Source organism: Azolla caroliniana, unplaced genomic scaffold, assembly GCF_043228905.1.
Source record: "Azolla caroliniana isolate FFs.n. ecotype wild unplaced genomic scaffold, voAzoCaro1.0.p SCAF_9, whole genome shotgun sequence".
In the NCBI taxonomy this organism is placed as follows: Eukaryota; Viridiplantae; Streptophyta; class Polypodiopsida; order Salviniales; family Salviniaceae; genus Azolla; species Azolla caroliniana.
Genome location: NW_028230444.1, coordinates 14488255 through 14560343, shown reverse-complemented (window position 1 = coordinate 14560343; position 72089 = coordinate 14488255). Strand labels below are relative to the sequence as shown.

The window sequence follows — 72089 nt, the reverse complement described above, 5'->3', positions numbered from 1 at the left end:
CGCCGACCCTTGCCGACTCTCTCTGCCGTTCGGCCTCTTCCCGCTGTGATGGCACGCCGTCGCGTCCCTTCCTTTTAGCCTTCTCGGCTCGCTCTTTGTCTAGCCGTTGGCACACCCTTCTGACCTTCGACCAGTCCTTCGTAAGCCCATTCGCTCCGTCATCGTCTTCGAGCTCAATCTCGATGGCCTCCTATTCTGCTCGGTCGATCGACCTGACGAACAATAGGACCTTGTCCGCCCCCACCAAACCTTGTCCCCGCTCCGGGAGCCGAGCAAGCCGTCGCTCGAACTCTCGGAACGCCTTCGTCGCGCCCTGGTGGGTTTTTGCCGATGCTACCCACTGGTCGAAGTCGTGCCGTCCCCGGCTCTTCCGCCGTCCTCCGTATGCCTTCAGTAGCGCCTCTTCGAAGGTCTCCCACGAACTATGAGCCTTACGGAGCTCCTTTACTTCCGCATGCATCCGGACAACTACGACCCAACATAAGAACTCCAGCCTCAACGCCTCGTCTACGCCACGCTCCTCCATTTCCGCATTGTAGGCTTCCAAGTAAGATGGGACTTTGTCCCCGTTGAAACGGCCGACTCTTTCGACCACTCGCTCAACCGCTTGTTGCGCTGCTTCTCGCCTCATCACCACTCGTGCCGACTCCAACACCACTTCGGCCACCATCTCCGCAAGGTCGTCGTCTTCCGACTTCATCATCCCTTGCCGCCTTTCACGTCGGGTTCAACAAAGATGTTGTGTTATTACGCGCGTGCGTGGAGAAAGGCGGGACCATGGGGGTCTTGGACTAGGGAGCGACGGAGCGTAGGAAGTCGTAGTTCACCGTTTCCGGGGCATCCCAGAAGCACACTGGAAGCAACCGAAGGGAGAGAGAGAAAGAGAGGGAGCGTGCTTAACACCGACTCACGCACACACACACACACACACACACACACACACACACACGCACACACACACACAGCCCAACCCGACTCACGCCTTATGCACAGAAAACGCAGGAAAGGGTAAGCACCCGAGGCCAATAACGACGCGAATATACACAAGCAAACATATATATATATATATATATATATATATATAGGGAAAAATACATTCCCGGCGTCGAGCCGGACTGAGGTAGGTTACAATAGTCGTCTGCTGCCAAGCCGCCGTCGGGGAGCTCACGGGCTCGTCGCGCCGAGTGGGGTCTTGCGCAGGAGATGAGCTGAAGCAAACCCTAAGCGAACACGAAGGGGGAGAAGAAGAGGAAGAAGAAGAAGAAAACTCTAAACCTAACGGTATACCCTCTAATGCAAAATGGGCAACCCTTTCACAAAGGGCGTTCCCTTCCTTTTATAGAACAAGGAGAGGGATGCGTTACAATGTGGGATAAATCCCGACTTACATGAGATAGTATGTCCCGACTTGACTACTCTTCGGCACCATAAAGGCGCCCTCGATATTCACACTAAATGTTCATGGGTGTGTACACACGCTGCACCCCGCCGATGTAGCCAATGTTTCCCGGTTTCCGCCTCTGGCCAAAATTCTTCACGACACCGCGTTCCAATGCTCTCTTCTAGGATTGCTCATGAACCAACTCACCACTCTGATTGCATATCCGATATTCGGCCGGGTACATACCATTGCGTACATCAGGCTCCTGACGGTAGAGGCATATGGTATCTTCATCATATCCGTCTTCTCCGCCTTTGTCCTCGGGCTTTGTTTTCCGGACAGCTTGCAGTTTGCCGGAAGTGCCGATCCGACTAGTTTCGCCTCCGACAAGTTGAACCGTTGAAGCACATTTGTCACGTACTTCTCCTGTGACAACCACACCAGCTTCTTCTACCGGTTCCGGATGAAGTGCATTCCCAATATTTGTCTTGCTGGACCCAAGTATTTCATTGAGAAGGTCTGGTTCAGAGCCTTCTTCACTATCCGAATCTTTCCTTGGTCTCGCCCGACGATCAACATATCATCCACATATAGGAGGAGTATCAAGAAATCTCCTCCGTCAAATTTCTTCACAAACACGCAGTGATCGGCTTGCATTTTGTGGTACCCTTGGTCGGTCATGAAGGAATCGAATTTCCGGTACCATTGCTGGAGGGCTTGCTTCAGTCTGTATAGGCTCTTCTTCAGCCGTCACACTAGGTGCTTCTTCCCTTTCTTCTCAAATCCTTCCAGTTGATGCAGGTAGATTTCTTCTTCGAGGTCTCCATGTAGGAATGTCGTCTTGACGTCCAGTTGCTCTACCTCGAGGTCCATGCTTGCCGCTATACCCAATACCATCTGGATAGATGTCATCTTTACTACCGGGGGAAAGATCTCATCGAAATCCACTCTTTTCTTCTGCTGAAAGCCCTTCACCACGATTTGGGCCTTATACCTTGGTGGATTTTCGGCATCTCCCGGTTTGAGTTTGCACACCCACTTGTTCCTCCATTAGTTCATATGTGTAGTTCTTATGCAGGGAATCCATCTCATCTTGCATGGCACTCAACCACTTGCAGTTATGGGTGTCTCGTTTTGCTTCTTCGAAGCTCTCCGGCTCCCCCTCATCGGTTAGGAACACATGCTCTACATCCGGAAATCTCCGGGGGGCTCTTTTCTCTCGGAGAGCATGCTCCGGACTCTCTCCATTACGGTTCGGTTAATCCGTTCGGCCAACCCGTTCAATTCCGGCGTCTTCGGCACGGTAAATTCGAGCCGGATTCCCTTCGACTGGTAGTACTCCTTGAACTGCCCCTGGTATTCTCCTCCGTTGTCCGCTCGAACGGCCTTCAACTTCCAATCGGTTTCTCTTTCCACTCTCGCGTGGAGCTCCTTGAAGACGGATAACACTTGATCCTTTGTCTTCAGTGGTGAGGCCCACAACTTCCAGTCGTGGTCATCTATGAACGTCACGAAGTACTGCGATCTGGCATGTGACTTCGTGTCCACTTGACACACATCGGTGTGCACCAACTCCAGTGGTGCATTCCGTCTCATCGGTGGTCTTGATTGGAAGGAGGTTTGGTTTTGCTTGCTGGCCAAGCAATCATTGCACTTCTCAAGTTTCATGTCGTTCACCGGAATGAGGTTGTCTTCGGCAAGAGTCTTCATCCCCTTCTCACTCATGTGACACAGTCTTTTGTGCCACAACTCACCAGTTGTTACGAGCATGACCATATAATATCCCGTGGTGAGAATTTACCGTAGTATTCTATACACGTGGATAAGTGTGAGGGTTAAACGAGAGTGTAAAGAAGGGGAGGATTACTTTTAATCCTCAGGATTGAGACAACCCATTAGGTCAATTGTGAACTTGCTTGAGGGCCTTGGGTATCGCTATAAATAAGAGGCCTAGCTACCCTCATTTCATCATCTTTTGACTACGTCGAGACTCTGTTCTTGTGGTGGGTCAACTCTTGTAGCAAGCGTGCCAGCACCAGGTACGACTCGATGCCACGACGGTGGTATGGGACGTCGATCGAGGCTCGAGTCCGTCTCGATTCCTTCGCTCGGGGGTGGTCGGGTGGATCGGCACCCTTCTTTCTCTCTCTCCTTTCTATCTATCTATCTATCATTCTTTTATCCTTATCATATGCTTACATTAGGGCATATCTCTAATAGTTGGTATCAGAGCTCATGTTCTAATGTTTCTTTTGTTGTCTTTTTGTCTTCTTGATTGATGGTGATCGATCGATGTGCCATCGGCCTTGATCCAGACAACGATCAACAAAGGAACTTCGGTAATCTTTCTTGTTTTTTTTTTCTATTCTTTCTTCTTCCTTCTAATCATGTATATGGTCATATGTATTTTTTTTTCATTAATTCAATGATGTTGTAGTGGTAATTAATTGGTTATATAAAACATTTACATACGTGCACGAGGTCAATACCTCATTTGACATATATTTAATATGTGATTAGTGTTGTATGCGTACGAGGTTAATACCTCAATTACGTATTACGTTCACAAACATATGTTACGTTTGCGTATGAGGTCATTCCCTTGATTTGTATGTATATGATATGCGTTTGGTGTTGTATGCGTATGAGGTCAATACCTCAATTGCGTATTATGATTAACCCTTATTTTTAGATGTTTCGTGTGCGTAGAGGGTATATGTCTGGCTTACGTATCTCGATTACATCATTTTTTGCTATTTTATATTACGATTTCTTTTATATATGCATATGTGGTCACATGTATACGTATTTGATCGTATATTTGTGATCGTATATATTGCCACTACTTAGTCCCGGACGTGAGATCATGATATCGATTAATGTTTGCCCATGATATGTTTACATCACGACACGATGTTATGACTATTTGTCAGACCTTATCCTATTTCTTTGCCAAAAATAATCATTCAATGGCTCAAAATAACGACCCGATGTGATCCGCTCAAGCAGAAGGAACCCAAGGAAATCCTCCTAGACAAATGTCCATGGAGATGTACTTTTCACAAATAAGCCAATACCTTAGTTTCACCGCTCAACCGATAACTGAACTTTGGCAATTTCAAAGTGCTCTCGAGGCGAGTGTCATTAGTTTACAACGTGAGACTAATAGACCAGATGAGCGATAGGGTGAATCATCGTTTGTCATTAAGCCATTTACGGGAGAAAAAAAGGAAAGAACCAAAGAAGCAATCTGCACGTGGCTGGGCCGATGGGAGTCTCATTTTGAGCCCTATCTCATGCCAGATAGTACGAAGATTGCATATGTCGGCCGAGAACTAAGGGGTAAGGCCGCCGCCTAGTGGCGTGGGCTCCGTACTTTGGGGAAATTGCCCGATACCTGGACAAATTTTGTCACAGTTTTCAAGGGCCAATTTCTGCAACCTCCCTTTCGAACCAAGGCAACACAAGCTTTAATGAACCTCTCTAGCAGGAAGTTTTCCTCGCTAGAAGACTATGTCCACCATGCTAGAACCCAAATCCAAAAATTGGGTCTAGAAGGAGACAATTGGTTAATAGCTTGTTTTGTCAATGACATCCCCAATTCAGACTATCACTGGATAATGCACGATAAGGATCCAAAATCCTTTGAAGGGGTCGTTGAAATAGTTCTTCGCTATCACGCACTTCGAAGAAGGACCACAACAAACCCAACAAAGCGCTCGGGACTAAGCAGTGGTAATTTGCTGGGAAACGCAAGACACCCAACGAATTCATGGATCACGATTGTAAGCGACAACATCCTTTTTGCGTATTCTGCAAAAAGAAGGGGGTCACAAAAAAGAGCAATGTTGAAAGCTCCAACGGAAAGAGCACAATAGCAAAGCTAAAGTTGTAGACCATAAAGGTCAGATTCCTAATGTCCTTCAGGTCTATATACATCATTTAAGTAATTGTCAATGTTCTTTCCCTCACTATGTATTGGGTCCCAATGATTTACTATGTGCAAACGGGTATATGAATGGATCTCCCGTACAATTTTTGTTTGATTCGGGAAGCTGACACAACTTTGTGAATGATCGTTTGGTTCAGATATGTGGAATCCAACTCACCGTAAGTGATCACACCTATACGGTGCACTTGGCTGATGGAAGAGTACAATACATCAACGAGGCGATTCATTCATTAGGAATTTCTATTGATACTTATATAGAGGAAGTAGACTTCCATGTAATTAATATTTGTACCACTAATGTAATACTGGGTTATCCCTGGTTCTATAATAAAAACTCTTCTTTATCTATTGATTGGGTTCATCATTCAATAACTTTTGTACTGAAAGATTGTACTCATTTTATTCATTGTATAAAAAAACAATCCCTCTCGATTGTTTCCTCTCCATCAATATCCGAGTTGTCTTGTTCTACTATATTTTATTGTGTACTTGATCTAGACATTCACGTTTACAATATCGATAATGTCTCAGTTCAATTATCATATTTTGAACAACAACAACTTGATGAAATCTTAAATGATTTTTGCGATGTTTTTCCGAGTGCACTACCAAATGGATTACCTCCTAAATGTAATATAGACCATCCTATAGATATTGTACCTGGCGTTGCACCAATAAGTATACCTCCTTATCGCTTAAGTCGATCCGAAGAGGATGAGGTAGCTAAGTAACTCAAGGACTATTTACGAATGGGTTATATACGTTATAGTAAATCTCCATGGGGTGCACCAGTTCTCTTGGTTAAAAAGAAAGAGGACACATGGCGTATATGTATTAATTATCGACACTTGAATAAAGTGACGATCAAGAATTCGTATCCATTGCCCCAGGCTGACAATCTAATTGACCGTCTCCAGGGAGCTCAGCATTTTACGAAACTTCATCTCTGTACTGGCTACCATCAAATTCGTATAAGTGAGGACGATGTTCCTAAAACGACATTTCATACACGCTATGGCCATTATGAGTTTTTGGTTATGCCTTTTGGTTTGACCAATGCTCCAACTACATTTCAACAAGAAATGAATGACATTTTCCGAGAACAACTTGGAAAATTTGTCGTTATTTTCTTGGATGATATTTTAGTTTATAGCCGTACATTACAAGAACATGCTAAACATGTTGTTGAGAGACAAGCTCAACATCGGCCGGATCGGCTAAAGAAGCCGAGGACCGGATCGGTTAGGCCGAGTCCGTAAACCGGGAGGCCGTTAGGAAAGATATTCCGTGAGGAATATATTTGGGAGTTAGTGTAGGAGCTCTTAATGAGCATTGAAGTATTGTCAGTACTTCAGTCAGTCCTTCTAGGACTTGTATAAAAGTGTTCATTGAACACACATATGTATACAGAGTAGTGAATAGAGTGTTGAATATAGTTTTTTGTGTTTTATCTCACTCTCACTCTCTGTCTCTCCCGCGTATACCGTGTAAGCTCAAGCTCTCCATTAAACCTGAGTTTCCCTCCTTCTGTTTGGACTTCATACTTGCTTCCGCACGCTACTTTCTGCATGGTATTAGAGCGCGAGGGTTGAGAACCTCTCTGCAGCCGACGCAGCTTGACGAAGAAGAACAAGAAGAACGATGGATAGAGGCATGGCGAGCTCGATTCCAACAAAGAAGCTCGACAGAACCAACTACGCGTCTTGGTCCTACAAGATGCACCAGTACCTACTCGGGCACGACTACTGGAGTTATGTCGAAGGAGCTAATGACGCGGCACCCGAATCGACACACAGAGACTTCCCGTCGTGGGAGCAATCGGCGAGCAGGGTATTATACTGCTTCGCATCGTGTGTGGGCGAACAGCTATTGAGCTATGTTCAGGATGCAAAGACGCCGAAGGGTGCGTGGGAAAATCTCAAGAAGATTTTCGCCGTGAGCACCACAGCCAGGAAGCTTCAGCTCCGATAGGAGTTGAGAAACCTACGACAACGCGACTTGTTGGTGGCGGACTATACCTCGAAGATCAAGGATATCTGCAACTCCCTCGCCCCCATAGAGGTGAACATCGAGGAGAGTGAGATGGTCCAGATCTGTCTCGGAGGTTTGGCGTCGAAGTTCAGAGCGTTCCGAACGGCTATGTGTACCCGGGAGAATACGCCGTCCTTTTTTGACTTACAGTCAATGCTCCTGGTAGAGGAGAACCACGTAGGTGCGTCTACAAGCACGCACACCGACAGCAGAATGCTGTACACGGAGGGAGATAGGCCCCGTGGACGTGGAGGACGAGGCGAGTCGGCGCACAATGGAGGCGGCCGACGAGATCAAGGAAGAAGGCACCAAACTGATGCCGACAGCAACTCCGGACCCTCCGGAAACAGGGGGAGTCGAAGCGATGAGAACCGGCAAGGGAAGGCCATCGCGGAGTGCTGGTACTGTGGCAAGAAAGGCCACAGGGAAAGTGAGTGTTGGAAGAAGCGCGCCAATTCGGAGAGAACTGGTTCCGGAAACGGCTCCAAACATACCGACAAGGGAAATCAGCAGCGATCGCACTACGCCGAAGACTTCGGGAGAGCCGAAGAATGGTTTGTCTTCGTGATGAGACACGAAGCAAACTCAATGAAATAGACCACCCCGAGATCGGACGAGGTGTGGTACATAGACTCCGGCGCGTCAAACCACATGATGAGCCATAAGGAGTGGTTCTCGTACCTGGAAAAACTGATACAACCTGGAGTAGTCGTGACTGGAGACGACACTCCGCATCCGATCGCGAATGTTGGAGAAGTTCCCCTTAGCCACGTCGGGCAGAAAGGGAAACTCATGAACGTGCTGCACGTTCCGACAATCACGAAGAACTTGGTCTCGGTCGGACAGATCGTCGACCAAGGGATGGAGGTTCGGTTTACACACCTCGGGTGCTTCATTGAGGAAGAAGGTCGTGTGATTGCGCAAGGGCGCAGAGACGGGAGGATGTTCATCCTCAACTCCACTGACGGCGGCACCGCAATGTTCGCGAAGGGAAGAAAAACCGAGTCGTACATCGACTTGTGGCACAAGCGGATAGGCCACGTCAACTACCAGCGGCTTCAAGATCTGCAATTGAAACAACTAGTGTTCAGATTGCCCAAATTTAGTGGCCAAAAGGCACAAATTTGTGAAGCCTGCCAGCTCGGGAAGCAACACTGACTTCCCTTCCCCAACGAACGAAACCGGTGCCGGAACAAGCTCGACCTTATACACTCCGATGTATGGGGGCCGACACAAAATGTTAGTCTTGGCGGGAGCCGATATTTCGTCTCCTTCATCGACGACCACACGCGGCACACGTGGATCTACCTCATTGAGAGGAAGAGCGAAGTCTTCGACTGCTTTCGGGACCTCAAAGGGTTCGTGGAAACGAAAACAAGACGAAAGATCAAGTGCTTGCTGTCGGATGGCGGGAAAGAGTACTTTTCCAGTCAATTCAACGGTTACCTACAACAAATGGGAATTCGCCGCAAATTCAGTTGTAGATACACGCTAGAGTAGAACGGCGTGGCCGAGAGAAAGAATCGGTCAGTTGTGGAAGCGGCACGGGCAATGCTGGAGGAGAAGAGCTTGCCCAAGTTCTACTGGGCCAAGGCGGTAAGGACCGCGGTATACATCCAGAACCGGATCAGAGACAAGGTGTCGGCGCACGAGCTATATTTCGGAACGAAGCCGAACTTGCGACACTTGAGGGTGTTCGGTAGGATTGCGTATGTGCATATACCGAAGGAGAAAAGGAGGAAGCCGAACGCAAAGGCCGAGAAATGCATCTTGGTCGGTTACTCGGACGAGCAGAAGGGTTATAAGTGCTATAACCCTCGCACCAAACAAGCCGCGACGTTGTGTTTGACAAGTCCGCGTCCTGGTACCTACCCCCGACTACGAACCCCGACTCCAATCCAAGCTCTGACGATGAGATCAGCGAGGCCGAGATGCCTCCAGATGAGCCCGAAATCGAGACCCGCGAAGAGAGTCCGATTTCACTCCGATCGGACGGCTGAGTCGGTACGACTAGTGCGATAAAGAGTCTGCGAGTAGTGGAGACTCGGCCGTGCATTCCCCACGCAGGAAGCCGATGAGACTGCTTACACGCAAAGAGAAAGGGAAGAAGAAGGTGTCGGATTCCGACACGGATAGGAACGAGTCAGACCAACGCGAGTCCGACTCCGAGGGAACCGGTGACGGGTCTTTAAAAGTGAAGTCAACATCGACCGAGAAGGCCTCGACATCGGCTAATGTGAGATTACACCGATCTACCCGCCAGAAGAATCCTGTTTTGCGGTTCGGATACAATGAGTACATGGCGCATCCTTATGCGTACATGACCCGTGTAGCGAAAGTGCGTGAGCCGGAGCGCTACGCAGAAGCGGCTCAAGACGCGAATTGGCATGCCGCGATGGAGGAAGAGATGCACGCATTGGCAGAGAACGAGACTTGGGACCTGGTTGATGCACCAACAGGGGTAAAACCGATCGGGTGTAGGTGGGTGTACAAAGTCAAGTACAACACCGATGGCTCGGTCAACCGGTACAAGGCTCGGCTAGTGGCAAAGGGCTACGTGCTGAAACACGGCATCGACTACGATGAGATGTTTGCGCCGGTCGCGAAAATGATGACCGTCCGTGTTTTGCTCGCAGTAGCCGCGGCGAAGGGGTGGCACCTACATCAGATGGATGTAAAGAATGCGTTCCTGCAAGGTGACCTTGAGGAACAGGTGTACATGGTATAGCCTCCCGGATTCCATTCCGGAACGAACTCCTCGGTAGTATGCCGACTGAAGAAGTCCCTTTACGGACTGAAGCAAGCCCCGCGTGCCTGGAACGCGAAGATCACGCAACGACTGCGTCGGATGGGCTTCGTCACGTCAAAATCGGATTCTTCCCTGTTCATCTGGAAAGGTCAACTCGGACCGGTTAGTATTCTACTATATGTCGATGACTTGGTCATCACCGGCGCCAACCTAGGCGAAATCGACCGCGTGAAGCTCCAGCTTGCGGCATCGTTTGACATGAAGGATCTGGGGGACCTTCATTACTTCCTCGGGATCGAAGTGATCCGTACCCCCGAAGGCATATTGATTAGCCAATGTCATTACGTGCTGGGTATGCTCTTCAAACTCGGGATGGCCGACTATAAGTCCGTCTCGACTCCTCTGGACAGAACCATCAAGCTTCGTCCCGATACGGGAGAGGTATGCAACCCGACGAGGTTCTGACAAATTGTCGGAAGCCTCATATACTTGACCATCACCCGACCCGACCTCAGTTATCCGTTCGGGGTGATCAGTCAGTTCATGGCGCGACCTACCGAGGAGCACCTTCAGTGTGCGCAACGCGTACTGCGGTACGTAAGTGGCACTAAGGACCGAGGACTGCTATATCGGATCGGTGCAGCCGCGAAGTTAGTCGGCTACACCGATGCTGATTGGGTTGGCAATGCCGCCGATCGCCGATCCACGTCTGGATATGCGTTCTCCCTCAGGAGTGTCGCGATCGCGTGGAGTAGTAAGAAGCAGCCGACAGTTGAGTACCGAGGAGCGGCTGTCGCGACATGCGAAGCCATATGGTTGAAGCGGCTACTTAAGGACCTGCAAGCGGAGGTGTCAGATCCGACGACGATCTACTGCGACAACCTCAGCAGCATCCAGCTCGCGAAGAACCCCGTTTTCCACACACGGACCAAGCGCATTGAGGTTCACTACCATTTCGTCCGTGAGCATGTCCTTTCCGGTGAAGTTGAACTTCAGTATGTGCAGACGGATCGGCAGACTGCCGACATCTTCACAAAGCCTCTTGGTCTGGACAAGTTGCGGCAATTCTCAGGTGCGCTCGGATTGCGTCACCTCGATGTGCCGAACTTGAGGGGGAGAACAGTCCCGAACGACCAAGCAAGGTAGCAGGAAAGGAGCGGAGACCGCGACACCGAGTCAGTTGTCCGCGACACCGAGTCAGTTGTCGAGTTCGACTTCGGATCGGCTGAAGAAGCCGAGGGCGGACCCACGGAAAAGTCCGGAAGCGGACAGAAGGGGAGCAGCCGAAGGAGAGAGCCGAAGCCAACCACGCATAGGGAAGATGACGCCATCGAGGGCGAGAAGACCGAAGACGAGTTGGAGACAGCCAACTCGGACGAGAGCGAAAACCGATCGGAGGTAGCCGAGCCGGTTCAGATGTTTGATTCAGATACGCTGAATCAACCGAGGCCCAAGCGGAAGAAAAGGCAGCAGGAGAAGCTTCAACACCGCAACAACAGAAGAGCTGATAAGGGCCAAATGAGCAGACAAGCCGACCGGAAGGGTCGAAGCGCGCGGAGTCGAACAGGTCGAGGAGCGCGAGCGAGGCATGAAGCCAGGAGGAACCGGAGCTATGAGCCCGAAGATCCCGAAGAGCCTCGAGTTGAGCTTGAGGGGGAGTGTTGAGAGACAAGCTCAACATCGACCGGATCAGCTGAAGAAGCCGAGAACCGGATCAGTTGGGACCGATCAGTTAGGCCGAGTGCGTAAACCGGGAGGCCGTTAGGAAAGATATTCCGTGAGGAATATATTTGGGAGTTAGTGTAGGAGCTCTTAATGAACATTGAAGTATTGTCAGTACTTCGGTCAGTCCTTCTAGGACTTGTATAAAAGTGTTCATTGAACACACATATGTATACAGAGTAGTGAATAGAGTGTTGAATATAGTTTTTTGTGTTTTATCTCGCTCTCACTCTCTGTCTCTCCCACGTATACCGTGTAAGCTCAAGCTCTCCATTAAACCTGACTTTCCCTCCTTCTGTTCGGTCTTCATCCTTGCTTCCGCACGCTACTTTCTACACATGTCCGCTTTGTTTTACAAACATTGTGTGACAAACAGTTTTATGCGAAGATCTCAAAATGTGAGTTCTTCAAGAAATCAATTACTTATCTTGGACATCTCATAACCGAACGAGGAGTTGAAATTGATCCTTCTCGCATCGAGAAAATCAAGCTTTGGCCCACTCTTTGAAATATTCGAGAAGTTCGATCATTCCTTGGTTTTGTTGGGTTTTTGCGAAAATCCCTTCATAATTACTCCCAATTGATGACACCGTTTATTGATCTTCTAAAAGTTCAAACACGTAAGTCTACAAAACCTATTGTCTGGAATGCTACACTAGACCTCACCTTTAAGGAACTCAAGGACTTGGTGTGCATGGCTCCTTTGCTTCTTTTACCTAATCCTTCAAAACCTTTTGAGGTTGAAACCGATGCAAGAGATTATGTTATAGGTGTTGTCTTATATCAAGATGGTAAACCAATAGCATTTGACAGTAAGAAACTTGATCTCATCTAGGACTTTGATTTTTCCATACGATATCATAAAGGTTCCATGAACACTGTTGATGATGCACTAAGTCGCATCCGTGAAGTTAACATGCTTAGCTTCACTGAAATAACATCAGATCTTTATGATCACCTTCGAGGAAAGTATCCTAATCACAGTTATTTTGCGAAATATTGGGCAAGAGTTGAGTCTGGAACAGAGACCACCACATCCTCAAAGGAATATTTCCACATTGCTAACAGTCTGCTCTACCATAATGGGAAGGTTTGTGTTCCAGATTTGCCTGAGGTCAAAAAGAGAATTATTTTTGAATGCCATGATGCATCCTCTGCGGGGCACCCTAGAATACATCGTACACTCATTCTCATCTCCACTCAATTTTATTGGCCTAAGATGCGTCCTGACATACATAGCTATGTGACTAAATGTCACCAATGTTAGGTTAACAAAGTCGAGCAACTTAAATCCGCAGGACTTTTACATCCCTTGGACATTCCCAATAATAAGTGGGAAAGTATATCCATAGATTTGATTGTGAGCCTTCCTCGTACCCAAAAAGGTTACGATGCCATCTAGGTTGTGGTAGACATACTAACTAAAATGGCCAGATTTATTGCTACGAAAATCACGATAATAGCTCATGAATTGGCTTACCAATTCATTGACGAGTTATTTCGTTTTATGGGTTACCGATGGATATTGTGAGTGATCGAGACCCAAAGTTTACTAGTGACTTCTAGACACAAGTCTTTAAGAAGTTAGAAACTACATTGAGCATGAGCTCCACGGATCATCCTCAATCCGATGGGCAGACAGAACGAGTAAATCAAATTTTTGAGGACATGCTTTGAGCATACGTTGGTACAAAACCAACAAAATGGGAACGTTATGACGCGAACTGCACCGCTCCTTATACGCAACGCTCGGCCACAACCAAGCTTAGAATCATACACAGAAACAGGAAATAATGAACGACACGAAGAAGAGAAGTGTACACAAGATGTTTACGTGGAAAACCCAAACTAAGGGAAAAACCACGGCAGCCCACAGACTGCAAACTATCACTATGCTAGAATGTACAACAGTGAGTTCACGGAGGCAACGACCTCGTGCTCACGATCCTCGCCACAGGCGGCGGTTACAACAGAGGCAACGACCTCTTTCTCTCTCTCTCTCTCTATACACAGTTCCGCGCTCTCTCTCCTTGCGCCAACAAGAATAACAATAACAACAGTAACCTAAAAGTTTGCCCTAAGTCATATTTATACTAATATGAATTTTCAGCTATTTACAAATATAGCCTCGATGGACTCTTAGAAACATATTTACGAATATGTCTCTTCATCCGGTTCTCACCGGGTCTGCACCATCCGGCTCTCCGTAACCGGGTACTCCTCATCCGGTTCTCACCGGGTCTGCACCATCCGGCTCTCCGTAGCCGGGTACTCCTCATCCGGTCTTCACCGGGTCTGCACCATCCGGCTCTCCGTAGCCGGGTACTCCTCATTCGGTCTTCACCGGGTCTGTACCATCCGGCTCTCCGTGGCCGGGTACTCCTCATACGGTTTCGGCCTCGGCCGAGTTTGTTCATCAGCACTGTTCTTCTCCTTTCCCATCCGGAGGGACCTGTCTTCCAACACATTATCTCCCAATTTTGGAGTTTGCTTATAGCAGCTCCAAGCATACATCGACAGGATATAGTCCTTTTATGTTGATGTATGGTTTTCAGCCATGAGCCCCGATTGATGTTAATATACATCATGATGATTTGCGAAGTTCACAAAACTTTCTTCCGGATATGCAAGATATGTTGCATATTGCACGAGATAATATAAAAACAACTCAAGATAGAGCACGTCTTTATGGCGATCATCATAGGCAACCTTGTGTATTCAACCCTGGATAGAAGGTATTTTTACGTGTACCTCACAATTCTAAGACATTGTCTAAGGGTAAGTTTGCTAAGTTAGCCCTACAGTTTTGTGGACCTTTTACAGTTCTCAAACGCATTGGATCATCAGCCTATCGTCTCGCTCTTCCCGATGGTGTTGAAATTCATCTAGTTTTTCATGTGAGTCGTTTAAAAGAACTTCTAGGTTCTGGCGAAAATACAGTTACAACTGAAACTCTAGTTACTTTTGAATAATTATCTTCTAAACCACATGTACCAAAAAGAATTCTCGATGTTAAAAAAAAAAAATTATGTACTAAAGATATCTGAGAATTTAAAATAAAATGGATGGATAAATCAATAAAAGATGCCACATGGGAACGCGAAAATACTCTCAGAACTAACTTCCCTAACTTTCCATTGCAAGAGTGCAATGTTTTAAAGAGGAGGAGTATGTTACGGGCATGACCATATAATATCCCGTGGTGAGAATTTACCGTAGTATTCTATACACGTGGATAAGTGTGAGGTTTAAACGAGAGTGTAAAGAAGGGGAGGATTACTTTTAATCCTTGGGATTGAGACAACCCATTATGCCAAGTGTGAACTTGCCTTGGGGCCTTGGGTATCGCTATAAATAAGAGGCCTAGCTACCCTCATTTCATCATCTTTTGACAATGTCGAGACTTTGTTCTTGTGGTGGGTCAACTCTTGTAGCGAGGTGCCAACACCAAGTACGACTTGATGCCACGGCGGTGGTTGGGTGGATCGACACCCTTCTTTCTCTCTCTCCTTTCTATCTATCTATCTATCATTCTTTTATCCTTGTCATATGCTTATATTAGCGCATATTTCTAATACCGGCAGTGTGGAATGCTACGTTCACTTCTTCCCGACATATCCAGGCATTCATCAAGTACAGAGTGTTGACCTTCCGGGCTCAAGCCATGAACAAGCTTCCCTTGCTGAACTTCATAACTCCGTTCCGAATGCTACCCGTGTAGACTTCATCATCTAGCCAACCGATTGATATCAGGTTCAGTCGAACCTCCAGAACGTGTCAGACATCCTTCAGCAACAACTTGCATCCAGTTGATGTCGTCAACAACACATCTCCTATGCCGACAATTCGGCATGTGCCTTCATTCCCCATATGGACACAACCATGAACACCGGATGTGTAGGATGAGAAGCATCTCCGGTCCGGTGTCAGGTGGAACGATGCTCCGGAATCGACAACCCACGTTGTCTCGTCGGTAATGAGCATCAGTTCTTCTTCACTTGTCGCGATCGCCGACGTTCCCTTCTGATATGGTCCGAACCAGTCCGAACCGTTATGGTCCAAACTCTTCTTCGAATCGGTGGTGCCGGTTTCTTTCTCCTTCTGGAAATGCCGTCAGTTCTTCTGGAAGTGTCCCTGCCTCCTGCAATAGAAGCACGTGGGCCTTGCCCTTGACTTCGACCTCGTCCCCGATTTGTCCATGTGTTGGGGACTCCGATACTGGCCTCTTCCCTAGTTGTGATCATCTTCTGTGACCAAGGCCTTCGAATCAGTTCCGGACTCCTGGTCCTTCCGGTGAGCTTCTTCATCTAGCAAGCTTGATTTTACCCTTGCTAGGGACAACTGTTTTCTTTCCAGCCCGGCATTGCCCAACGTGACAACTAACGTCTCCCGACTATCCGGGAGGGGACCGAGCAGGAGCAATGCGAGTACCTCATTGGTGAGAGGTACTTCCAACGAGGTTGCTTGGTGTATCAACCCCTGTGCTCCGCCATACTGAAGTCGTCCTAGTACCCGAGCCTCACTAGCTTCCGGAATACCAAAACCCGATTAACAACATTCTTGTTCTGGAACATGATGTCGATCTTCTCCCAGAGTTCGTGAGCCTTGCTCTCTTCATTGAAGCTGTTGTATAGGCTCATGTCGATGAAGCACCGGATGTAGGCCATCGTCTTCATGTGCATCACCTCCCACACTATGGCGTCGATCTTATCCGGTCTTTTGTCCCCGAACTGAACCAGCAACCAAAGATCTTTAACCACCAGCATGTCCCTCATCTTCGACTTCCACACTGAGTAGTTGGAGCCGGTGAGCTTGAACATGCCGCCGAACAATTCTTCCATTTCCTGTGTTGTTCGCTTTGATACCAAATTTAGGAGAATAACACGGAATATTGCTCGGCCACAACCGAGTCTTGAACACTTCTCTGAGAATGAAACACAAAAATGGGAAGTGGAGAGTACACAAAGGAAATGCACATGATGTTTACATGGAAAACCCTAAATGGGAAAAAACCACGGGAGCCCACGGACTCCAACTATCACTATAGGAGAAAGGTACAATCAGACCCTCGGAGGCAACGACCTCGAGCTCTGTATCTTCGCCAATTGGCAGTTACAACAAAGTGTCTCTCTGTATCTCACTCTCTCTCTCTCTCTCTCTCTCTCTCTCTCTCTCTCTCTCTCTCTCTCTCTATATATATATATATATATATATATATATATATATATATTACAATATGACAATAACAACAACATTATACAAAGTGATTACCCTATGTCATATTTATACTTAAATATGAACTTAGGGCTATTTACAAATATAGCCTCGATAGGCTTACTCAAGACATATTTACAGATATGTCTTCTCTTCCGGTTCTCACCGGCTCTCTTCTGGTTCTCACCAGGTCCTCTTTATTCAGCACCGGATCCCATCCGGAGAGACCGATTTCCCAACACAAACCTCCTTGATCTTCAAGGTGTAGGTTGTGATGGACATATCCCTTTGTTGGATATTATTCAACGCTTGGCGGAGTTTAAGCTTTCTTGTAGTTGTGTTGGCAGTTACAACAAAGTGTCTCTCTGTATCTCACTCTCTCTCTCTCTCTCTCTCTCTCTCTCTCTCTCTCTCTCTCTATATATATATATATATATATATATATATATATATATATATATATTACAATATGACAATAACAACAACATTATACAAAGTGATTACCCTATGTCATATTTATACTTAAATATGAACTTAGGGCTATTTACAAATATAGCCTCGATAGGCTTACTCAAGACATATTTACAGATATGTCTTCTCTTCCGGTTCTCACCGGCTCTCTTCTGGTTCTCACCAGGTCCTCTTTATTCAGCACCGGATCCCATCCGGAGAGACCGATTTCCCAACACAAACCTCCTTGATCTTCAAGGTGTAGGTTGTGATGGACATATCCCTTTGTTGGATATTATTCAACGCTTGGCGGAGTTTAAGCTTTCTTGTAGTTGTGTTGGCCGCGAAAATCATCCTAAGATTCTCCAATGCTTCCTTCGACGTCTTAGTTTCTCGAATGTTGTGGTCATGAACACATGTCGCCAAGAAATACATTACTTGACTCGCCGCTTGCTCCCATGTTGAGTAGTGGGCGTCCTTTGATGTAGCTCCAATAAACTTGACCGACAAGGTATTGGTTCGGTCCAACTTTTCACTAGGGAGAGCGCTCCCCATTTGAGTATTCATGGTGTTCGATATAGATTTTTTCCTTCTTCTTCTCTCTTGAATACAAGCTATGTAGTGCCACTATAATAGCGATGAGCTGGATTTCTTTGAATCATCGGCGTAGACACAACACATGAGGATGGGCTAGATCGAGCTGCCAAATCACTCTGATACCATGTAAAGAATTGATGGTGATTCTGTGCAACGGAATAAGTTAGAGATGTGTGTTGTGTGTGTGTGTGTGTATTTGAGAAAAGGAGAGGAGAGAGACACAAGATAGATAGAAAATAGAATACTTAAGAAGATGTATATTACAATGGAGATTAACCGACACATTACAAAGTAGGAGGAGGGTGCTTTATATAGTGATCCTCTCTCTTCATTGGAGAGTTAGGGATTAGGTAGGAGGAATTCGGATATGTCGGTTGATGTAGATACCAGTCAGTCCACATCCGGATACATCATGACCTAAGTAGGGGGAGCGGTATCATGGCAATCGAGACTACAAAAATTGGTGGCATTGTCAACAACAGAAGCGGAATACATGGCGGCGGTAGAAGCTGACAAGGAAGTAATTTGGATGAAGGACTTCATTGGAAAGTTAGGGATTAGGTAGGAGGAATTCCGGCTCTATTATGATAGTCAAAGTGTCATCCACCTTGCAAAGAACACAACCTACCACTCCCGGACTAAGCACATCTAGAGGAAATATCAGTGGCTCCAGGAGAAGGTAGAAGACAAAGATTTTCGCTGATGAAGATCCACACGGAGGAGAACGGATCGGACATGCTGACCAAAGTATTGTCAGCCGACAAGATGGACACATGTCGGAGACGGGTCATATTGATGAGACATCCCATGCCGGAGTGAAGGGGGAGTTTGTTGGAATCTTGTCCCTTCGAGTGGGATCCGTATGATAACCGGATCAGACGAGACGAAGGAAGGAACCAAACTGGATTGATCCGGAAGGTATCCGGAAACCGGATCTAGTTGGTATCCGGCCAGACATATTAATAAATATGTTCTGATGTGATTGTTAACGTCATATTTGTAAATAGCCCCAAAGTTATATAAGTCTAAATATAACTAGGGTAATACTCTTGAGAGAGTTGTTGTTATTGTTGTACAGAGAGAGAGAGATACAGAACTTGTATCTGTCGTAACCGCCGATTGGCAAAGGTAGAGCTCGAGGTCATTGCCTCTGAGTCTCCCATTGTACCCTCCCGCTTTCTAGTGGTATAGTTTGGAGTCTATTGGCTCCCGTGGTTTTTCCCGATCTTCGTTTTCCACGTTAACACACTGTGTCATCTCATATATGTTTTCTGTTTCTTCCATAGTAAGTTTAAACCTCGATTGTGGCCAAGAACAATTCCTCTCATCAATAACCGTTTGGGACAAATGGCCTCGCATGTTGCGACAACCGCTGCTCTATACTCAGCCTCCGTTCTCGACAGTGCTATTGTCAGCTTCTTTTTGCTGCTGTAGGCGACCACAGCGCTTCCAAATGAAAATGTGAATCCAGATGTTGACCTGCGATTGTCGGTGTTACCAGCCCAGTTGTCTTCCATGTAGCCAACTAACTGTCTGGCGTTTCCGGCCCGATATAGCAACCCCTTGTCCTTAGTGTCGCTAACATACCTAAGTATTCGGTGCGCGCACTTAAGGTGCTCCACAGTCGGATGCGCCATGAATTAACTAATCAGTCCGACGAGATAGCTGAGGTCTAGCCGGGTGATGGTCATGTAGAAGACTATTGATGATCTATCAGAACTGTTTCGGGTCGCATGTCGTTCCAAAGTTGGGGTGAAACTTCACATTCTTATCTAGAGGAGTTGAGACGCATTTGCACTCCATCATTTCGAACTTGAAGAGCATACTCAGCACATAATGTCGTTGGCTGATCAGTATGCCTTCGGGGGTGTGGATCACTTCTGAGGAAGTAATGAAGGTCCCCTACATCCTTCATGTCGAACGATGCCGCTAGTTCAGATCTGACACGGTCGATTTCTTCCAGGTCAACTCCGACGATGACAAGGTCATCCACATAGACCAAAATGCTCACCGGCCCACTTTGACCCTGCCAGATGAAAAGTAAAGAGTCTGACTTCGACGTGGCAAACCCCATCCGACGCAGTCTCTGTGCGATTTTTATGTTCGATGCTCGTGGGACCTGCTTGAGTCCATATAGGGACTTCTTCAGTCAACAAACGACCGACGTGTTCATACTGGACTGAAATCCGGGAGGTTGAATCATATACACCCATTCCACAATGTCATATTGTAGAAAGACATTTTTCACAACCAAGACACAGACGGTCGTCATCTTCGCAACCGACGCGAACGTCTCATCGTAGTCGATGCCATGCTGCGGTGTGTACCCCCTTCGCCCCTGCCACCACAACCAAGACACAGACGGACATCATTTTCGCAACCGACGCGAACGTCTCATCGTAGTCGATGCTATGTTGCGGTGTGTAGCCCTTTGCCACCAGTCGGGCCTTGTACCGATGAATGGAGCCATCAGCATTGTATTTGACTTTATACACCCATCGGCAACCGATCGACTTCACTCCTTTTGAGACATGAACCAAGTCCCATGTCTCATTCTCCATGAGCGCTTGCATCTCTTCCTCCATGGCCTTCTACCAGTTCATATTATTGGCCTCTTCTGTGTAGCTCTCCGGCTCATGCACGGCTATTACCTTCGCCATGTACGCATAATGATGTGCCATATACTCATTATACCCATACTGAACTATGGGGTGCTTCTAACGGATAGATCAACGCAATTTCTGCTCTGTAGATTTGATGGCCCTCTTGGCCAACTCCGACCTCTTCTCTGGAGGCCTGTCTTCTTGCTTTCTAGAGTCGGATTTGCTTTGATCCGACTCATCCTTGTCCGTGTTGTACCCTGACATCTTCTTCTTCCCCTTGTCTTTGCACGTTGTCGCGTTGCTACGTGCGTGCGTGGAGAACAAGGCGGGACCACAGGGGTCTTGGACCGAGGAATAGGTGAGGAAAGAGAGAGAGAGAGAGAGAGAGAGAGAGAGAGAGAGAGATGTTCACTCACGTATAGACAAAGAAGTGCACGGGGACGCGGCACAACAACATAGGAGACGCGAGTTGAGAACACTCGAGTATGTATGTAAATAAAGGCATGTATTTGTACATATGCAGACGACTCGAACGGTTACATCCGATCAGGTCGGCGAGGTGGTTGCCGACGCCTGATCACCCACGCACACTGGAGAGCAAGATGGAGATTCTGCCAAAAGCACACGGGCGTTCCACGAAGCAGAATCAGCCTCCTGAGAACCTGCGCAAAAGAAAGCTATGGAGAACGACAAAGAAGAAGAGCTTGGTCCCAGTCCGACAGCACTTCGTTCCTTCTCGTGCGTGATCCCATCTTCTCCCTGTCTCCCTCTCTTTTATAGCTCAAGGAGGGAGGCCGTTATCGCGTTACTACGCGCGTGCATGGAGAAACGAGGCAGGACCACCGGGGTCTTGAACCGAAGAGCAGGTGATAGAAGGGGAAAGAGAAAGAGAGAGACGCCCGGTTACGTATGAGCAAAGAAACACAGGGACACGGCCCGTCAACGCGGAAGACACGAATGGACACAGAGACAGAGAGACACGAATGTTTGTATATTAACGAATGACACATAAACAACAGAGCACGCGAGCAGTTACAACCGAACAGGCCAGGGAACAGATGCCGATGCCTGCTCGTCTGCGCACGAAAGGGGATAGGATGGAGGTGCTGCCGAAAGCACACGGGCGTTCCTTGCCTCCCGAAAACCTGCAGAGAAGAGCGATGGAGAACGAACGGAGGAGAAGCGTTCGGTTTCGGTCCGACAACACTTTGTCCTCCTCAATGCGCTATCCCCTCTCCCCGCGTCTCCCTCTCTTTTATAGTCAAGAAGGGAGCCGTTTCCCTCATTAACTTCCTACCTACCGAATCTAACTACCTAAGATATACCTTGGTACCTAATTCTCTATTATATACATTAAAGGGCGCGCACGCGTGAAGAGCCGGTTCACGCGCGCTATGCACCGATTGCGCTAAGGGACGGTTTTCTTCACGACATCCGCCCCCACCTAACCGCGCATCCACCGGTATACGCCAAAATTGGGTTCTGGTTGGAGAAAACCGGTCCGGGTTCCGGTTCCTCGTCCATCGGTTCGTCCTCCGTTTCGGACTGTTCGTCATCGCTGTCTAGGCCTCTTAGATCCGGTTCGCCGTCGTGGCGCTTCTTGAACGCTTTGATCCGCTTCCCTGCTACCAGTATCGCCATCCTCATACCGTCGAGTTCCGCCAGGTCATACGTCCCGTTGTCATTGGCGCTCGTTACCACGTAAGGCCCGAACCACCGCTTTGCAAACTTCCGTGTTGCCCGGTGCTGGTTGTCGAGGCTGCTGTCGTAGACTAGCACCCAGTCGCCTTCCTCGATTTTCTTTGGTCGTAGCCGGTGCGTTCGGTCGAACCGGGCTTTGTTCCTCATCCTCGCCGTCTGAAGTCTCTCCGCCGCTCGTTCCACATCCTTTGGCCTCCGCTCGAGCTGCCGTATACGCGCCGCTAGCAGTTCTTGCCGGCTCATCTCGTCTCTCCAGTCCACTGTCGCCCAAGAGGAGATCGTCCGTTCCATCGGCATGATCGGCTTCTGTCCGAACATGAGCTCTGACGGCATGAACCCGGTTACCGAACTGTGCGTTGTTCGGTCCGACCACAAGGCATAAGGTAACAGTCGTAGCCAGTTCTCGACCTGGCCTCCGCACGCCCAGACTAGCGCTTTGACGATCGGTCCGTGTCCGCGCTCCACCTTCCCGTTCGCCTCCGGATTGTACGTTGTGGTGAGCGAGAGCTTGACCCCTAACCGGTCGAACAGCTCCTCGGCCTCTTCGGCGTCCAACTCCCCGCGGTCAGCCACGATCTTCCCGACGCACCCGTACCGGCATATCACGTCCTCGATCAGGAACCGACACATGGCCGCGGTCGTTTTGTTCTGCAGGGCTCGGCCTTCCACCTGGTTCGTCAGGTCCTCCCGGGCCAGCACCAGATATCGCATCTGCCCTACGCCCATCGGCATCGTCACCAAATCTACCATCCATTTGAAGTGGATGGCCGGAGGGTATGTAGGGTGAAGCTCGTCCCGATGTCGGACTATGGAGTGTATCTGACAGCTCTCACAAGTTGTCACGAACCGATGCACGTCCCGGTACAGTCCCGGCCACTAGTACTTCCCCTTTAGTTTCTCGAACGTGGCCCACGTCCCACGGTGTCTAGCCCAAGGGCTGTCGTGGTAGGCCTTCAGCAACTCCTCCTGTTCCTCCTCCATCGCCACTACTTGGAGCGGGATGTCGTTTCTCTTCTTCGGGTGCTTCCACAAGTATCCATCCCGGAGAAAGAATCGGTATGCTTTCTTCCGGATCCGGTTGGCCTCGTCCTTTGTCCATGACGCGTCCGGCGTCATCGTCCTTAAGAATCCCCCAATCTGCAGCCACTCCCCGTCGTACTTGCTCTCGTTGAAATCGTTAAGCACCGAAGTGCTCCCCTCCCTCGGTTATTACGTGCAGCCGGAAACCATGCCGAGAATCGGCAGGCAGTCCATCTCGATAATCACCTCTGTCCCGATCAGATAGTCTTTATCGGCCTTCACCGCCGAAACGATACCCTAGAGTTCGCGTTTAACCTGGGCGTATCCTCGCTGTCGCTCGTTGAGGACCTTCGCGCCGAACCGGATTGGGAACCGAATGTCGTCCTCATCGTCTTGGTTGACGACCCATCCGATCCCGGTCGGACTTGTATCTACCGTTATGTAGATGGGAGTGCCTTTCTCGTAGACAGCCTTCCGGAGTGCCGGACCTGCAGCAAGAGCCTCCTTCATCTTTCGGACCGACTCCGTATGCTCGTCTCACCACTCGAATTTTCGCCCCTTTTTCAACAACCCGTATAGCGGCTCGGCAACGTGGGCGTAATGCGGGATCCATATGTGGTAGAGCGTGCATGCTCCCAAGAACCTCCGTACCTCCGTGACCGAGTTACAGTCGGGCTTCATTGCGGAGATGGCTTCCACCTTAGCCGGAGACGGTTTCCGGCCATACGGTCCGCATAGATGTCCGACGACCATGATCTCTGATTGCCCGAAGGCCGATTTCTCCCCGAAGAAGGTGAGCCTCACGTCCTCTAGCCTCTGCAGCACCCTCTCGCAGTCATCAATGTGTGTCGCCACGAATTTCCGGCATCCGTCCGGTTCGATCGTTTCGTCCTTTTCCTCCACTGGACATCCCTTGATCGGGATGTCGTCCAAGAATGGCATGGTGATGTCCGGGATACAATCCCTCAGCACCTTGTTCATCGCATTCACCATGTGGGCCACTAATTTCGTCCCTCCTTGTGGCAGGGTGTACATCCGCCCTAGTTGGAATGTCTCTGCTCTCCACGGCTAGTTGGAACTGATCGTACCCCGAGTACAGATCACCGACCGAGTAGATCGACCTTCCGGCGAAGGCCTCCACAAACTCGTCTATCGTTGGTTCGATTCCTGCGTTCCGAATGGTCACTCTGTTGACCGGTTGCAGGTTTTGAATGAAGCGCAACGTCCCGTTCTTCTTCGGTACGGTAAACCACTGGTTCGAGTACGGGGCACTCGACGGTTCGAGGATGCCCATATCGACTTTCTGCCTCAACAGCTCCATCAGCTCCGGAATGTGAGCTCTCGGTACCGGAATTGGTTTGAGATTCCACGGCACATGCGGTACCGTGAATATCACCATCGGATTCACGACTGTCGGGTCTACGCACCCGATCTCTTCCGGTGAGAATGCGAAGACTTTCCCGTGCCTTCCGAGCATTTTCCGAAACCGGTCTTCTTCCGCCGGCAGTAGGAACCCGCCCCCACCGATTTTGAGCTCCCGTAGCGTTCTGTCGATGAAGGTGTGTCCTATGCAGGCCGGATCTCGTAAACTGGGGTCCGACGCGACCCCCTTGATTCGCAACTCGCTGCCCTCCGCTAAGCTTGCCGCGATTGGTCTTACCTTCCGGTCCACAGTCTTGTACTTCGTGTTAACCCGGGCCGTCTGATCCGACTCGAGCCCTCGACTGAAGTCCGCGATGACTTCGTACATCTCTTTTGAACAAACCGGTATCGTCCGGTCCTCTTTAAGGCCCTCTCCGACCACCTCTCGCAGTATTCCCAAGGTATCGTCGAAGGAGACCGCCTCCACGGCTCCGTTGATTTCCTCGTTGGGCCCGAGAACTCCGCACGCCCGAAGTCGCTCTTCCGCCCTTGTCTTTTCTCGGCCAACGACGCCAACTATCGTACACCCTCCGTTGTCGGAGAAACAAAACTTCCTACTTATGGTACAAGGTTTCTTCAGTTTCGCCTCTATCGTACATTTGTGGGGTTTTCCCGGAGTGTCCGGACTATCGCGGCCCCACGCCTTGACAGCCCTCTCTAAAAATCCTCTCAGTTCTCGCCACCGAGGGACTCGTGGTTCGGTCGCACCGTTAGGAACTGGACCGAATGACGCCCGTCCTGACTCTTGACCCTCGCGTAAGCCGACCCGTTGTCCAACACCTTGGTCTCCATCCGTGCTGCCGTAATGTACAGTTCTCCCAGTATGACCGGGTGCGAGGACGTCTCCTGCACAAAGAAGTGCTGGTCTATCTCGACGTCGCCGATCTTGACTCGCACGCTTGGGCAGGCCCCGTGTAGTTCCTCGGTGGCGCGCATCGCCGCCCATATCTTCCACCCGTGCTTGGTGTTGATCGGCCATTTCCCCTTCTTGTAGAAGTCCATGGACATCAGGTTTATTTCCGAACCGTGGTCCACCAGCGCCACCACCGGTTCATGAACATCTCCGATCTTCACCGGGGTTTCCGTGGTCGCTCGGGCCCAGTGTGGCCTCGAATAGTGGCTCTCCGCCCACTCGTCTTCCAGCGCCATGTCCTCTATGTGCGTCGTCCGCACCTCCACCGGCCTTTCCGGTTCTGTCTACGTCGACAGTCTCTTCCTCTTCACCAAGTCTACGATGGAGTCGTGGAACTCCTTCTTGGCGATTCCGAGCACCTCCCGCAACGACAGTTCCACCTTGTTGTCGAGGATTCGTTCTTCCAGGACCTTTCATAGGTCCATGGTCCTTTCGATCTCCGTGCCCAACCGGTATCTGCCCTTCTTGTGGTTATCCCGGGCACTGGTCTCACCGGCCTCGTTCCGTTTCGGCCCGAATCGGGTTTCGTATCTCTGTGAGGGTCCGGCCCCTCCGGTTTTACCTACCCGTTTGTCTTCAACCAGAGCCTCGTAGTTCTGGCAAGCTGCTTCGACAAAACCCGTCTTTTCTTCGACCGGGTCACTCCACTCGGTTACCTCCTGGACCCGCTTCTCCGCGCGGTCCGCCTCGTCTTTCCTTAGTCAGGCACCGGCGAGGCCTTCCAGCATCGTTGGCCAGAACCCGGCTTTGCTCTCCTTCCGGGCCTCGTTGCCTCCGACCCGAATACCGGCTAACGTCGAGTAGTGGACGGTCTCCGCGTGTCGGGCCGCCGCCTCTTCCATCAGCCTTTTCATTCCTCCTCGCCCGTCGTTTCGGTTTAGGGCCCTCCGGGTATCACTGGCGTGCACCCGACCTTCCCATAGGTACACTACCCGGCTTCTCAAAGCCTCTGCAAAGTCCCCACAGTCTTTCCGGATGTGGCCAACCTCGTCGCACCACATGCACCTATTTCCTGCCGGAGGCCGTCGGTCACGAGCCTGTTCACCGCCTTCCCTCCGAGCCTGGGCGATCTAGAGATCCTTTACCGCCCGTGTCAACTCCTCAGAAGTTGTTCCCCCGGACAAGCCTCTGACCACGCCGGTCGAAACCGAACCGGTTTCGAGCCACTCCCGGGTCTCTTCCCTTCACGCCTGTGGTATCGGTTCGAGCTTCCTTGCTACGACAAGACCCGCCCCGGTCGCCCCTGTATCAGCCCACTCCCGCCGTTTGTCAAAACTGCCGCAGACACTATTTACTGCGGCCCAGTCGGCCGTCAGCCCGTCTTCGGTTTCCAGTAAGGAGCCCACTTGCTCCCGATCCCGTGCGTCAACCGATTTGACAAACAGTAGGACACGACTTGTGTCCAGAACGGTCCAATCGAGCGCCGAAAGGCGCGCAAAGCATTCCTCAAACTCCCGGAGGAGTACCGACGCATTTCTTCCTTTGTTGGGGGACTCCACCCACTCCATGAAGCCCCGCTTCGAAAGTCGAAGCGCGTCATCCAGCCCGTATTTCTCAAGGAGCCGTTCTTCGAACTCCTCCCAGGTCTGGCTCTCCGCCCGGACCTCGAGCACCTCCGCATGGATGCCCGGCATCGCCACTCGAGGGAGTCCGGTGTCGTGAAGAATTTCGGCCGGAGGCGGAAACCGGGAAACATTGGCTACATCGGCGGGGTGCAGCGTGTGTACGCACCCATGTACATTTAGTGTGAGTAACGAGGGCGCCTTTATGGCACCGAAGAATAGTCAAGTCGGGACAGACGATCCCATGTAAGTCGGGATTTACCCCACATTGTAACGCATCCCTCTCCTTGTTCTATAAAAGGAAGGGAGCTCCCTTTGCGAAGGGGTTGCCCATTTTGCATTAGAGGGTATACCGTTAGATTTAGGGTTTCTTCTTCTCCTTCTTCTTCTTCATGTTCACTTAGGGTTTGCTTCAGCTCCTCTCCTGCGCAAGACCCCGCTCGGCGCGACGAGCCCGTGAGCTCCCCGACCGGCGGCTTGGCAGCCGACGACTACTGTAACCTACCTCGGTCCGGCTCGAAGCCGGGAATGTATTCTCCTGTTTATGTATATACATTAGCGTCTGTCTGTGTATATTCGCATCTCTGTTGGTGTCGGGTGCTTCCCCTTTCCTGCGTTTCTTGTACATGAGGGTGTTACCGGCCGGCAAGGAGTCCAAAATACGGAGTGAAGGAATTAATTAAGTATGGTTGTAAATAAGCCTAGTGTGGACGGACGGACTGGAAACGGTATGCCGTTCCAGATCCGGACGGATCCCGAATAGGTGCGATAGGCACCGTTTTGTACTACGGGCCGGAAACCTAACACAAGGTGTCATGGAGACACTTCACCAAAGGGTGATTACGGCATAGGATTAAGATTCAACGATTACACCGACTTACGTAGGTTACACGATTAGAGTGCTTTGGTTAATTACACGCGTAAGATATAACAGTAAGTACAGAACGGAAATCAACACAGAAGTATAAACACCATATGCTCTATTAATTATCCGCTCCGATTACAATGGGGTCCGGGCCTTTAAATAGGTTTCCGGCCCGTAGTACAAAACGGTGCCTATCGCACCTATTCGGGATCCGTCCGGATCTGGAACGGCATACCGTTTCCAGTCCGTCCGTCCACACTAGGCTTATTTACAACCATACTTAATTAATTCCTTCACTCCGTATTTTGGACTCCTTGCCGGCCGGTAACACATGGCACGCCCGTGGGACAGTACCTTGTACGTCGAACCCTTCTCCGCCCCTTCATTGTTCACCCAAATTGTCCAAAATACTTTGTTCCAGAGTTTCCACTTGTTCTTCCGGTTGTGGTTGTTGCGGCTGTTGTGGTTGCGGTTGGGCCTGAGGCTGCTCCGGCTGCTCTGCTTGCTGTTGCGGCTCCGTTTGTTTCTCTGACTCCGGCTACTCCGTTTGTCTCTCTGACTCCGGCATCTCCGTTTGACTGCTTCCGATCCGGTCTCCTTCCAGTAACGGTTCCTCATCACTGAGGTTGACCGTAACCGGTTCTCGTGCTTTCTCTTCCCGGATCCGAGACCTCTCGTAGCTTTCAAACTGGATCTGCGCCTCCAGCCTGTCGTCGTCCAGCTGAGCTACAAGTTGCCGGACTTGCCCTAGTTGGTCGTCTGCCAAGGCTTGAAAGTCCTCGGCCAGCTCATCTCTTATGCCGGTGAAGTCTTCGGAAGTCAGCATATAGCAATCATCTCCCTTCTTCCGCCGGTTCTCTACGTCGGCCCGGAGCAATTGGAGTTCCGCTGCGTTCGTGGCCCACTTGGTCCACCATTTGACGGAACCGTTGTCAATCAAGCTCTTGGTCTGGTTCAACCAGGCCCGCATGATATCCTGGATACGACTTGCTCCCATTTGCGCTCTACTTTCCACAACTTGTCGTTCCTCCTTCAACTGCTTGATGAGATTAGCCGTATCCTCCGCCTGCTCTCTGTAGCGCGTCAGCTGCCCTTGATATGTTGTTTGCAGCCTCTGCAGTACCTCCGCCGCTCTTTCTTTTTCCGCCTGCTGTTGCCTGAGGAGCTCTGTCCGAACCTTCTCCGCCTCTTCCAACCGTCTTCTGGTTTCCGCTTGTTCCTTAGCGTATGCCGTTGCGGTCCGATCAACTGTGTTATTTGCTAGCCGGACAAGGCCTAACACAAGGTGTCACGGAGACACTTCACCAAAGGGTGATTACGGCATAGGATTAAGATTCAACGATTACACCGACTTACGTAGGTTACACGATTAGAGTGCTTTGGTTAATTACACGCGTAAGATATAACAGTAAGTACAGAACGGAAATCAACACAGAAGTATAAACACCATATGCTCTATTAATTATCCGCTCCGATTACAATGGGGTCTGGGCCTTTAAATAGGTTTCCGGCCCGTAGTACAAAACGGTGCCTATCGCACCTATTCGGGATCCGTCCGGATCTGGAACGGCATACCGTTTCCAGTCCGTCCGTCCACACTAGGCTTATTTACAACCATACTTAATTAATTCCTTCACTCCGTATTTTGGACTCCTTGCCGGCCGCTGCCCGATTTTTTGGCATGACAGGGGGTCGGGGGTACACGTGGCCGTACTCATGGAGCACTCGAGCTATCTCCCTGAATAGCGGATCTTCGCCGCCCTGCGTTCGATAGCCTTTGCCGGCAACAGAGTACTCACCGAAATATCGGATGAGTTGCTCCGAGGTTGGGTTATCGATCTGAAAGATACCTCCCTCCGGAAGGCCTGTTAGCGCACGGATCGCTTCCTCGGTGATGACCTCTGTGGCGAGCTCCTTGATGACCCGGTCGGCTTCTCTGTGCGGTGGTGCCTCCATGATGGTCAAGAACCCATCCAGTCCGTGTTGCCTGAACCATTTCCTGGCCGCTTCCGTCAGCGTTTGTGGTTCCATGTCTGCTTCGAGGTCGAGGAAAGATGGCGAGGTAGAGTGGTGATGAGAGTGAGAGAGAGAGAGAGAGCGTTCGGAACGCGGGGGTTCTCTGAGTGCAGGTTCGCGTTTGCTAAGCTTCCACTGCCTTGGTGCTTCTGTGCTTCTTGGCTCGCGAAAAAAGAAGGTCTCCATGCGCTCTTCTTTTTCTCTGTGCGTCTTGGCGCCTTTTTCGAGCATGCGCACGTCGTGTACCGATTTAGTATTAAGTAACGTGGCAGCTCTTAAATGCCCACTACGTACCTTTTCGCTCCTTACTTTCACGTCCGTTCACACCTCGATTTTTAATGATTTCTTTTTTTTTCTTTTTTCTTTTTTAATGACGGTATGTGACCTTACACATCCGTAGGTCCCTTCGGACCCTTACCGTTTTCCTTACGGGTTGCCGTGTCTTCCTTCGCCTCTGCTACGGGTTCCCCGTCATCTTTTTCTTCCATCCGTACCGTTCCCGGTATAGTGCCGGTGGTCTGCATAAACGGGTTCTTTGGCATCGGTCCTTTATAGGGCTTTAATCTAAATCCGTTGACCCACTTGCCTAGTACTTCACCGGCAAGTGTCCCTAACTGATAGGACCCGTTGTATTCCCGTGTCAGCCAATACGGGCATGTCCATCTGAACCGGAGTTTACCCGGCATCTTGCCCATCCTCGTTTGGAATACTAGCACCGGCTTTCCGATTTCAAACATCTTTTCATTACCTTTCCGGTGACGGTCAACGAACGCTTTCCGTCGTCGTTGCTCCAGTTCCATGTGTAGGATGCTAGCCAGCCGTTGCTCCTCCAGTTCGCATAGTGCGACTAGCCGCATTTCCTCCGACTCCTTTTCATTCAGCCGTTCCCGTAGTTGGATCCGTAAGCTTGGTACCTGAAATTCCACCGGCATGACCGCCTCTAAGCCGAACGCTAACCGGAACGGCGTTGTCCGGATACTTGTTTTGTATGCCGTTTGGTACGCCCATAGCGCGCTATGGAGCTTTGTATCCCAGTCCGTCCGGTTTTCATTGACGATTTTGCGGAGAATGTTCTGCAGCGTTTTGTTGGTGGACTCTGCTAACCCGTTCGCTTGTGGGTAGTACGGTGTGCTCCGTTTATGGACCACGGCATAGAACGTTGTTAAGCTTTCCACTACCTGGCCGAGGAAGTGCCCTCCTTGGTCGCTGATTAATTCAATCGGACATCCATATCGGCACCAAATGTTCTCGTACAGGAATTTTGCTGTGGATGACGCGGTATTGTCTCTCAAGGCCTTAGCCTCCACCCATTTAGTGCAATAATCCGTTGCCACGATAACATAACGATTACCCGTTCTCATTGCCGGTGGCTTGAACCGTCCGACAAAATCCAACCCCCATTTCTGGAATGGCTCTAGTGGAAGTACCGGTTGGTGTGGCATCCGTGCTTGCTCCGTAGGCTGGCCCATTCGTTGGCATAGGTCACATTCCTCAGCATACTTGACGGCGTCTTTTAACGTCGTGGGCCACCATAAGCCGCTCTGCCATACTTTCCTTGCCGTCGCTTCCCCGGCATAGTGTCCTCCGGCAACCCCACAGTGTGCTTCCCGTAAGATTATTTCTTTCTCGTCCCTACGGACTGCCCGTCTCCATATTCCATCTGCTCCTTTGTGGTAGAGAGTGTCCCGTAACAGACAGAAATTGCGGCTCTGCACCACCAGTCGTTTCCTCTCGTCCCGGTTCATTTCCTCCGGTGGCAGGCCCGTGCTTAGGAACTGGTGCATGTTTGTCAGCCACCTATCTTCTGATGCCACCGTGTCGTCCGCTGCCGTTTCCGGGGTGATACGGAATAACTCTGCGTCCGGGAATTCATCCGCTACTCCGTCGCCTGATTCTCCGGACTCTAACCGGCTCAGATAGTCTGCTACGACATGCTGGATACCGGGCCGGTGGAAAATCTCGAATTCGAACTCCTGCAACAGCAAGGTCCAACGGGCCAACTTACCGGTCAGGGACGCCTTGGACACTAAGTACAGGAGCGCCGAGTGATCCACATGAAAGGAGAACTTCCTTCCCAATAGGTAATGACGAAACTTTGTGACATTGTAGATCATGCCCAGGGCCTCCCGTTCCGTCGTCGAATAGTTCTTCTCCGCTTGGGACAGCTTCCGGCTGGCGTAGTATACCGGCCGGTACCATTTGGGCTCCGTAAGTTGCATTAAGGCGCTGCCGATAGCGATGTCGGAAGCGTCCACGAACACATGAAATTCCTTGCTCCAATCCGGAGGCTGCACGACGGGTGCTTGCGACAAAAGTACCTTCAGGGCATTGTATGCCTTATCCTCCGTATCCGTCCATTGGAAAAAAGGTACGAGGAAGGAGATTTCTTGATTCTCTTGCTATATGTTGATGATATGTTGATAGTCGGCCAAGATGCAAGGAAGATTGGAAGCTTGAAGAAAGCTCTTGGCAAATCATTTGCCATGAAAGACCTTGGACCGGCAAAGCAAATCCTAGGAATGCACATAACCCGAGACAGAGCTCGGAAGGTGCTATGGTTGTCACAACAGAAGTATGTGACGAAGATCCTAGAGAGGTTCAACATGTCGAACGCAAAGCCGGTCGGCTCAGTGCTGCCAACAAATTGCAGACTAAATGCGAAGCAGTGTCCGAAAGGGCAGAAGGAAAAGGCTGAGATGAAGAAGGTTCCATATGCCTCAGCCATCGGCAATCTAATGTATGATATGGTCTGTATGAGACCGGACATAGCATTTTTTGTGGGAGCAGTAAGCCGATATATGAGTAATCCAGGGAGAGAACACTAGGTAGCGATGAAATGGATACTCAGGTACTTAAAGGGCACCTCGGGGGTGTGCCTAAGGTATGGTGTCGGAAAACGTGTGCTGGAAGGTTTTACCGATTCAGACATGTCAAGAGATGTCGACTCAAGCCGATCCACGTCAGGGTACGTGATAACCTATGCAGGGGGAGCAGTGTCATGGCAATCACGACTGCAGAAGTCTGTAGCCTTGTCGACTACAAAGGCAGAGTATATGGCAGCGGTAGAAGCCGGAAAAGAGCTAATCTAGATGAGAAATTTTCTCACCGAATTAGGCATGAAGCAAAAGGAGTTCTTGCTTCATTGTGACAGCCAAAGCGCCATACACCTAGCCAAGAATGTGGCATATCACTCCCGGACCAAGCACATACAGAGAAGGTATCACTGGTTACGAGAGAAAGTCGAAGAAGGAGAATTTGCTCTTGAGAAGATCCATACTGACGATAGTGGATCCGATATGCTGACAAAGAACCTACCTATGGACAGACTCAGAGTTTGTCAAGAGAATACAGGACTGACAAATTTCCTCCCACATGAGTGAAGGGGGAGTTTGTAGGGATATGTCCCTCCAGTGGGAGGAAGATCCGACCATCCGGAAAGCCGACAGTCGAGGAGCCGAGTTGATGAGCAACTCGGCTAAGGCCGAAACCGGAATCGTGTAAATAGCCAACTCGGGAGACTATACTTGTAAATAGTCTAAGTGTGCACTCCGCGAGGGCTACGTATGTAAATAACCAGGAAGTTGCGTAAGTACATATGTGTGAAAGTGTTTTTAGAAGCTAAGCCATTGAACATTAGAAGAATATAAAGTATGGATAATTCACATTTGGAGGCTAAGAACACGAACCAAGACCTTAGGAAGAAGTCAAAAGTAAAAGTAAGAGACCAAGAGAAAAGTAAAAAGAGAAAAAGCGGACCATAAAAAACGGTAAAAAAGGAATTGTCATAACTCCTTCGTTTTTCACCCAAATATTATGTTTAAATATGGGTTTGAAAGCTTGTAACGAGAGCTATCCATAGCGTTTTAAATCACTAAATTCGGAGCTCTGAGGAGGGAGATATGACGATTAGAAGGTCGTTGGGTCTTAGCTAAAAATAGGAGATAAAAAGCTTCTAAAAATAGCGTGAACGAGGAAGAAGAAGAAAATTATAAAAGAAGAAGTGATAGTCATAGACGGGGGATCCTAAGGGTGGAGGAGGAGTCCTAAGTGTGGAGGAGGCTTAGGAAGAGTGGATGAAGGTCTTTGGTTTTAGTGGAGTTTATCTCCTTTGTATTCTCTTGATAGTGGAATATGAGAACATTCTTATTTCTTGCTCATCTTCTCAATCTTTTTTCTTAATTTCTTGAGTCATTCTCTCTAATTCGTAGATACCTTGATCTATATAATATATTATGATTCATAACTCCATCTAATCGGTTTGGTCAAGCACCCATATTGTGTATAACTATCCTTTGTCTTATACACGCTATCAATATGCAACTAGGGCAAACTTTTAGTGTGTGTGAGTGAGACGAACAGAGTAAGAGAACGAGTGAGAGTGTAAGAGAGAGAAGTGTGAGCCGCACCATAGCTGTGTGAGTAACAACAGACGCGAAGAGCCCTATGCGGCTGATACACTCGATACAGTGTTGTATTCCTCTCAGTGTTGTATATACACTTTGTATAGCGAAGAAATCTGTTCACCCGTGGTTTTCCCTGTTTTAGGGTTTCCATGTAAATCTCTGTGCACCATTGTTCATCTTGTTTTTTTTCTTTGGCATATTTCTGTGATTCATATTTCAGCAGTGTCTATTCATTGTGATTCATATTCCGCATCGATTTCTCTTCACGTCCTAATATCCGGCAGTATGGGACATCGGTGGTAGGTTGGCTATGTCTAGATCATAGCTCGGGGGTGGTCGAGTGGAATAGGTTCTTCTATCCATTCTATTTTCCTTCTTTTACTTAGTTTGGTCTATTGATTAGTAATAGACTCTTAACACATACATAGCTAGGTGACTAAATGTCACGAGTGTCAGGTTAACAAAGTCGAGCGACTTAAAGTCGCAGGGCTTTTACATCCTTTGGACACTCCCAATAATAAGTGGGAAAGTATATCTATGGATTTTATTGTTATCCTTCCTCTCGCCCAAAAAGGCCATGATGCCATCTGGGTTGTGGTTGATCAACTAACTAAAATGGTCAGATTTATTGCTACTAAAACCACGGTAATAGCTCTTGAATTGGCTTACCGATTCGTTGACGAGTTATTTTGTTTTTATGGGTTACCTATGGATATCATGAGTGATCGAGATTCAAAGTTTACTAGCGACTTTTGGACGCAAGTCTTTAAGAAGTTAGAAACTACATTGAGCATGAGCTCCACGGATCATCCTCAATCCGATGGACAGACAAAACGAGTAAATGAAATTGTTGAGGACATACTCCATGCATATGTTGGTAGAAAACCAACAAAATGGGAACGTTATCTCTCAATTTTGGAGTTTGCTTATAACAGTTCCAAGCATACATCGACAGGATATAGTCCTTTTATGTTGATGTATGGTTTTTAGCCACGAGCCCCGATTGATATTAATACACATCATGATGAGTTGCGAAGTATGCAAAACTTTCTTTGGGATATGCAAGATATGTTGCATATTACACAAGATAATATAAAAACAGCTCAAGATAGAGTGTGTTTTATGTCGATCATAATAGGCAACCTCGTGTATTCAACCCTGGACAGAAAGTATTTTTACGTGTACCTCACAATTCTAAGACATTGTTTACGGGTAAGTGCGCTAAGGTAGCCCCACGGTTTTGTGGACCTTATATAGTCCTCAAACACATTGGTTCATCTGCCTATCGTCTCGCTCTTCCTGATGGCATTGAAATCCATCCAGTTTTTCATGTAAGTCGTCTAAAAGAACTTCTTGGCTCTAGAGACAATACAGTGACAACTGAAACTCTAGTTACTTCTGAAGAATTGCCTTCTAAACCACATGTACCAAAAAAAATTCTCGATGTTAAAACAAAAAAATTGCATTCTAAAATAACCCGAGAATTTAATATTAAATGGATGGATAAATCTATAAAAGATGCCACATGGGAACGTGAAAATACTCTTAGAACTAACTTCCATAACATTCCATTGCAAGAGTGCAATGTTTTAAAGAGGGGGAGTATGTTACGGGCATGACCATATAATATCCTGTGGTGAGAATTTACTATAGTATTCTGTACACGTGGATAAAGTGTGACGGTTAAACGAGAGTGTAAAGAAGGGGAGGATTACTTTTAATCCTTGGGATTGAGACAACCCATTAGGCCAAGTGTGAACTTGCTTGGGGGCCTTAGTTCTGGCGGCCTAGCTACCCTCATTTGACACATGATCGACTATGTCGAGAATCTGACATTGTGGTGGCTCAACTCTTGTAGCGAGTGCCCCAGCGCTAGGTACGACCTGACGCCACAGCGGTGGTATGGGACGCCGATCGAGGCTCGAGTTCGTCTTGATCCCTTCGCTCGGGGGTGGTCAGGTGGATCGGCACCCTTCTGTCTCTCTCTCCTTTCTTATTTATCTATCTTCTATCCTTATCATATGCTTACATTAGTAGTTAAGCTCTAACAAGCACTATGATAGCAAGGGAGGTGATAAGGGCCAAAGGAGCAGACAAGCCGACTGAGAAGGTCGAGGAGCCCGGAACCGGACGGGTCGAGGAAAGTAGGACCAGACCGAACGAGGAGCACAAGCCAGGCAAGAGGATGCCAGGTGGAGCCCGAGGAAAGGACCGGTAGACACATACACTAACACTACGATCTGACCTCAAGTTGTGCTTGAGAGGGAGTGTTGAGCAGACAACCTCAACCGGATCCGGATCGGAGTTTGGAATTAAGAACTGGATCGGAGAGTCATATCATATTTTAACCGGTAGACCGTTAGAGGCTTACGAATTTAGCCTAGTGCGTAGGCATATTTTTAGGAGTCAGTGTCATCTATAGTATTAAGTGTTGCTTTTAGGTGATACATATAACGATGGTTATCCCATGGGTATATTGAACTCAAATCTTTCTCCTAACAAGACATATGCCATTCCCATTGAGCTACCAATACTTCTCAAAGATGTATTTCATTTAAGTTCTTGACATATGTTCTTGTTCCCAAAATATTCCAAAGCATTCCAAACCTACACATATATGCAACACTTGGCACAATCAAATACCACTATTGTGAATGTTGGTCTCAAAGTTCAAACTTATATATACATATACATACCTACAAGCCCAAGGATAGAGCAAACTAATGAAATGTTGGTTAAATAGGTAGGGTGAGGAGGAATACATTAATATACAATACTATAGCCTCCATTTTGATGTTTGTTTCCCAAATTTGACCAAGAAGCAAAAAGTATGGAACAAAGATTCGAACTCTTGTTTAGGAACTTTGGTTTTGTGCATTTTATGATGTAGGAAACATTTTATGGTGGGAAAATTGTTAAGTTTCAAATTTATTTGTTATTTGAGGCTTGAAGTTTTAAGTTAGTGTAATTTTTGAAGGTATGAGTTTCAATGTATGTGTAATATCTCTCATTTGAGTTTTAAGGTGTGTAATTTCAAGCTTTAAGTTTTAATTTCAGTGTAATTGAAAGATTTTGGTTTTTGATGATGCATATTGGTGTGTAATTTGACCTTTAAAGCTTTAACGTAAGTGTAATTTGAGGTTTTAAGTTTTGTGTAATTGGAAGTTTTTTATTTTTTAGAGGAATTTTGGTGTAAGATTTTGATGGCAAATTTTTGCGTACAATTTTTTGAAATTTTGATGTCTGAATTTGAGTCGTGCACTTGCCCCGACCGAGTCAATCAGGCTCCAAATTTGATCAGGCTTCCCTAAGACGGGTTGGCCTCTTGCCATGAGTTGGTTGGCCTCCTTATTTGAGTCGAGCTCCTGCCCTAAGACGGTCGGGCTCCTGGTAACAGAGGCTAACAATGAGTCGAGCTCTTGTCCTGAGTCGGTCAAGCTCCTGGTTACAGAGGTTGTTTGAGAGTCGAGCTCCTTGTGATGTGACAGAGGTTGTCAGAGTCAGGCTTCTAGTGATAGAGGCTATCAACTATTTTGATGGTGTGCTTTTTCTTTATCCAGATCAGACGGTGCAAATCGCATGCACCCTTAGCTATGCGCCCTACACCACCGTTGATGGCCGCGAGCGATTCCCTCGCCATGCTTCTTCGGTTAGAGACAAGCATGCATACATACATACATACATACATACATACAAATGCAATCTCTCCCTGTGTATGTCTTTGTCTGTCTTTGTAGTACATATATACATATACACATAGATTGACATTTTCACATTCATGGGGATTGCCCCACGAATCCATACGAATAGGAATACGAATGCATGTAAATGTATTCGTTTTTTTTTTAATAAAAAATAAAAAACTGTTTTTTTCCTGTGAGGGAGTGAACGAACAACAAGCAGCAAGTGAGGAAGCCTCACCCTACTCCCTCCCTCTACGTGCTGCCCTCGCTTCCCTCTGCATATTGTTCTCGGTCAGAAAAGTAGGGTTTCGGCTGAAAACCCTAATTTATGTCATAGTCCTAATTTCGACAATATTTCTTTCTTTTGAGCCCGCGTCTATGACTCTCTCTCATGATCTATTCTAATCCTACATCATGTTCTCAGCCCCAAACTCAAGCTTTCACTAAAACCCTAAGTTTAGCTAAGTTTAGTAGAAGCCCTAATTAATTAACTAATATTTTTCAATTAATTAATTAATTTTTTAATGAATTAAGATATGTATACAGTATTAGTAAATTAATTAATGTATTAGTGAGTCAATTAATGTTTAAGTGAGTTAATTAATTATGATATTAGTGAATCAATTAATGTTTAAGTGAATTAATTAATTATGATATTAGCGAATCATTTAATGTTTTAAGTGAATTAATTAATTATGATATTAGGGAATCAATTAATGTTTAAGTGAATTAATTATGATATTAGCGAATCATTTAATGTTTTAAGTGAATTAATTAATTATGATATTAGTGAATCAATTAATGTTTAAGTGAATTAATTAATTATGATATTAGTGAGTTAATTAATTATTGATGTATATGTGTATATACATATATGAGTGATATTTGTGTGTGTATACACATGTATGTATGTGTGTATATGTATATATGATATATGTATGTATGTATACGTATATATCATATATGTATGTGTGTATATATACATATGTCATATATGTATGTGTGTACATGTATATGTAAACGAATGGTTTTATAATATTCTTGGGGCCGTTTTATATTCTCAAATAGCGCGCGAATAGTACGGATGTCGAATACCACGAATATTACTACAACGAATATTACGCATGGCTCAATCTATGCATATACATATGTATAGAGGCTGTCGGCCGGCCAACATTTGTATAGAAACAGGGCAGGGCCGGGCTTTTCTTTAATTTTCTTTTTTATTGCTGCCCAATGTTATGTTTTTGCGAAGCATGAGGATCCCTTCAGCTGCTGCTGCTAGCGAAGGCTTCCATCCTGTCCGTCTTCGTGCTTTCATCGTCGCTGCCACTCTGACTGTCTTCACAAGCTCACAGGTAGATTTGTTTCCTTCCTTCTACCCTTCTTCTTCTTCTTTTATGTCCTCCTAGTTTCATCTTGCTCTCTGTTTTCATAAATTGAGAAATGTTTCAGCTATTTTTGTTTGGAGACAATTCTTTAAGTTAAGAACTACATACTCCTGATGCCATTGCAATCACATCCCCTATGGCGGAGAATGATAATCAAGACCTCATCACACTATTATTGCAACCGATGAATCACTTGTTTACAGAAATAGGAACATTGATATGAAGCTAATACATTGGCAAACATACTGAAAGATGGGTAATTCTTAGGATAGTCATGGGTCTAAGATCGAGGTAAATCTTCTGCCTACCAAGCAACGTAGAAAAGGGTGGTTGATGCAAGAGGCACCGATACAATGGTGATATTTTTGAGCAACATAGATCAACTCAAAAACAATCCGATGATCGTTGTTAAATCCCTCCAACCCCCAAAATCAACCTTTTACAGTTTCCCTAGAAATAACTGTATATAGATTATGTAGAAATTAGTTATTAGAGGAAGAAGAAGTTAGAACTATAAATGAGGTGCTGTGTTTTAGATATAGCATTTCAGCTCTTTTAGCCATGTCATCTTTCAGCTAACTTAAGTGTGTTTCATAGTGACACAGATTCTTGTGCAACATTCCTTTTCTCCCTTTTAAGTTTATGCACACATTTCGCTGATGTGTAATTTAAAGCATGTGATACAAAGTTCCTTTTCTCTTCCATTTCTCTTCTGTTAGTTGGATTCTTTATCTGTAGTAGCATGTTTTTTTCTGGCTTTTGACTATGCAAACATTTTGTATTTATAGTGTCTAATTCCACGTCTGATGCAATGTCTTTATTACGTTTCAATGATGCATTACATTTATCTTTTTAACATCTGGTTCCAACATTTGATAAAATGCCTTTTCTCTTATTTTTGATGATTTATTCTGAATATGATGCAACGGCTCTTCTCTCTTTCTGTTTTGGGTCTAAATACATTGATGCCACTCTCTTCAGGAAAAGTGTATGGAAGTGTGGGAGTTTGTGAATCCGATTATTGAAATAATTGGGGGTCTGATAACTCCACTTTGTTCTCTTTAAAGAAGCTAATATAATTTATGTTTTCTTTGATCTTTGCTCATATGCAAAGAGAAAGAAAGGACAGGAAAACAGAAAATGTTCAGCAGCCAATGAGAAAATCATTATTGTAAATATGCATGATTACAAAATAAAAGTCGTAGGTTTCCTAAAGATCCATGATATTGATCTTAATGCATGAGACGACTTTATAATTGGTAATGATTCTTGAGTTGATTTTACAAGTGTAAGTTCATAACTACTGTGTATGGGATGACTGGCGGCGAGGGGAGGTGGTGCCTAATTTGGTGTGGTAGAGCAAGGCAGTGATGAACCTTACTGATCGCATCTGGCTGTCCTCTGGCGTATAGGGCATGGTCTGGAATGATCCCATGATTGGATGCTGGTATAACCCATGAGCCTTGTAATCTAGAGAGAGGCAGATATCCCCTGATCAGGATTATTGTAGGCAAGCATTCTCTACCATAAATTGTATCTTTGTTTTATGTTGTACCATCGGTGAGGTAAAGGAATAGAATAATAAGTAGCATCAGAGAAGAACAATGAGAGTATGCATGCACTAAAACTTGGTATATAACTCATGAATTTGGGACGGGGCTTGTATAGACTGTAAGGTGGAGCTCATTCTGAATGTTCATGTTCCTTACAGGAGTGTTCACACCCCATTTTACATTACTCGCTTTCTAAGACGAGAGCAATTAGTAATTAAATATTAGAATTAGGGGAGCACGTTTCCTAATTATTGTAAATTAATCCTGGACATATATTCTTTTATGATGTAATGATGTACTTTATCTTAAAGTTAAAGTGATTTAGAGATATCTTTCACCAAGTAAATACAGATCATTCTGAAAATGAGCTGCCATACTTTTTTAATTTCTGAAACAGTCTAATATCACATGGTTTAAAATTTCCATAAAAATTGGAATTGTAAGATGTAAGATATAACTTCTCTTTTTACAGCTTATAGGGATCGTTTGGTAAGAGTTTCACATCTTCTGCAAAAAAATACCATTTGAAGGCTTGAAAGCCTAAAGAAAAATCAGTCAAGTAGTGAGAAACCAAGTGTGGTAAATATTGATTAGTTATTATTGCTGCACATTAAAAAGAATGAGAACCCATTGCTGTGTAAAGGATGGAGAATAACTCATTGATATGTTTACAAATAAATTAAACATTATGAAGGTGGCTAATCACATCATTAACACTATCATCAATCTTAGTTAAACTTAATTTGATAATTAATCGTATTTAGAGAGCAAGAAAAGTGACTCAATATTGTGTTCAAAGCTACCCCCCTAACATGTAGGACAATCCCACGCAAGATTGTTAATGAATGTTTTGATAGTCCCTGAAAATATATAAGATTGCCCATCCATTTTTGTTTATGATAAACATGTTTGATCTTTGTCCTAATATAATTGCTTACTGCTTAACAAATAATTAAAATACAGACGGATAATCCTTTGAATACTTACACATCCAGACTGCCTGAGATATAATCCCATCAACTAATGGCATGCCATAATTCAAACTGTAACTCTATTTTGAAGCTGGGTCTCAAACTGTGCTAACATTTTGAATGTCTTTTGATTTTAATGGTGTATGTTAATTCAGGCCACATCAAGGTTCCACGGGCTCATATTTACAGTTGGCATAGTGAAATAATACGTTTTGACACAAATTTTGGATATGTGCATACCTGCCAGTGCCACTTACCTTTACACACTGTTGTAGGGAATTTTGACAACTCTATCCCAAACTGAAGGAAGGTATCTTTATGACTCTGGAACTGTACCCTTCTTTGCTGAATTACTGAAAGTAAGCATTCAATTTTTTGAGAAATTGTGTTTAAAAATTAGTGCCGGAAATCCTTAATCATGATTTTTTTTGCAGCTGGTAGTCAGTTTGCTGTTTCTATTAAGAGACAAGAGCATCGGTGATGTCATTGATATGATAGACTGGAAAAATCTTCGGCTATACCCAGTTCCATCTCTCATCTACCTCATTCATAACAATGTGCAGTTTGGGACATTGATATATGTTGATACATCAACTTATCAAATAATGGGGAACTTGAAGATAGTGACAACTGGTATACTCTTCAGGTGCTTTCATTAGTTAACTTTATTTTTTCATTTTAGCAATGACTGCTCTTTTTGTAGATTGATCAATGCCATGATATTTACTGCAGCGGTCATTTGCGTGTTCTTTTTACATTTGTTGATATGTACTTTCATAGTTTTCTAAAAGTTTCCAGTGGGAGTCTCTTGGTAGCTCAATATCCTCCATATATAGCTTGGTCTTCGGTGTTTCCTATATGGAAATGGTATAATATTTAGGAGGCGTATCTATGCCATATTATTGTATTAATAAATCATGTTTATGTACTGCAGTTGTCATTTTCATGTTCTATTTACATTTGTAGTTTCTTAAGTGCTAGCCTCATGGTAACTCAATTTCGATCATGTATGGTAGGTGTCCTTTGCTTGATATTGTAGTCTTTCAGTAGGGATTTTTATCTATACCATGTCATTATATTCTTAGTTGATTCTAGAAATTCCAGGAGACTAGAATTCCCCTGAACAATGCACAAAGTTTAACGTACATTTTGTTATTTCCTTATTGCTAACAATAACCAAGAGCCCAAACCCTAAAGAAACTGCCTATCGTTAGACTTATTTTGGAAACATAACCATTGTAAACTGATATGCAACCATGTACTTGTTCAATCACCTGTGCTCCCTTTCAATGGGAGAAGATTTTACTCTACAAATCAAACTATAAGCATGCATTTATGCTGATAGAGAGTGAGGGATAATGTGGTTTGAAGGTTGTTTCTGAAGAGAAGGCTGTCATACCTTCAATGGATGGCTATCATATTGCTGACAGTTGGCACCACCACAAGTCAGGTAATTATTGTATGAAAACATTACAAAATATTCTATAATCAGATGGAAACTAACTAAAGCCAGTCTTCAGATAAAAGGATGCGGTGAATCAAACTGTGGAAGTTTGTTCTCAGCTCGAATTGAGGGATACCTTTTTGGAATTTTATCTGCCTTTCTTTCAGCATTGGCAGGTGTTTACACCGAATATTTGATGAAGAAAAGTAATGAAATGCTTTACTGGCAGAATGCTCAGCTTTATGCGTGAGTACTTTATGTTGTAGGAAGATTTCTGTGTTGAATGAAAGATGTTTCTGGATTCTCCATGATAAATTTCTTTCTTGGTTCCTTTATACAGGTTTGGTGTTCTGTTTAACTTTTTAAGATTAGTGGTTGAAGGTGGTTGGCAGAAGATTCCAAGATTGGTGGATGGGTATGATGTTGTAACATGGCTGGTTGTTCTCAACTTGGGCTGTTCTGGTTTGCTTGTGTCATGGATTATGAAGTATGCAGACAACATTGTCAAGGTATGTGAATGCTTCAAAGGATTTAATGTAATTTGGTTTGGTCAACCAATAAATGAGAATCTTTGAAGTAATATTTCCATAGCTCTATAGTCTCTAAGATCAATTTTTTTATTTATCAGACTAATCAGTTATTTTATTGTTGCTTTAAAATAACCTTTCCTGTTCGCATGTACGTAAATGAATGATACTGCTGCATGAATGAAAATCAGGTTTATGCCACATCTATGGCAATGCTGCTCACTATGATTGTATCCATCTTCCTATTCAATTTCAAGCCATCATTACAGGTGACAATTCTCTTGTATATTTTCAGGGGTTAAATAAGATTTATGGAAATCTGCATTTACAATTGTGACTCTGAATGTATATTTTGTGTTTTGAGCAGCTTTTCTTGGGGATATTAATATGCATTATGTCCTTACAAATGTATTTCACACCACCACATATGTTGGTGGAGCCACCACAGAAAGATACACATTCTGGTCTGACTGTTGTGACCCTTGAAAAAACTTCTACAAGTAAATAACAAATTTATGTAATGTCCATTTGAAGTTTTAAATATTTGTTGGAGATTGTATACAACCACCTCTCACATCACCTTAATGACAACTGATGGAATCAAGAACTAATGGAAGGCTTTTGTTTCAAAGTTCTCCCCTAAACAGAGCATTATTGAATGTTTCTAAAGTTATTGTAATCTGCTGGATTAACAGTTGCAAAGAATTATCCTATCAAAGGGAAAATGCTTCATTTTGAGAAACGGCATTTTCATTAGCAATGTACTATTAATTCATGTTTCAGTTCCATGTTTCACCGAGACCTCTGCTTGTGGAAATGAAATGTTTGCTTAGAAGTTAATGGAAGTTTAGAGGCGTAGAAAGCTAAGATGTTTGGATACAATTAAAACACTCGTAGCATCTTGCTTCAGGTGAAAAGGGATGTGGAGACTTCCATATTCTCCTTGTTGAAGTTCAGATTCCTTGCTTGCTTGTGGAAATACATAAAACACTCCAATAAAAATAAAATTCACAGTAAATCAAAGAAAATAAATGCCAGTGGTGTATTAGAAATACTTATACTACACCCACGAGGTTTGTTATCACTTTAATTTGGAATCAAGATAACCAATTATAGTATGAATTCTAGTGTCATCTTATCTCTAAACTCATATGCCATCTTCTCACGGACAATTATATCATTCAGTTGCTTGATTCTTGCATCATCTAACTTGATATTCTCACCATGTGAACAATGTGCAACAACTATTAGATCCATTTAGATCCTAGGGTCCTCAAGAAGATGTTGCACAGTGATCCTTCAATGAAAAAGACTCCCAACACTTCACCCTTCCATTCAAAATGAGATCTCAAGTTAATTGGTGCTCATACATGTCTAGACTCTCATACCATCTTCTCATGTACTACCATGTCATTCACTTGCTTGGACTCTTTGATGGTACAACTCAATCTTTTCATCGCCTTGTGAATATTATTCAAGCTGAACAATTCAAAATAGGTTTTAATCTACTAAAATGTTAGGGCCTTTATGAAGAGCTCCACACAATTGACATTGGATGGACAACTCCAACTTTACCTCTTCATTCCAAATGGTCTCTCAAATTGTCTACTCCACTCATGGAACAAATTTATTGTAATACTAATGCAATTCAAGCTATCACATCCTATCCATGTCGATGTATTGCTTCAAGTTCTACATAGCACACCACTTTGTACTCTACATCCACTTCTTCGAACTCACTCACACAAGTTAGGTGTGGAAGTACCATCATGGCATCATCATAGAAGTATGAAGATATGCAAGGTATGCAATGAAGAACTAGTGGCGGATGAATGTCAGTTGCTTATCAAATGCTCGACTTATAAGGTAATGATGGCTTGTTAGAGAGGCATGCTAATGTAAGTCTCATGGTCAAATGTTCATCAAGGACGATCACATATCTGCATGCATTATTTTCACATAGAGAATTTTTACTACAAAGTAGTAACCCCTTTCTTAGGAAGGAGTCACATACAAGATGATATGTTGATTCAATCCCATAGATCAAATTTGGCCTTCTCATGGATAATAGTTATCCCTTCGTGCGTGTTCTTGCCCATACAAAGCTTTCCCTAGCCACAAACCCTTGTTTTCTAAATTAGGTAGCTTAAAAGCTAATAACTACTCCTTTAGATAGCCATTCAAAAAAGCAACTTGATGTTCTAGTGTGTAGAATGATGTTCTAGTGTGCATAATGTTCCAAGATGTAAATACCATCATAACTTCTCGAATTCTACCAAGCTTAGCTTTGCTATTGGTGTGAAAGATACTCTTCTATAAACACACTTCACTCCACCAACATATCATCCTTGTATTAAAGTCTTCTAAGGTCACTTTTTTTTTTTATAAAAGTTTTTCTTCAATAGTATTAAAAACAAAATGCCCGAAGGCTACAACTTGAACCTAGCTACCAAGGAGGTTACAACTTTTCTTATACAATGATGTAAAATACTCCTAAGACCCAATATCGAACTTTGTAAAGGATGTTTACATTTGTTGATATTCAAGAAAGAGTTCATGGAAGTTGATATTGCCATTGAGGCTCTTGAGTTGACATTGTAAATAGGGGCACCTTTTTCCATAAGTGAAGAAGCTTTTTCCTTTTCTTGTTCACAGTATATGGGGAGCCCTGCATATTGTCATACTGGCCACGAACTACTACCAGCAAGTTCTCCCATATCTCAAACAACACATCTGAGAGATGAATGTCTACCGCATCATAAAGTCGGTTACATCGATATTTCCATAATGCCCATAACGTTATTGTGGTCACAGTTTTCCAAATTTGGACAGATCGCACCTGCTTTCGAAGTTGCTCCAATAACATTTTATCCAATTGATCCACTATATCCCAAGTTTGGTTGTCCATAATGTTCCCCAACACTAGACTCTCCATAGTTCATCGTCACCACAAATCTTGCATTGCCTCTACAAACCTTAATTCCATAACAATTCCAAGAATCACAACAATAAGTGCTAGGTTTATAGTATAATTCGCTACACACTTTAGTGGTGAGTACTCTATTTTGTTTCACCTTCTCCAACCTACCATTTGATCTTCCACCTATTGACTCAATCTATTGAATGGAGAGAGTCGATACACCTACGTTGGAGATGGCATTCCATCATAAGTTTTTTCAAAATTTGTGTAAAGTTCATTAGATCCTACAAATTACCAATATCCTTAAATCTTACCTCTTCATCTTGTTCCACCTTTCGTTAACTCCTAGTATCTAGATCTCGTGAATAAGTATCATTTTTTTCCCTATATATTACGCCCCTATTTTATGGGGGGTCCTTAAACCACACAAAAAATGCATTGTGAAACAATGTGGGACACAAATTATACTTATATTCCATTGTGAATACAAAAGCATACAATAGTCCCAAACTGGGACAAACAGAAATAAGAGTTGGGACTAACTCCAAGATGAGTCATGACTGAGTCGAGACAACTCCCAAACCAAGGAGAAGATAACAAACACTACATGCTCCGTAGAGCCAAAATGATGAATCAGAGAATGAGGGAATGGATCACAAATGAGGACTGATCCTCATTATATCGGCCAAGGGATGGTTGTTGGGACTAGCGATTAGTTGGCTAGTATGTTGGGGATACCCATTGGGACTTCTTTGTTCCAACCCAAGGTGGCACCTTTAGGATTAGGATTGGGATCAAGCTTCATGGTGAGTCCCAATCCAGTTTGGGACTATGTCCTAGTTGAGAGAGAACATGGACACCACCATATAGATCTTAGACTTCACATTGTATCAAAAAAGATGCAACAATTGCTATTGGCATCAAACTTTGCCATGCCTAACCTAGCATTTGCATAAGTGTGGCTGAAGGTCTCCCATGGATTCATCGGTTCAGCTCTCATGAAACTTAGTTGAGTATGATATAGACCATAGGGTTGTGTAGTGCCACTTCTTTGAGCACACATTAGGACATTTACTTAATGCTCTACTTCTAACATTACTCCATTCTAGAATCCTTTTGGCAATGCATACTTATCGAATAGATTTTCAAAGAAATTCTCCTCGATCAAACTAAACACACTTAACTTTATTCTCCACCAGCCACTGCCCCTTCATAAAACTTCCAAAAGCCATGCCCTTCTCTTTGAGTAAACATACCACATCATCTTTCCATAATCACATTACAAAAACAAGGATGATGCATCAAGCCCTTGTTACATAATCATTTCATAAAGGCCGACATGGAACAACATTTAGAGGAGACTTTGTAGGAAAAACTTTTGGTAATGCTCGATTCACATGCAAACTACACACTTTCGCAATACTTTGGCATTACCATATTGGGCATCAGAATCCAAAATCAATAAAAATGAAAGAAATACACGAAAGTTAATCGACGGAATTTACAACATTTGGAGTGCTTCATTGCCAATTACATGCCCCTTATTATTTTCAGCTTGGAACCAAGGGCTTCCATACAAATTGACGAGATCTCGAAGTGGGCAAGGCAATCCCTGTATCGCAGTCAAGAAAGGGGTGGTAAATTTAGGAATGATCAAACTCAAAACCCACCTCGGGTTGTACTTCAAGACCTTCATCCTCTAACCCCCAAATCAGAGTATATGTATATTGCTACAACATGCTTTAAGCCATGTCATACCAACCCTCCATCTAGTATGTATTGTTAACATGGTAACTACGCCATTTGATTCAAGCAATGAATACCTATATACCTCAATCTCTTCATATATCACGGTGCTGCTATGCACACACAAGCTCATTCACATTCCATCCCTCCAATCCTCTGTTCAAACAAGTTCATTTTCCAAGTCCATCGTCTCCTTCACACCAATCATTCGTTTAACTCCAAGTCATTGAGATTGGAGTAAGTCCATTAGGGACACTAGAAACATTACTTAGAAACACATACACAATTTGCACATGCACACATGTTAACTTACCAGGGCTGCTCTTTAACCAGACACTTCACAATATCACTAAATCAACAACATTCCTTTTAGTTGTAACCAAAACTGTCAAATGCTACAAATACATTGATGAAGTTGAGATCACAAGTAGTCCAACTTGGCAACAAAATTGGTGCTAGCTGTTGTTGTGTCTGAGCTGATTGATACTGAGTAAGAAAACTAAGCCACCACTAAATAGACAGAAAAACTAAAGCAGCCTGTGAGAACTAGGTATATATATTATATGTATATATCTTAAAGATGGGAAAAGGAAGTCAATGCCCGAACCACTACCCTTGCAATGTGGTACCAAAAACAAAACACCCAAAACTCTCATATGGAGTCAACTACTAGAGCATGTGAGCTGCCTACAAAACTCAAGCATCCTCTGTTAGAGCTTAATTACAAGCTTGTTATCGTATATGTATGATGTCAAATGATATATGTATATGTGTGAGTGTGAGTGAGTGGGTATGAGCACGCGCGCGCGTGTGTGTGTGTGTGTTACTTGAGTATTCCTGGGTGATTACCACATTGCAAGGGTGAAAAAGAGCTGTTGTGGTGCGTTCTTGACTTTCTCTCATTAGTAGTGCTCAAGGTTTGTTGCAGTGATGGATATTTTAACTATCTATCTATCTATATCTATGTCAAAAGGCTGTAAAACAAATCTAAGACGGTAAAGCCTACTGTCAAGTTGAGGGAAGACTCAACACTGCTCTGTCTGAGGAAATTTAAGAGAGACAGAATCAAGAACAATGTTGAGATCTCCCTCACACTTCAAAAAAAGGATAGGATGATTAGATTGGCCCTTCAGACGGACGAAAGATGGACTGTGGAGGACGGCTGTGGTGGGTCTTCAGTACACAAGTCTCCACCACTCATGTTAGCATTGCTGCTAGTGCTGCCTCGGAGAAGAGCTTTCTTTATATTGCTGACTGTGTTACAAACCAGAGTATTGACGGTACTGATCGATTCCAGGGTGAGCTTTGATTTGGGCAGGCTATTTACATGGATCTGGAATGCAACCGTGACCAACGATCCACCTGACGCAGATGAAGATGTATTATTACTGCTGTTACTCAAGCCAAGATGTTTGGTATCCATCTCTGTATCGTTTATTCTAGGGGGACCATCAGGCATTACTATGAAACCAGAGGGAACAGTGAGGAAATTAGGGCTTTCGGATGATCCTGTAGCAACCCCACTCATGGCGGCATCCATATATTGTATGTCCACCGGCGCATACACTAAGCTTGCCCCTGATGCATCACTACAGCACTCTTGAAAGATGAGGGTGCTCCCTGTGCTTTTCGTAGGCTGCATCCAAAAACCAACAAAAGCCACATTAGATGAGCATTTATGTATGTGGCATCGGACCAAATAACAATGCCACACCTTCCTAATTTACATTTTGGTTGGAAAGAAATGCCTCGCTGTTATTATTCTGTACATGTGAGTCTAGATGAGGTTAGGTGTAGTATAGCTCACCTTCATCAAAGACACGTAGTTTCCAGGGTCATGTCCTGTGGGCACATTCAGAAGCTCATCCATTGGGCCATTCACGGACAGCACATCCCACTGTTAATGCCATAAACATCATTCAAATCAGCCAGGATTTTATTGAAACCCCCCACTCCCCCAACTACACTATTAGTTGTAATTACTTCAAACTCTGATATGTCAAAGAGATTATGACTGCCTTCATCTATGTATTAATTAATACCTCCCTACGAGAAGTGGTGAGGAACTCAAAGACACGCTGAGGCGAAGCAGGTAACCAGATGGATGTGGCAGCACTCAATACAATCCCAGCTGCCGAATTAGAAGACAATTGATCGTACCCACCCTGGCTATTCATAGCATTGGAGGACCCAGGAGGCATCTGGTTCAGAGAGCTATACTCCCGGGTCATCACTCGCACTTCGTCTTCACCATTACAACTCCCCGAAAGGGTTGTCCATGTCGACGATGCACTCAGACTACTGCAGAGCTGAGCTGTCATCCTCTGGGCCAATTTCAACAAACCCATCTTGCTAGCCTCCTCTGAAATGATCATCAATAAATCATGGCACTACTGTTAGTAGTTGAGGAATTGAAATATATAACTCTTAGTCTAACACTATCCCTACCAAGGGAGCCCTTATATTATGATAACATGTAGTCACCTGATCCCACATGAGGAATCATTCCTTGATGTGGTGGCATAGTGCTTCCCATGAGTATAGATTGTCTTTCGCATTGCCTCTTTAGGGTTGACAGCCAACGATGAGCTCCGAAAGCCATACCACTTATCACCATCGGCCGATAAAGATGGTGGTATGCAGTATCATCGAACTCAGAGTGCTCCACCCAGCTCACCTGCAATCACAATACAGAAAAAGCAAATCAGGTTTATTCATCACCTACAGATTGGATTGGATCAATACAGACTTCAAGCAATCTTTAAATTTACCTTTGAGAATCCATTTGGTAGCTGTTGAATCAGGCATCCTGAAGGCCTTCTCCTATACCGATTCACAATAGATGGAGAGTCGCCTCGAAGGTTATCCACAGAAACATCTACTATCGCAGACATGCCATCAGCAAATGTCTTACAATAGCGGAGGAAATACAGCTGCCTTGTTGGAACCATGGGAGTAGGCACCTGAAGCTCTGCATACATCTGAGAAGATCATCCCACAGGGATTTTAATTAATAATGTCAGTGACTAATATCAGGCAGGCTTCACAAAATTTAATGGCAAATAAGCTGTGCAAACAATATATGTATGTACCAACTGTAACGCTCCATTTCGTGTTCCTGGTGAACCTGCAGAGATAACCTCACCAACATCACCCTTGCAGATGATGCATGGGAACATTTCCATCCATTTGTTCTGCAATAAACGCATTACAACAGAACGTTCAGATAATAAGCAGGTCCTGAATTATAAGACAATTCAGATTCTTACAAACAGAGAGCTTACCACATCGAAGAAGGAATCGACAATTGTCTGCGCATCAAGCATAACCATGCCAGCATCTCTTGTAGCTTCTGATCGATATCCATCTGGTTTTGGACCTATACCTCGTGGGAATTGATGAAGATACTCGACAAAATCTAATGTTTCTCTACGGCTAGAACCTTCGACAGACATGACCCATAGGGGATCACTAGCATGAACCATTTTGACAAACTCCTCCATAGCCACAACAGCGAGCTCAGAGATCAAACTTTTCTCTGTTGAGGTGAGAAAGCTCTGGCGATGATGATGATTGTCGGTGGAAGAATTGGGATTAAGGAGCAAATGCTGATCTGATCTGCCCGATGATAACCCACTCTGAAAGACAGAGCTCGACATTCCCATGTTATTGGCCGTAGGCACCATAGCCATATTGAAATTCAGAGGTAACTCGCTACTTATGTTGCTATTGACTGTAGGAAGAGCCTGGAAATATGGCAGTGTAGAGGAAGGCGGCGGATTGATGATGGGCGCAGAGAAGGAAGACTTGCCAGCACCATACATTCTCCCTCCTAAGGAGTACAATCTCTCGAGCTGCAGCAATCAGAGCGATTGTTAATAATAGATCAGAGTGATCCATCGCTTACAGCGAACGTAGAGGAAACAAGATATGAAGCACAATTATGTAGGCTTAAACTGATATGGCTGCGTATGTGAGATATACCTCTTCTCTCATTCGAGCATTCTCGAAACGTATCTGCTGTTCTTCGATAGACATGTCGATGGCCGTCGGACCACCTCCACATGTGGGACAGGACGCGTTCCGCAGAGCTTCGCGCATGGAGAAGTTCTCAGCCCTTAACCGCTCGTTCTCCTGCCTAAGCACGTTGTTCTCGTGCCGTTCTTGCTGGGCCTGGATGAGAGTAACAACAGACAAGCTTACGTGGTGTTACCATCTCTCTCTGCTCAAAGGGGCCCCAATCGCAAATTCCTTAATGGTTTTGTAATGTGTTCAATGAATTCAGTGGTTGCAGTGATGATCAGAGCAAACGAGCGAGCGGCGGGAGAATATCTTACCTTCATCTGCGTTCGGCGATTCTGGAACCAGAACTTCACCTGGCGCGTCGCTAGATTTAGACGGCGACTCAGGTCCTGCCTCTGTTTCTCGTCAGGATGAGGGCATTCCTTGAAGAACCTGAGGGCCACGTGCAGACAAACAGACAAACACGTCAACAACACAGGGCCTACAGGCTGAATATGGTGATTATAAACGATCGATTTGATTTGCAGAACCATGTTTTTTCTTAGTCTTACGATTCCAGCTCTTGAATGACGGAAGGAGCGTGGCGATGGTACCGCTTCTTGCTCGGACGGGCCTGGGCTTCTGCGTCTTGGAGCAGCTCATCGCCCGACCCTCCTCCTTCCAGGTTATCACTTCCAGAACGGCTCTCGTACTCTGTGTCGTTGTGAGCCGCCGATTGAGCCATGCTAGCTGTGTTACTATTATCCTTGGCTACAGCAGAAGCAAGACTGGACCCCATTTTCATCACGTTCATCTGCAGGTGATCGTGCATCTCTGCGGGGCTGCTCATCGTCCGGCTGCATGGATCGATGACGCGTCCACCTCCATCCACCATATTACCCATATGCGTCTGATTAAGACGACGCAGAAAGACAGCCAAATGTTAATATTAGAGAACGAACGACATGCAGATTATAGATAGATCTTCATATATAGGGATTAGAGATGGAATTATGTGATTACCAAAGCGAGGGAGAGGCCTGCAGAGGAAGGGTAGATATTCATGCCCCGATCCTGACGCGACAGGAAGCTCGGTGGTGATGGAAGCAGGCTATTATTAGTATTAGTAGTAGTAGGCCTGCTAGATGCTTCGTTGCTGCTACAGAAATTGCCACCGACGTTGTTGGATGTGGAAGGATCGGTGAGGAAGGCTTTGATACCATGAGAGTTGGTGGAGGAGCCAAAGCCAGTAGTACCACCAGAGCCTGCAAATCCGAATCCACCCAGCTTCATAGCGGCTGTAGATATGGAAGGACCGGAAGCTGCAGCAGCCGAGAACAGTACCATAAAAAGCGAGTGCGCAGAGATCAACAACAACAAAAACGCGGCGAATGGACGGACAAGCAGGGATTGGAGGTGGTTGTGGGAGATGAATAATTCTGCAGGGGCAGATAATGAAACTAGCAGTAATAAATAAATATGGCAAGGGCAAGGGCAATGGAGTCAGTAGTAGTGGTAGTAGTAGTGGTAGTAGTAGTAGTAGTAATAATAATAATAATAGTAGTAGCGAGAGGGTAAGGTGAAGGTGATAGATATATTACGCAAGCGGAAGGAAGGAAGGGTAAGAAAGAGGCGTGAGTAGCAGAGAGGGCGTGGGCAGCAAAAATTAGGGTTTGATAATGATGATCTGTGTTTTTTTTTATGCAAGCTCGCTCGCGCGCACGCAGCGATGGCGACCGCGGGGAGGGGGGGTTGCTTTGCTTACGAACGACAGACAGACAGACAGATAGATAGATAGATAGATAGAGGTATGATCATGATGATGATGATGATGATGGTGGCGAATGGATTGCATACACAAAAGGAGAGAGAAAGAGAGAGAGAGAGAAGTAGAATGTGAATGAATGAATGGGGGTGGTGGCGCACCCCCCCCCTAATAAATGCAGAAGAGAGAAAGAAAGAAAGAAGAAGGAATTGAGGAGGGAGTCGTCGTAGAGGGGCGGATGTAAAATATATATTTAATATATACAAAGAGAGAGAGAGAGAGAGAGAGAGGTTGCTTTTGTTGCATATTCAAAAAATGAAAAAAATACTTATTATTAAGAATAATCATTTGCTGGTAAAGAAATGTTTTTTGGGGGCTTTTTTTAAAAGAGAGAGAGAGACGGTTAGAATAAAAAGAGAAAGAATCCCGCAACGCATACATCACAAACAACATAGAACATATGTATGTATGTATGTAACATGTATGAATATGTATGGGGTGGTGGGGTGATTGATTATTATTGAGGTGGTGTTTTAGTAATAATAATAATAATCCGGTTCCCGCCCTCCTTTTGTTTTTATTTCAAGTTCTTATATTTCTATTTTATTTTCATTCCTTCGTTTTTCCTTTGAACCAACATCGCCATTTCGCATATTTATTATTTTTCACGTCGTTTTTGTTCCATAAGGTTTATTTGCAAAAAATGCTTGTCACACGCATATACATATATACATATAATATATATATATAGTGTTGCGGTTTCTTCCATCCATCCATGTACATATATATATTATATATACATACATATATGTAGCCTTCTTATATTTCTCCACATTTGGAAAAAAGGGTATGTGCTGTACACCCTAAGCCGCGTTGTAAACAACCACACGACATACGACAAAGGTCTCCCGAGTTGAGTGCTCGGGAAGCTTTTCCTTCCCACTTAGACGGTAGACCACATACATATTTGTTTCTCCATAGCGTGTTATGGTATTTCGCGATGGAGAAAGTACCACCCATTGCTGAGATAATTATTCAAATATTTTTGTGTTATCCCACCCAGTCTCATTTCTGAAGGTCTCCTCCCCTCACTCCACCCTACGAGTTTGACCCGTATTTTAGTGACTAAAGGTGGCATATGCACCCTCTTTTCTGGAACATCAATCAATGAGCACACAATGCTTGAAATCCTGGCATTCAAAATTAGTTGACAATTGTTGAATAAGTTCACAAGAGGTTAATGTAAATTTAAGTCCATAAAGAAACTATGCGTGTCGTGTGGTGCCGAGTTCAAAGATAAGGGATCAATGCTCCATGAACCCTAGGATATTAAGGTATCAAAGTAACATGACCTTAAATACATTGTGGTACTCAAATTTATGGGTGAATATTTCGTAATCTGAGAAAATTAATAATATGGTTAGCCCTAGAGACCTACCTTATGAAATCGAACTAACATGAAACTTGCAAAGTTGATTCAATCGGACTCAAAAGTTTGAAGATGACGTAACGAGGGAAATTCTCATAAGATGAACTACGATGACATTCTATTTGAAGTAGCATGAACCGTGATGGTGTCAATACAACATACATGCTTACACAAATTTGTTTGGTCAAGGGAACAACATTGGGGATGTTGAGAAGGGGCACAAGGATTCGAAGAAAGATAAACTATGGGGTGGGCTATGCTAGGGCTACGGACCACCGCACTTTGCCCAAGGAAACTACATCCAACACGAGAATTGGAAGGAACTACTACATGCAAAAAACATACAAGAAGATGGATAAGTTTGAGTTTGAAAAACACACGGTCATAATTCCTACAAGCGAACCTGTCCACTCAACTCTCCGGCCCTATCAATGGGCTGGCCATCTAAAGACATACCTACCCGTCCATCCACCATATATGTATGTTACATATGAAATGAGAGAGGCTTCTATTATGTGATACGAAAGAGGTTGCGCGGGAAAAGATTAAGCAGGCAGGACACAGGCTGCAGGGCCCTCGGATCCCATTATCCATAGACTATAGTATATACCCTTCCCTTTTCCAAATCCTTTTGTCTTTTTTGGGGTTTTGCGGGGAGAGAAGGGTGGGGGGACCCCAAATCTCAGAAGATCTCTCTCTCTCTCTCTCTCTCTCTCTCTCTCTCTCTCTCCCCCCACGCACGTTATCCTTTGCCGATTACACCAACACATTGATTGATTCATCTCTGAGAGGGAATTTACTCTGCTTTTGATTTATCGTTTTTCGTTGTGTGCTTTGAGTGGATGGATTCAGGTTGACTGAACAACTACCACTACCCCCCATATCATGTGTGAACGAACCCAAGCAAGAAGAAGACGAGATCATTAATCAATCCATCGCCTATTGCCATTTACTACCCCCCCCTCCTTTCTTCTGCATTTAAGCCTCCCGTTCATTCATTAATTCGTTCAATCAAGCAAAGATTTCATTTTTGGGGCTCGGGTTTTAATTATTCGAATTTAATGTGGGAGGGGAATGGAAGAGGGGGGGGGGGGGGGGGATCACTGCCTTCCTTTTATGCCACTCTGCTTGCTGCTCATGACCCCTAGAAATGTTTGGATGGAAGCATTGAATTCTCCTGCTCCTAATTTAATCTATCAGTAAGCAATAGTAATCTCCCTTCTTCTCTCCCTCCCTCCACATCTGCATCTCCTTCCTCTCCTTCATTAATGATCAACTCTCAAGCATATAAATATGATTCCCCCAATAAAAAGATTTTATCTCTTTCGTTCTATTTCTCTTTCTCCCCCTTTTTTTTCGCTGTGATTTAGAAAAGTGGAATTAATTAATTGGTGTCTGTCTGTCGGAATCCGGAGAACCCAGCCAGCTCTCCCCCTCCTTCTGGTTGTGTAGTAGTAGACGAAACTCACCTTCACTACTGTTCACACACCCATCGTAATCATTGTGATAATTCTGTATATCCAAAATTGAATGAGAATTAAAAGCCAGTGGAAATTATGGAAGGATGTGATCGACACCCCTCCTTCCCTTTTTTTTATTTTCTTCTAACACATTTAATTGCACGCCTCGGATGCCAAATCCTTTGATCCGCCCATTCCAATTTTGGTCTCGCCTATTTCTTGAATTGAGCTAGGGAGAAGAAGTTAGTTATATATGTACTACAGTCTACTACTCGCTAGCTCGGCTCTGTGTGTGTGTGTGTGTTGTGCGTATTATGTGTTATATCCTATAATAATATGTATGTGTATGTGTATGTGTATGTGTATGTGTATGTGTATGTGTATGTGTATGTGTATGTGTATGTGTATGTGTATGTGTATGTGTATGTGTGAGTATGAATTGCATTCTTGCACTTTACTCTGGATATGCGTGTGTTTATGTTGAAGAGCTTTGAAGGGGATGGATGATGGATGACACGGTAAATAAAAATAAGAAGAAGAATATTATTAATAGTTCAACAATGTGAATGAGAAGAATACGAAAATAACCCAGGAAGAAAATAAGTAAATAAAGAAAGAAAGAAATCATTGAAGCTACATTTAAAATTGGAAACAGAATTTGTCCGAAAGCGTGAGCAAAAAGAAAGCGAGTCATGATCTCGCTACCATTTTGTTTTGGGGGTTAGAGAAGAAAGAGAGAGGCTTACTCTCTCTCTCCCCAAAACATTCGAAAACATTGGATTGAAGAAGCCCATGCTGGAGTTAGTTGTTAACAAACTGTAAGGAATTATTGGAATTTGACGATGGCCTAATGTGATTAATAAAAACAAAACACGGGTTTTTTAAAGTTTGCGTGAAAGCCTATCAATATGTATGTATGTAGTTGCATACGTATATTTATTGCGTACTACTTTGTAGTTTGAAAGAAAAGCCATCCTCTTACGTATTCATACATACATATCATACTATGTATAGGACTCCCAAGATTTGTGGGGGGGGTGGGGGGGCTCATGGGACACCGATAACCGTCGCGTTCATCCTCTCCCATTAAATTTAAATCGTTTTATATATGTTTGGTTGTAGTTACACATATTCCCTAAAGAATATAAGAATTTGTAACTTTAAAACCTCCAAAATGTTTTCATTCGCAAAGGTGGTGGTCCGTTTGCCCACATTGTATTTGGGACAAAACAAAATAACAACTAAGCTCTTGCGACAAACCCCGAACTTCCCAAGGAATGCCAAGTGACCTTCTATGGCAATCATAGTGATTGGCTTGTCTATTGCGAGAAGCCACGACGAAATCTAAGAAGATCTCGGCAACCAAGAATTTGATGACACTTGCTTGTTGGCTATTGAACATTTCCTGATCATGGGTAGTGTTTCTTATGTATGTGAATCATGGATTTCTTCAATAGTTGCCCTTATCTAAAAGGTATTATGTGTCATGGCATCCTATTGTTTTTCTCAAGACTTGGCTAGTTACTTCATTATCATTCTTATTGCCAATGATGGGCTTGGCAATATATGGAATGATATGTGAGCCCTTCCTCTATTTCTAGTAAGTGGCCTCTATGGCTTTGGAAATTTCTACGAATGTGGCCAACTCTAGTTATAGGCTCTTTTTGCCCACACATCAAATCATTCCCAAGAAGGTTGTGGAGAGGGCCCAAAGCATTGTGCGAGTTTGCTCGTGTTGACCAATGATTCATTTATTTACTAAGTTTGATGATTTTATTTTGTGTACAAGCCCGGATGTGATGAGGTGGATGGACAAACACACAAGGGTTGTGAAGGTTTTCGTCATTGTGTCGTTCCTCTTCCTTTTCTATTATGTATTAGGTGAAAGCATGGTAGGGTGGGTATGTCTTGCTTGGGCCAAAAATTAACAATTTGGAGGCTCTTATGAAATTTTACTTTATTCCACTAGAATTCTAATGTAAACTGTGATATGTTGTCAAGCTCAAAATGTGTTGTAGGCGACATACGAGACGAATATAAAAGCCTTAAGAATTGTACAAATTAATACGAAAGTAGCACCATTTATTTTAGGACAAGAAAACTACTAAATAATGTAAACTATAGCTTTAGTCACCACGTTCCGTTCTAATCACAGAGTGAATAATGCAAATAAATTGTTGCCTTACCAAGAGGGGTCATAATTGTTTATACCCATGTTCAATTGACTCTCCTCATCTTATATTGCACAATGATGCCTTGACGAAGACTCTTCTACACTTTTGATGATAACTCTTAGCACAACACCATGGTATAATCTTGTAATGTATATCCTAACATAAAAGAAAAAGCAAATTTTCTCGATAATCATTACATGCTAAAGTAGAGATATGTAAAAATCCATTGCTTGTATACATCATGCAAGACAATGGTTAAGATATCCTTGCTAATTTCATCTAGCAACTTATTGATCGTAGATGCACAATGTTAATCGTAGTAAAATAGTCAAGCTTAAAACATGTAAAAACGAATATGTGATAATAAATCTCATGGAATGCAACTTTGAGGTATCAAGCTAGCACAAATATTAAGAAATTGTTTGATGCTAGGTCTATAATAAGCAAATAGCATATTTCTAATCGTTCTAGTGTGCATGTAAAATCCTGGGTTTAGTAGGAAGGTAAAACATACCACTAACTTATTAAAGGCATTGCTAATAAACAAAGAGCCAACAAGTCAGATATTTAGATTAAGAGAACGTGGACAAGTCAATACCATCTCTACATCTCTACCATAGACTCCCTTGGTATGCCATCTACGTTCACCTAATTAATTGTTTCCAAGATAGGCAAGCAAGGGAAGGTGATATGTATGTATATTAACTTTAATTTTATGGAATTTTGTATATTGCCTACCTTTTTATGGAGCTTACTTTGGTAAGTTTTAAGAGTGGTATTGGAGACAAGTTACCCTAAACCCTAAACACACCCTATTGGCTATACATTTCCAAGTTATGCCAACCTTTGAGATGTCCTCCACCCCTCCTCTCCACCAAAAAAAAGTCATCTCCCATCTGTCTACCTAATTACCACACACCCAGACAGCACCCAATCCCCCATTAATTCATTCATTAATCAATTTGATCAACCCATTACTTGATTCGTGAAAATGTGCTGCGCCGACAATGAAATTCCTTCCAAATTTTGAATGTTTGTGGGGGGTTGAACGGAACAAAGGAAGGGACATTATATATATATATATATATTCCCCAAAAAAAACCTCCTTCCATTAGTCATTGCATACATATACATATGCATGAATGCCTGCCCCGCAAAATAAATAAATAATAGTAACATTCGGTACGTCAAAGTGAAAAAGAAAAAGAAAAAGAAACCAAAAAAGGGTTCTCCAAAAGCAAAGCGAGGCGAGAAAAATTAAATTGGAAAATATGCAACTTCCATGAAATGGAATTAAACGGTGCCTGCCTCTCTGCGCGCGCGCACACACACACACACACACATACACACACACAGAGTCATTAAGAGAAGAACGAAAGAATTAATTGTGCCATATGGGTTTGATTGGCCAGAGAATTTTGGAGAGCAATTAATCAATTATTGAATTCTATAAATACTTCGATTAATGCGCCCCACATGCATGCATGCATGCTCCCCCTTCTCCACACAACACACATACATACTGTTGTTACCACTATTAATTATTGTATACAAAATCTATGTAAAATTTGATTGATGTAGAGAGAGGGAGGGAAAGAGGAGGTTATTACAGCATTCAATTCTCACCACCATTCATTCATTCATTCATTCCACATTACTACCACAAGACTCAAGAGTCTACTATCTGCTCTGCTTTACCTTTACATTCCAATCTCAATTCTCAACATTGTTTGGATTTGCATAGTGTTGTAATGACTACTGTACTTCACATGTATATATATAATACACAGCTCTTACGTATTTATACGTAATAAATAGTGGTGTTAAATTTACAGAAACTCAGTTATAATTTACATAGCTATTATGAAACGTGTGTATTTTTAATTGTGCTGTCTGTAGGTATAATGTATACATACATACACCGACTGAAATATACAGCTAGCAGAACTGCAGCATTATGTATGTATGTATGTATGTATGTATGGAACCCAATTTTATGAAAAGGCGAAGAGAAGAAGAACGCATTATTGTTGTTGGGAATCATGGGAAGTGATAGATGATGCATACACATTCTAAACTTCTTCTTCTTCTTTTATTTTATCCTTTTAGAAGCGAGTCTCTCTTTCTGCGTTTTCTTTGTACTCCTCTCCCCTCCTTCCTTTACTAACTTACTACTAATTAAATTCTCTCTTTTCTTGACGGTTACCTCTTCCTCCTTTTTCAAAACTATATTCCCGAATGCCCAAAAACGTCCCCAATCTCTCTCCCCCCCCTCTCTCTCTCTCTCTCTCTGTCCAATCACCCTTTTTAATTCTGCGGCTGTCTTGTTCAGCTACAATAATCAAATCAACCTCTCTCTCTCTCTCTCTCTCTCTCACACACACACACACAGAGTACATTTAAACCTACAAACGGATCCATTCTTTTTTTGAACTCAAATTTGAGATTCAACGTTCTTGAATCGTTCCACACTCACAATTCCGTGTCGGACCGACCGACCGGCCGGCCGATAAACCGGAAAAAGGATCCACCGATTCTCTCCCTAATCAATCACTCAATCAATACACATACACACACACACACACACACCACACACCATGGCCATTCAATTTTGGGTGGGCTCTCAAATGATCATTTCATCAAACCATTACAATTACATTTCAGCATTCATGTGACTTCATAACTAGTCTAATGCGTTAATGTTTGCCAATGCTGTAGCATCATAATTGGTATTCCATTATTAAGTGTGGAATTTTCTCATTGATTGCTAACATGCTTAAAAAGGTGTTATATATATACATATATATGAATGAATTATTGATTGTGGTAGGCATGTGGATGTGTATTATGTGTGGCACATATGTGTCTGTACTTAACAAGGCAAAGGCAAAAAAGCAAAGGCCAAGACCATTATTTATTACAACACTTGCTTGGCAAGAGTTAATGTAATGTTATGAGACATTTTCAATCACTTGTAGCATATGGAGCTTCTTGCATAAACCTAGTATGCAATCGCTATGAATCAATCAAGGCATCTAATTATAACTTATGGTCAAGGAAGACATCCACTGGAAACATGGTAAAAACGGGTGGCACCCTCAAGCTTCCTTGAAAAAATGTTGTGTGTTGAATCTTATGTGGTTGCAAATTCCTCCTTTTTATACATTCAACTTTTGCAGTCCCAATTATACATCTTTATTATCATGCCTTAATGGAGCCTATGTAATGACAATGTTGTATTTAGATGATACACATTTATTATCATGCCTTAATGAAGCTAATCAAAAAATAGATATTTATCATGCCTTAATGAAGCTAATCAAAAAATAGATATTTATAATGCCTTAATGGAGCTAATGAGGTATATGATAAACATTTATCATGCCTTAATGGAGCTAATGAGATATATGATAAACATTTATCATGCCTTAATGGAGCTAATGTGATGCCATACATGGAGTTTTTTGAACTTTTTGCCCATGTTTTTATGAAGGTGATTGATCAAATGGTCATGGATAACTCTAGGCCTAATTTAATCCACTAAAGTTATTGTGAAATTTGGTTTACATTAGATAGAAACAACGGCATGGAATATCGAAATTTAGATTTGAACATCTGGTGCTACTTGGACCCATCACCCCACCTCGTCCACATTAAGGTGTTTGGAATATTGAAATTTAGAATTGAACCTCTTGTGCTACCTAGACTCATCGCCCCAAATCATCAACGTTAATGTTCAGTAGTAACATGTTAACTATGTTTATCACTTCTATATCTGTAAAACAATTTGTCCACCTTTAAGTTAAGGAACACGTATATTTTAGGAAAGCACAAGCGCTCAATATATTTCCATCACTTATATATAGATATCAAGAAATGCTCATCACTACCATTTCAATCAAAAAGTTCCTATTATATCTTTAAAATATTATATACATTTGAGATATTTATTCGATAATGTAAAATTCCTCAAACTCTTGCTCTAATTTTCGAAAAAAGGTGTTGGTTGACCCAAGGATCTAATGATAGATGAAGGCAATTTGATCCCAATCAATGTGAGGAAAAATAGGTTCATATAATGTGGTAGATTTTCATGTTTAGGGGTAATTTGGGGTTTATGGACTATACAGATATCATGAAACCATACAATTGTCCCCTCGAGATTAGATATTTTTTAGTGTCCATAGAGAGGCCACTATTGACCCATGGATCTAAGTCGTCAAGTTTCCACACACACACACACACACACACACACACATATGGAAGATAGATAGATAGATAGATAGATAGATTATATTATTGTCTTCGGAGGTCAAATATGACCTATGAGACCAAAAATATTACATTTCACGTGATACGTGTGAAAGTAAGTAGTGACTCTCGATGTTCAAGAACTTTACCAATGAATGTTGCAATTGAGAGTGCACATTGTGGTTGTGAGAGGAATTCATGCAAAGATTGGGCTCGATCGAAGAGATGTGGAAAGCATGGTCGAATATGATCAAAGGCAGAGCATTGTATCAAAGTGTGATACTCAGACTCGTAAACTTGTTTAGGGCAAAGTGTGCATAGCCGACCACTCTCATCACTTGTGCCCCAACGCCCTGTTTCACATCGCAATGCATGTGAGCTAAGTCGCATGGAAGCAATGGTTTGAATGGCAGATAACGGTGTGGGCTCTAACATGTATGGATGTGTACGATTTCCCCGTTTTGCAAAGAATATGGTTTTGTAGTTAGGTGCAACATGTGTAGTATAATGTGTGAAGCGTGAGCCTCCACATTTGTCCCATGTCATGATACATTGGCGTTGCAAAAATGCCTCATTTACAGAGGAATCTAATGATGCATCATGAAGCAAGTGTCTCACATCCCACCTACCAAACCATTTTTCTATATCTTGCATCCAACCGGAACACAAAAAATGGTTAAAGACCAAACATATAACATTTCCATGTATTACATGTGAAAGTGACTAGGAACTTTCGATGTTTAAGAACTTTACTAATAAATATCTCAATTGAGAGTGCACGTTGTAATTGTGAAAGAAATTTTTCTAAAGATTGGGTTTGGTCGAAGATGTTTGTGAAAAACTTAGATGAAGGTAGACAAAGGTAGAACATTGTATCAAAGTGTGATACTCAGACACCTGAACTTATTTGGGGCAAAGTGCGCATGATCGATTTCCCATCACTTGTACCCCTAATGCCTCGTTTCACATTGTAGTGTCTAAGCTAAGTCGCATTGTAGTATCACCAAAGTGTCTAAAAGGTATTTGTTGAGGACCCAACACTTAATTTCTCTATGATTGCATGTGTTCTCAAATGCATAATAGGCTCGCTTTCCCGCATCTAAGTGGTGGGTAGCACATTCATTTCATCTATGATTTGAAGGAGCTCCAAGGCCATGATATTTGTACATAATGCATGGTATACCTTGTTTTTGGTTTTTCACAAGCATAATCTTTGTTATAAAGTAGTTGACACTTAAATTAGTATGCATGCAAAATTCTTCCAATGCCGTAATAAGCTTTTGCACATTTCCTACAATATTTACAAAAAGCACTACATCATCCGCATACAACAAAAACATGATTATTACATTCTAATGGCAACATCTTTAACGCTTTCTTCCTTTACAAATTTGGTAATAATTTGTTCTAATTCATCAATGCATAGAACAAATAGAGTTGGTGAGAGTGGGCATCCTTGCTTAACACCAATAGTGCTCTTAAAAAAACCTAAAATTTCATCACCAATATGCACACAATAGATAACATTCTTATAGATTTGGGAAACTAGAAGCGTATATTGATTGGCACCCTTAGTTCTTCCATTCGCCTCCAAAGATGCTCATGAGGTGCCATATCAAAAGCTTTCTTGAAGTTTACAAAGTAGCAATATAAACCATTATCTCTCACACGACTTTCTTCGATTGACACTCGAAGGGTGACAAGGTGATCAATGGCACTATAGTGTTTTCAAAAGCTAGCTTGCCCTTAAACGTTCTTACCATTTTCTTTCATCCCATGCACTCACCTTTGATTTAATTATACATCCAAATATTATTTCCATTAATAGGTCGACTATGATGGTTCGATAATTGTTTACATTATTTACATCTTCACCTTTATGTAATGATTTCATCATATTTATAGTCGAATCGTAGGGCATGCCATGTTCCATTGCATGATTAAACATATCACCTATATGTGCACATGCTTCCTTTTTCATCCATTTTTGCTTTTCTCTTTTATAACATTGAAGATCTCTTGCCTTTGGGAGGCCAATTTCGTAAACCCTATGAATACAAATTTAATTGTAAAGAACGGAGACATATGTGAAAGAGAACCATAACCTATAATCTTTTTGGCATCAATACCTCATATAAGTTCTTACAATGCATGGACATGCATGTCCATAAAAGTGAAGTCATCATAACTCTGGACATGTTTCTCCTTTAGATTTCCATGAATTTTAGCACATGCATGTGCTCTTGTGTTTGGAGAAATTGTTGAGTGCCATATTCTTCTCTTTATTTAAATAAGTCATTTGTACTTATGAAAATGCTTTTGATAAATTTTCTTATCCTTGACTACATCCAAAAACATAAGACACTTTTTTTCCCCCCAAAAAGAAGCTACTTTCCCATTAGTTAGGAGAGATTATTGCAGAATGATTATACATGGTGACTTTTGCATAAATTGGGGAATCACTCGTCGACTGAGTTCAAGAATATGAGACTATGTACATAAATTGGGGCATCTACTTAATGTAAATAGATACCTAAATATATAAATGGTATCCTTCAGCACCGACCCGTACGAACTGAATCCTATGACCTACAACAGAGGGAGGAGAGCAGGAAACAACCAACGTGGTGGGGCTTGGTAGTTCCACCTCGGGCTGTTTCCCCGTTGCGTCACCATCGGTGTGTTCCACCATTTCTGCCAGAAGCACAAACAGGCAGTGACCATATCATTGGAGTGGCTGTAAACCTCGTCCAATTTCCCACGAAGGCAGTTGATAATCACAAATAAGATATCCATGATCAATTCCTCTAGGGAGCGTACCCGATCTTGGAAGACCTTTAGACAACATGCGTTCCATACATACTAGAGAGTGAAGCTTGCGGTCAACATCTAAATCTCCCAGAACCAAGGGTGAAGCCTCTCTCAAATCGGGTCTTGACGACTTTACCTCTCATGCATTCATAACACTAACTGTCTGCATTGAATGTGTCCGTCCAACTATCAGTCGAGAGATCGATCCAAGCCATAGCGCTCCATGATGCAGTTCCTTCCACCTCACATGAAGCAAGGAGGCGAGTCCCTCTATCCCATACCCTTTGGGCTTGAGGGAAATCCCACAAACAACGTCTTAATGTCTCAATAGGTGAAAAACAAAGTGGGCAACCTATCGGGCCACCACGTTTCCCTAGCCATTTGCCAACGGGGACCACGTTATGGCCGATCTGCCACCAAATTAACTTGATCTTCTGAGGCACCTAGAGATGCTAGAGACCCTTCCAAAAGGTACTAAGCACCTCGTCTATGATGCCCAATGTCCGCCAGCCATTGAGAAGGGAACCGTCCACTTGCAGTTGTATTGTTCGATCCAATTTAGTGTTGTAATCAAAGAAGTGGCGTAGTTTGCCGCCGTTTTTCCACCTGAAATCCCCTGGGTCCTACTCTAGTTCCATGAGGAGACGACAACCGTAGACCCACAACTTCCATGGGGGTTCCATCATAGCAACCTCTGGGCCTGTCTTATATTATAATCTGTAACTGGTGTTGTTTTCATTGATTTCAATAAGGAAGATAAACTCTTTATGCACATGGAGTCAAGCATGCTAATTCTTGTATGTTTGCCATGTCTTTACATACTCAGTCTCTCTTTTACAAATTCCTACATACGAAGTCTCTCCCTTAGTCTCCCCATATAGTCTCTCCTACATACCAAGTCTCTCTATATATCAAGATCCTTCCGAGGTGTAATATTAGCGAATCTAGAACATTGGTTATAGGCCAAACATATATGAGAAACAAGCTCGTGTTATAATTTGTGTTTTAGTAATTATCAAATTAATTGAGATAACCCAATATGTTTCTTACCTAATAGTTTTTTATTAAACTTTGACAAACCTAATTCTTAATTAGGAAAGCGAGTAATTGTTTGTTAATGCAATCCCTCAAGGATTTCACAATTGCATGGAGTATGATGTGGTATTTCCATTGTGGCATGTAAAGAATCGGGTATGATTCTTGTGTAGCGGAAGAGATGTGTGTTATGTGTATGTGTGAGAAGAATTAGAGGAGAGAAGAGAGAACACAAGATAGATAGAAAAAGGAATACTCAAGAAGAAGGTGTATATTCACAAGTAGAATAGCAAATACAAAATGTAGCATTACAAGGAGTCACAACCAACTTAATATGAAGTATGCGGAGGGTGCTTTATATATAGTCACCCTCTCTCTTCATTAACTAACTACAACAACCACTCTCTCTTGGGGAATGTGAAGACTCATAGTCATGGGGAATATGTAACTCATTAGTTATGTGTCATAGAATATGATTCTATGACACATAGTTAATGTGTAGAGAGTAGTGGTGTGAGTCTTGACCTTTGAGTAATCATAGATTCTCAAAAGGTGTGTTCACACGTTGCACTATTTTGAGCTTGATTCTCAACACGCCCCCCTCAAGCTCAACTCGGGTCGGTTCCTTTCGGTTGATGTCTGCTTCGAACGATCTTCGATGTCCACTTTGGCTCGTACCCAGTTCAGACGATATCCGGTTCTCTCTTGTACTCCCCCTCAAGCTTGGCAAGTCAAGGATCGTCAATCCAAGTTCTGACATGAATTGCCGAAGCTTGTCGGCTCCTAGGGCCTTGGTGAAGATGTTGGATGTCTGAAGATTCTTGTTGATGTGTAGAAGATCGACATCTCTAGCCTGAACATGCTCTCGAATGAAGTGGTAGTGCACTTCGATATGCTTTGTGCATGGGTGGAACACCGGGTTCCGAGCCAGATATATACTGCTCATGTTGTCGCAGTAAATGGGAGTTAGATATTTGATGGTAACGCCCAATTCCTTCAAAATCCTGTTGAGCCATACAGCTTCACATGCAGCTACGGCTGCGCCCATGTATTCGGCCTCCGTACTCGAAAGTGCAAGGGTAGGATGCTTCCTTCTACTCCAAGATATTGCTCCGCTACCGAGGGAGAAGACAAAACCAGAGGTCAATCGTCGATCGGCTTTGTAGCCAGCCCAGTCTGCATCCGTGTACCCTTTGAGTCAAATTGGTGTGGCTGATGTGTAAAGAATGTCGTAATCCATTGTGCCACTCACATATCGTAATACTCGCTTAGCGCAATCGAAGATATGTTGTGGAGTTTGCATGAATTGGCTAAGGAGGTCGGCCAGATAGTTGAGGTCGGGTTGCGCGATCATGAGATAGATGAGGCTCCTGATCAGTTGTCGATATTGAGTCGGCTTGCACTCGTCTGTGTCGGAGTCGGCATCTAGTTTGAGGTTTCGATTGAGAGGGGTTGACACAGATTTGCACTCTGTCATCCCGAACTTGTATACTAAGTTGAGAATATAGTGTCGTTGAGAGATCATAATGCAGGTCGGAATCCAAATTACTTCGATGCCTAGGAAGTAATGAAGTTCCTTCATGTCCATCATCTCGAATTTGTTAGAGTGGAGGGATTTCACCTTGTTGATGTCGACTAAACTTTCTCCTCCAATGAACAAATCATGCACGTATAGGATGATGACAATTGAGCTTCTAGAGTCGTTTCGTACGTAGAGGGAGTTGTCGAATTTCGACATTTGAAAGACAATTTGATGAAGATATTGCGTAATCTTCGAATGCCAAGCACGTGGTGCTTGCTTGAGGCCATAGAGTGGCTTCTTGAGTCGGCACATGGCTTTCGGATGAGTACGCAATTCGAAGCCGGGTGGTTGTACCATGTACACTCTCTTCTAATTCTCCTTGAAGAAAGGCATTCTTGACGTCCATATGGTGGAGGTGCCACCCTTTCGCCATTACAAGTGTGATCACGGTCCACACAGTTGTCATCTTTGCCACCGGGGGAAAGGTTTCTTCATAGTCGACTCCATGCGTCGGTGCGTATCCTTTTGCTACGACTCAAGCTTTGTAGCGATTTACGGAGCCGTCGGCGTTATTCTTCACCTTGTAGATCCATCTGCAGCCGATCGCCTTCTTGTGTGGTGACTGGGGGACAAGATCCCATGTCTTGTTTTTGGAGAGTGCTTGCATCTCCTCATTTATCGCTTCAACCCATCTGGGGTCCTTCGCGGCTTCGGAAAACGTTTCTGGCTCCTGTACTATCGCTACTTTCATCATAAAGGTGTAATGGTACGCCATATAATTGTTGTCGCCGAATCGGGTTACGAGGTTCTTTTCACGGGTGGATTGACGGAGCTTCTCGTTTGCGGATACGAAGGCTTTCTTCGCTCCATTTTTCCGGATGTCAAGGCCTTCGAACTCACTATCCAGGGAGTCAGTCGATTTGTTGCCGTCGAAGTGATCGTCTTCATACTCCAACATTTTCGCCTTCCCTTTGTCCCGCTTCGGACTCCGCTGAGATGTGCTTTGATTGCTCAGAGGCTCTTGTGGCCCACTAAACCTTGTCGTAATCGGCCTTTCTTCGAACATGCGCGTGAGCCGATCTTCGGCTTCTATCTCTATTTCGGCGTATTCCGGGTCGAGCGGAATCAGAGTCGAAGTTGTCTTTGGTGCGTACTAAGATGTGGACTCGTCGAAAACGACGTCTCGACTTGGGATTTTCGAGTTGAGGGGTTATAGCACTTGTACCCCTTTTGCTCTAGTCAGTATCTTACGAGGATACATTTCTCCGACTTCAAGTCGAGCTTTTGTCGCTTCTCGTTGGGGATGTGCACATAGGCAATGGAGCCGAATATCCGAACATGTGATAGGTCCGACTTCTTTTCGAAAAACTTCTCTTGCGGAGTAAGTTCATGCACACCCGATATCGTACACCGATTCATGAGGTATATGGCCGTGTTAGCTGCTTCTGCCCAGGACGACTTCGGTAGGTGCTTTTTGTTCATCATGGCTCGTGCTACTTTGAGGATGTGCTGATTCTTTCGTTCAACCACTCCGTTTTGTTGTGGCGTATGTTGACATGAAAATTCTTGTCGAATTCCTTCTTTTCGTAGAAAAGACGAAAATTCATCGGAGAAGTAATCCTTGCCTCCATCTGACCGAAGACATTGTACATGTCGGCCTTGTTGGTCATTGGGCTGGACAAGCCCCTAACACAAGGTGTCACCAAAGGGGTGGTACGGCAAGGAATGTGCAGAGCGTAATACCGAACCGATCCTTCCCGGTTACTATTCGGAAATGATTAACTTGATACACGCGTATGATAATCACATTAAGCACAGAACGACATTAACAAGATAAACAATATGTAAAGACACATCACTTCTCTATTCATTATCCGTTGTTAATTACATTGTCTCCGGATCCTTTTATAGGTATCCCGCCGTGTTACAAACTAGTGCCAACTAGCAACCAGCTACGAATCGGTCCAGATCCGGATCGGCATACCGATTTCGGATCCTTCCGTCCTATTATCATAATTGATCTAATTACAACTCCCAAAACCGGCTCCCCTTTGATACTATGGCCTAACCGGCCAACACATGGCGTGCCCGTGGAACAATATATTGTACGTCGAACCCACGGTTAGCCCCTTCATGCATCCTCCAAAATGTTTAGAATGCTCTGGTCTAGGGGTTCCAATGGTTCATCGGGCAGTTGCTCCTCTGGTTGTAGTCTCTGATGTTGTTGATGGTCTCCGGCCTGCTCTTCCTCTCTGGTTCTATTCGTTTCCGGCTCTACTGGTCTCTACGCTTCTGGCTCTAGCTCCTCTGTCCTTGGCTCCTTCTAGTGCTGCACTGGGCCTTTGTATGGCTCCTCCGGTCCGACTTCTTCCGGCTGGTCTACTTGGGCTTCATTTGGCTGGCCTCCTCCAGTCCCGGCTACATTCGGTGGCTGCTCTGGAGATTGCTCTCCGTCACTGATGGTAATTGCCGTTGACATTTGTGATGCTATCTGCCGTCTTCGCTCCTGTTCGTATTGTTCGAACTGGAGTTGAGTGCCAAGCTGGTCATCATCCAACTCTTCTACCAGCCGCCTTATAGCCGCCAATTGTTCCCCTGCCAGGGACAAGAAATCGTTCAACAACTCCTCCCAGATAGTCACAATGCTCTCCGCATCCATATTGTAGAAGTTGTCACCGTCCTTTCTCTGGTTTTCCGCGTCCGCTCGCATCGTTTGTAATTGTGCTGCCTGTTGTGCCCATTTTGACCACCGTTGCACTGAACTTTCACCAATCATACTCTTTGTCCTTTCTTTCCATGCTAGC

The 72089-nt window shown here is 44.3% G+C and overlaps 2 protein-coding genes across 2 annotated transcripts; one reads left to right on the top strand and one right to left on the bottom strand.

Moving 5' to 3' along the window:
* Positions 1–39504: 39504 nt before the first annotated feature.
* Positions 39505–44801, top strand: LOC147860226 (Nucleotide-sugar transporter family protein). Its single transcript, XM_087324891.1, has 8 exons — positions 39505–39642; positions 42475–42558; positions 42634–42845; positions 43571–43649; positions 43720–43889; positions 43984–44152; positions 44362–44439; positions 44538–44801. Exons 1-8 carry the CDS (start codon positions 39526–39528, stop codon positions 44676–44678), a joined length of 1050 nt encoding a protein of 349 aa, XP_087181017.1. The 5' UTR covers positions 39505–39525; the 3' UTR covers positions 44679–44801.
* Positions 44802–49182: 4381 nt separating this feature from the next.
* Positions 49183–54279, bottom strand: LOC147860225 (homeobox-leucine zipper protein PROTODERMAL FACTOR 2-like). The gene is made up of 11 exons (XM_087324440.1): positions 53862–54279; positions 53411–53748; positions 53174–53291; positions 52821–53009; positions 52121–52690; positions 51929–52030; positions 51608–51817; positions 51321–51513; positions 50879–51198; positions 50644–50733; positions 49183–50472 (listed from the first exon to the last, which is right to left on the bottom strand). The coding sequence occupies exons 1-11, from the start codon at positions 54183–54185 to the stop codon at positions 49966–49968; spliced, it is 2961 nt and encodes a 986-aa protein (XP_087180566.1). The 5' UTR covers positions 54186–54279; the 3' UTR covers positions 49183–49965.
* Between the last annotated feature and the right edge of the window lie 17810 nt (positions 54280–72089).

Coding starts and splice junctions, on each gene's coding strand:
- LOC147860226 (XM_087324891.1), top strand. CDS start 39,526: ATGTTTTTGCGAAGCATGAGGATCCCTTCAGCTGCTGCTGCTAGCGAA. Junction 39,643..42,474: donor CTGTCTTCACAAGCTCACAG/GTAGATTTGTTT, acceptor ACACTGTTGTAG/GGAATTTTGACAACTCTATC. Junction 43,890..43,983: donor CAGAATGCTCAGCTTTATGC/GTGAGTACTTTA, acceptor TCCTTTATACAG/GTTTGGTGTTCTGTTTAACT.
- LOC147860225 (XM_087324440.1), bottom strand. CDS start 54,185: ATGGTACTGTTCTCGGCTGCTGCAGCTTCCGGTCCTTCCATATCTACA. Junction 52,691..52,820: donor ATGCTCGAATGAGAGAAGAG/GTATATCTCACA, acceptor TGATTGCTGCAG/CTCGAGAGATTGTACTCCTT. Junction 50,473..50,643: donor ACTACGTGTCTTTGATGAAG/GTGAGCTATACT, acceptor TTTTGGATGCAG/CCTACGAAAAGCACAGGGAG.